The 72,089-nt window shown below is 44.6% G+C and overlaps 2 protein-coding genes and 1 long non-coding RNA gene across 7 annotated transcripts; 1 reads left to right on the top strand and 2 right to left on the bottom strand.

Annotated features, from left to right (window-relative positions):
* Positions 1 to 23,054: 23,054 nt before the first annotated feature.
* Positions 23,055 to 32,351, bottom strand: DCTN5 (dynactin subunit 5). Its single transcript, XM_069984077.1, has 6 exons — positions 32,246 to 32,351; positions 30,193 to 30,261; positions 28,612 to 28,730; positions 26,475 to 26,586; positions 25,981 to 26,083; positions 23,055 to 23,462 (listed from the first exon to the last, which is right to left on the bottom strand). Exons 1-6 carry the CDS (start codon positions 32,291 to 32,293, stop codon positions 23,365 to 23,367), a joined length of 549 nt encoding a protein of 182 aa, XP_069840178.1. The 5' UTR covers positions 32,294 to 32,351; the 3' UTR covers positions 23,055 to 23,364.
* On the top strand, positions 32,328 to 49,187 carry PALB2 (partner and localizer of BRCA2). 4 transcript variants are annotated; one of them, XM_069984076.1, is made up of 14 exons: positions 32,328 to 32,403; positions 33,854 to 33,907; positions 35,127 to 35,186; positions 35,344 to 35,455; positions 38,207 to 39,640; positions 40,303 to 40,556; positions 41,936 to 42,022; positions 42,140 to 42,304; positions 42,385 to 42,470; positions 42,975 to 43,136; positions 44,207 to 44,323; positions 45,689 to 45,776; positions 46,733 to 46,881; positions 47,809 to 49,187. In XM_069984076.1, exons 1-14 carry the CDS (start codon positions 32,389 to 32,391, stop codon positions 48,026 to 48,028), a joined length of 3,003 nt encoding a protein of 1,000 aa, XP_069840177.1. In that variant the 5' UTR covers positions 32,328 to 32,388; the 3' UTR covers positions 48,029 to 49,187. The 4 variants fall into 4 exon arrangements, with proteins under 4 accessions (XP_069840177.1, XP_069840174.1, XP_069840176.1 ...); XM_069984073.1 differs by having other exon boundaries at positions 40,303 to 41,291; XM_069984074.1 differs by having other exon boundaries at positions 32,332 to 32,403; positions 33,857 to 33,907; positions 40,303 to 41,291.
* Positions 33,405 to 51,361, bottom strand: LOC138801350 (uncharacterized). 2 transcript variants are annotated; one of them, XR_011364605.1, is made up of 4 exons: positions 51,254 to 51,361; positions 41,927 to 42,005; positions 33,820 to 33,887; positions 33,405 to 33,519 (listed from the first exon to the last, which is right to left on the bottom strand). It is a non-coding gene; the product is annotated as an uncharacterized lncRNA (long non-coding RNA). The 2 variants fall into 2 exon arrangements; XR_011364604.1 differs by lacking the exon at positions 51,254 to 51,361 and adding an exon at positions 42,145 to 42,465.
* Positions 51,362 to 72,089: the final 20,728 nt, after the last annotated feature.

The raw sequence follows: 72,089 nt of genomic DNA, 5'->3' as shown, positions 1-72,089 counted from the left end.
ATCGCCCGGAACACAATAAGTTAACATCACTTTCCAATCGATTCTTGGCATTAACCCGTTCCTAGTGGTGCGCCAGCTGTCTGGCAGCGGTCGCTGTAATCCTGTTGGTTTTTCCATAAATATTCGACTCCACCTTCCCGCATATTTACAGATCTGGTGTTTGCAGTAGAAAATTAAAGCATCTGGCTGGTGTTTAACTTACTACGCGGTGTCATGGAGCGCCCAGACCTCCCTGGTTTATGGCCCTTACTGTTTTGATATAAAATACAGACATCATTTGTTTGAGGAGAGGCCATAATGTTTAACTCATCTGTATAAAGGGTCCCTCTGGCTCATTATGGGCTATAAAGCATCTCTGTCCTACTTTTTCACGTCCTGGTTGGGATCTGAGTGTTCATATGTCCCCCAATTGTTTGCTTCACTCCCTGGTCCACTATGGTCTCTGTCTTGTTGCAGGAGAATTAGGGCCAGAATTAGGAACTCTCCGTGCGGAATTCCGCCAGCCTCCGTGTCATACAGGCAGTCTATGGGCTCGCGCACCTCTTCTCTCCGTTCAGAAGAGTTTCTTCTGCGTGGAGAGAGGAAGCGAGAGCCCTCCCGTAGGCTGCCTGTATGACACAGATGGAGGGATTCCAGGCGGAGAGTTCCGCCAGTTTTACTCCATGTGAACTGGCCCTTACAATGGAGACTGTCTTGTGTAGCGAGGCTGGAAAGTCAGTGAGTCTCCCAGCCCTCCCAGTCTCCCAGCCCTATCCCAATTCCAGATTCCAACTGATCAAAACTTTTTAACACACAAGGAGAAAAAAGATATGTCATACATAAAAACTGGCACTACAAAGCAAGTTACAAGTTTGGATTACTTTGGTGTGCCAGATATTATATATGACATATCTTTTATCTCTTTGCTTGTTACATAGTTCTTTTATATGTCATTCACTGGCCCATATACTTTTATGATCAAAACTTCTGACATGTTTCTAGGACATCAGAGATCCCCATGGATTTCCGGTTTGGCCCTGGCCCTTTTTCCATACATCTGATCTTACAAATGTTTGGCTGGGTTCATTCTGCGTTTTTGCAGTCCATTTAACGTATACGTTTTATGAAAAAAAAAAGGATGGAAAAATGGATGCATGTGTGTGCAATGCGTTTGGAAACTTTTTTCCATTGATTTCCCTTATTAAAAAAAAACTACAAAAAACGATCAAAGCAGACGTTTTTGTGTATGTTAAAAATTAACATTCAAACGTGGTTAAACAGATTGCAAAAAACCCAGCTTTACAAATATTTTTTCAGTCTAATAATCTGGAGCCAGAATAATCAGTGAATTATTCATCTAGAACCTTAGATGCTATTGGGTCATTGTTCTAGAACCCCAAGCATATTTGTTTATTATTGTTCTGTTTCTTTGTTTAACCCCTTTGTGGCCTAAGGTCATTGATGTAAGGATGTCCGGGTCACATTGAGGCAGTGCTCCTCCTCGCCTTTTATGCGTAAATTTTTTTGCACAATGATCTATAACTTTATTGATAACATATTGGAGCAAATGGGAGTTTTTGATCACTTTTTTTCTGATATACAATAATAAAAAATAAAAAAAAAATCAGCAATCTTGGTGCTTTTTTTTTTTCCTTTTTTCGCTTACATTGATTACCATGCGGGAACAATATTGTTATATTTTATTACATTGGACGATTACGTAAGGTAGGATATCAAATATGTGCATTTTTTTTTACATATTTGTATTTGGGGGAGGGTTTTTTCATGCTTAATTTTTTTTTTTTAACACTTTTTAGGCCTCCTAGTGGACTATTACATGCAATTATTAGATTGGATATACTGATCACTGCTATGCCATTGCATAGAATTGATCAGTATTTATCGGAGCTCTTCTCACAGAGTGTGCCCGAGGTAGACTCTATGGGGGAGATTTATCAAAGGGTGTAAAATTTAGACTGGAGCAAACTGGCCACAGCAACCAATCACAGCTCAGCTTTTGTAAAAGGAAAGAGGAGTTGTGATTGGTTGCTGTGGCCAGTTTGCACCAGTCTAAATCTTACACCCTTTGATAAATCTCCCTCTATGAGTAGATCACCAATCAGGATGGAGGTAAGTATTATACCCCGGCCTATCAGGGAAAGTGATGGGGCGCGTGACTGCAGGGGTCCTGATCAGTAAGTGATAGGTACGCAGCATAATTTCAGCTGCCTGTCATTATCTCTAGCTCCTAGGACACTAATGTGTGCAGGGCTACTCACACTGAAACCCGATCACCAATTAGGAGACCCACATTCTCAGGACACCATGGTTCTAGAAATCCAAGTGTCAGAGGGTCAATATTCCAATATCTCAAGAATCGTTGGAAGCACCATCACGCATGCACCAGACCTCTACCAAAAGTGGAGAGAGACTAATTGTGTTCTTCTTTGCTTACTTTTATTGTGCCGAGGGACTGGCGTAAGGCAAATGTAGTGCCGATCTTCAAAAAGGGCTCTCGAACTTCCCCAGGTAACTATAGACCCGTAAGCTTAACGTCCATTGTGGGGAAACTATTTGAGGGGCTTATAAGGGACTACATCCAGGAGTATGTAGTGGCTAATAGTATTATAAGTGATAACCAGCATGGTTTTACTAAGGACAGAAGCTGTCAAACCAACCTAATATGTTTCTATGAAGAGGTAAGTAGAAGCCTGGATGGCGGCGCGGCTGTGGATATCGTGTACCTGGATTTTGCAAAAGCATTTGACACAGTTCCTCATGGACGTCTGATGGGTAAGTTAAAGTCTATCGGTTTGAAAAATTTAATGTGTAACTGGATTGAAAACTGGCTTAATAATCGTACCCAGAGAGTGGTGGTCAATGATTCCTACTCCGAATGGTCCCCGGTAATAAGTGGTGTACCCCAAGGGTCAGTACTGGGCCCTCTTCTGTTTAACTTGTTTATTAATGATATTGAGAATGGAATTAACAGCAATGTTTCTATCTTTGCAGATGACACCAAGCTTTGTAGTCCAGTACAGTCTATGGAGGATGTGCAGATGTTACAGGATGACTTAGACACACTGAGTGTTTGGGCGTCCACTTGGCAAATGAGGTTCAATGTAGATAAATGTAAAGTTATGCACCTGGGTACTAATAACCCACATGCATCATATGTCCTGGGGGGAGTTACTCTGGGAGAGTCACTGATAGAGAAGGATCTGGGTGTACTTGTAGATAATAGACTACAGAACAGCACACAATGTCAGTCAGCTGCTTCTAAGGCCAGCAGGATATTGTCATGCATTAAAACAGGCATATAACAATGACAGGGATATAATATTACCGCTTTATAAAGCTTTGGTGCGGCCTCATCTGGAGTATGCTGTCCAGTTTTGAAACCCGATTCATAAAAAGGACGTTCTAGAGCTGGAGAGGGTACAAAGACGGGCAACTAAACTAATAAGGGGAATGGAGCATCTTAGTTATGAGGAGAGATTAAAAGAATTACATTTGTTTAGTCTGGAGAAGAGACGTTTAAGGGGAGATATGATTAACTTATTTAAATATATAAATGGCCCCTACAAGAGATATGGGGAAAAGATGTTCCAGGTAAAACCCCCTCAAAGGACAAGAGGGCACTGCCTCCGCCTGGAGAAAAAAAGGTTCAATCTTCGGAGGCGACAAGCCTTCTTTACCATGAGAACTGTGAATCTGTGGAACAGTCTACATCAGGATCTGGTCACAGCAAAAACAGTAGATGGCTTCAAAACCGCCCTAGACAAGTTCTTAGAGCAAAATAATATAGATGCATATGTATAGAACCTATCACCCCTCCCCCTTCCCTGTATCCATCCCCTCCTTGGTTGAACTTGATGGACATGTGTCTTTTTTCAACCGTATTAACTATCTAACTATGTAACTATGTGTTTTTTTCCAAGAGACATAATTAAGCACTACAATTTTTAGTGAAACAAACGCCGCCATAGAGCAGCCCCGTAATTATAGCTCTAATCCTGTTACTGGAGGATGTGCTTCTTATCATTAAGTGATCGCACCCAGGACATCCTCCAAGCAGGTGTAGTACAAGTATCCAAGCTCTGGTGCCCCAGGGTCGGAAGATAAGAATACACAACCAAGCCCTGATTCTTATAGGAGCGATGGTGTACACATATCCATAACCACTCTCTTCTATAATTACTACTATCAGGCCATAATGACAGCAAAATGACAGACCCCCAAAAAGGGCCAAAAAATGATGTTGTGAGGTCATGGCCTAATACTGCCCCTATATACAAGAATATAACTACTATAATACTGCCCCTATATACAAGAATATAACTACTATAATACTGCTCCTATATACAAGAATATAACTACTATAATACTGCGCCTATATACAAGAATATAACTACTATAATACTGCGCCTATATACAAGAATATAACTACTATAATACTGCTCCTATATACAAGAATATAACTACTATAATGCGGTTCAGGGAAGAAAAAGCGCTGCACCTCACACCTATGGCTGATACTAGTGCCCCTAGGCTAAATAAAAAACACATCAGAAGGGACCCGTGTGGACCAGAGGACCTGCGCGGTGGTACACGGGGCAATATGGCTTGATCAATTCATATACAGACACTCTGGTGTTGATTTTTAATATAGGCCTAGCGGCATTAGTATCAGCCATAGATGGGTTCTGCAGCCGTTCCATTCTCTCCCGTTCGTATAACTACTATAATACTGCCCCTATATACAACAATATAACTACTATAATACGGTTCAGGGAAGAAAAGTAGCGCTGCACCTCACACCTATGGCTGATACTAGTGCCCCTAGGCTAAATAAAAAAACACATCAGAATTTTGTGTATGAATTGATCAAGCCATACTGCCCCATGTACCATCGTGCAGGTATCTGATACACATGGGTCCCTACACTAAGTCCACACCGTGCCAGTCAGTGGCCACCAACCCCGCAGGCGCGCACAGTCAGGGAGCGGGGGCCATGGGACGGCCCTGCGACCCCCATGCCACAGGACCAGACCCAAAAACACCACACCAGAACCCAGCCAGCACCGCCGGCGTAAAAGGTCGCCCCCAAACAGCTCAGGGCCGTCCCATGGCCCCCGTTCCCTGAATGTGCGCGCCTGCGGGGTTGGTAGCCACTGACTGGCACGGTGTGAACTTAGTGTAGGGACCCATGTGTATCAGATACCTGCACGATGGTACATGGGGCAGTATGGCTTGATCAATTCATACACAAAATTCTGATGTGTTTTTTATTTAGCCTAGGGGCACTAGTATCAGCCATAGGTGTTTTCTTGCCTGAACCGCATAACTACTATAATACTGCTCCTATATACAAGAATATAACTACTATAATACTGCCCCCTATATACAAGAATATAACTACTATAATACTACCCCCTATGAACAAGAATATAACTACTATAATAGTGCTCCTATATACAAGAATATAACTACTATAATACTGCTCTTATATACAAGAATATAACTACTATAATACTGCCTCCTATATACAAGAATATAACTACTATAATACTGCCCCCTATATACAAGAATATAACTACTATAATAGAGATGAAGCGGGAAAGTTAGCCCGCAAAACGGCTGTAGCCACGGTGCACAGCACCCTTGGACCTGTCTCTCCCTGCCCTGAAGTTGCCTGTATGATGACATCTTGTAAATAAACCACGATTACTGCATTAACCCGGTGAGTGCCGCTGGATTCTACTGTCTATCTCAATGGCTTGTGCTTATTGAAGGATCTGTTTTTCTATTCATGCTGAGCACCACCGTGATGCAGACACTGTACTGAGATCACTCAGTAAACAGAGATCACAACGCTCCCTATCACGTAAGGTCACTTAACCTGGACATACAAACAATTTCAGAATACTCCGGTTTGCTGATAGTGCCAGCACATCTACTTGCTTGTGTATATAACTACTATAATACTGCCGTCTTTTTTCAGTTATGGAATAACACAATACACATAACAACAGGGGCACTTTTCATTAGTGGATTAGCTTTTGTACATTGTGAACTCATCTATATGTATTTCCGTGAGGAGATCCGCGGGCACAGAATCCCTGCGTATGGAGGCTGATACACATGCATGGAGGATATCTGTGCAGCGTCACTGACTGAAACAGGGCTGATTGTGGACTGATCCGTCCTATACTGTTTATAAGGAATACAGAGCCGGATTAGACGACTGTACACATGAGCTGACAATCTACAGCAGGCTGAGGGGGGTCTTCCATGTTGAGGCTATGACCCCGGTGTGTCTTGACCTTTACCCACAGTACACAGCAGGTGGGAGATCTTATCCAAGCTGGAGGCTGAAGTCGCCATCCATTTTAATGTTCTAAGCTTCGACCTGAAATGGTCCAACATGAGGTGACTTAGTCTGTAAAGGAAAAAGTATTAGTGATGGCTCCATACACAACACCCGCAGCCTGACTAGACCTCACACACTGCGCAAAGCAAACGAGGACGCCATCATAATATTTGTAAGGCCTCAACCTGTGTCGATCATCACAAACTCGCAGCGTGAAATCCGATAAGAATCCGGTACATGTGAAGCTACCCTTAAAGCATACCTGTTGTTTTAAAGGATTTTTTTAAAAACTTGTGTTTTGTTAGATTAACCCTTCATTGTGGTGACAAGGTGATGTTACTGCTTTCACATTGGTTATTGAGTTCCTGAGAGTCCCATCCATGGTGCACAGCTATTTATCATTCTCTAGGTTTCAGGGGGTTGGGCCCACAACTGGGCTGTTTAGCAAATACGGGTACTTTCTTTTCCCTACTTCTCTGGCCAATCACAGAACAGCATAGGACATCCCATCAAATCTTTCCCTGCTATGCCATTGATATAGTGCTTGTAAAAGTGCTCTGAACAGGCTGCACTGTACTATGTACATAGTGCATAAAGATAGATGGCATGTGGGGGCAGAAGGGTTACTCAGGCACTGTGTTTGCAAGGTGCTATGTGAGAAGAAATTAAAAAGATAATTAAAAAGAAAATAAAGATCCAGCCCAGGGTTATCCTGACAAAGAAGAAAGGCTGCAGGGAGAAAGGCGAGGTAGGCCTAGGGCAGGCATGCTCTAGGCCCCACTTTACTCCACGGGAATAAAAAGTTGTTTTTAGCCCCAATACGGGCCCCAGGAGACAGACAAATTCTAGAACCAGACATGCAGCTAGAGGGAGGGGAAGATTCCATTGCAGCACTGTGATCATACAGCTGTAGTTACATTGGTAATTACACAATAGACAGATACCTACAGTTTTAGCAATGAGAGATAAAAGGGGACCCTTGTTTTACCTTTCAGGAGAAGTGTGGATCATCTTCAGCAGGCAGATTGGATTGAATTGCGTGCACACAGCCATAGCTTTTTCAGGCTCTCTTTTGCCTCTTCCTGCACCTGCACAGAGCATGTGCTCCCAATACACACATCTGCCTCCTGTGTTTTGTCCTGGTCTATCTGTTACTAGAGACAGAATCCTCCTAACTAAAGCAGTGAATAGCAGTTAGCATGGAAGTGAGACACCTAGTGGCCAAAACTTTTTCTGGAGGAGAGAGTGATTTGCAGTTATGTCAGGAATCATGAAATGACAGTGACCATTTAAACTATTTCTTTGGATGCTTTCGGAAAGGCGACAATGTGGAAGCTTCTTGGCATCCCTTTAACTGGAAATACCGCCATACTGTTTCGCCGAACATAGGTTACTATAGGGTTCAAGGGAAATGTTCCTCAGCACAGGACTGGAAATAGAGAATGATAAAGAACAGGATGAGTTGTCTGTAATGCTCATGTCCTGTTCTGTTCCTGACCCCTCCTCACATGCGGCAGACAGCTGGCGGGTACATGCTGGCGGGTACACTGTTATTATGAGCCGCGGCTTGTGCCTCCCTGACAGGTACAGGAGATTGATGGTATTTGGGAATGTAATCAGCAGCACAAGCCGGTGTTTGTGGAAGGAGGAGAAACAGAAGCTGCGGGAGATAGAGACGCTAATCTCAGGTTGATGGGCATTAAGGATCAATACTGCTTTATTTGATTTAAGTAGGTGTAATTTGTGCTACTTTTATTTTTTAATATTAACCTGTTCATGTCTGACGTATAGAATAGATATCATATATGCTGCACCTACAAGCAACATAGCAAACTACAGAGTAAAGGACATATAGGTTGATCAGCCATAACAGGTAAAACCTATAGCATTGCTTTTGTGGTGACAATGTTGGGATATATCAGGAGCGCGTGATCTGTCAAGTATTGAAATTGATGATGAAAGCAGAAAAAATGGGCAAATCTGAGCGACAGGGACCCGGGCTGAATAGTGTCGTGTAGACAACCAGGTCAAAGCATCTCCAGAGCAGCCGGTCTTGTGGGTTGATCCCAGTATGAAGTAGTTAGTACCGAGCAAAAGTGTCCAAGAAAGGGACAGGGTTATGGGGGCCCAAGGCTTATTGATATGTGTGTCTAACCCAATCTCACAGAAGAGCTGCTGTAGAGCAAATTGCTAAAAAAATGTAATGTTGTCGGAGCAGATCAGTCAGAGTATCCATGCTGACCCCCTGTCCACCACCAGTGGGCACGTGAGCATCACAACTGGACCATGGAGCTATGGAAGAAGGCGGACTGGTCTGATGGATCATGTATTCCATTACAAGGACGGCCGGGTGCTCATTCATACGTCACTTACCTGGGGAAGAGAGGGCACCAGGATGCATTATGGGAAGATAAATCAGCATGGTGAGAGTTGGTTTGGGAAGCAAAAGGAGGACCTACATGTCCTAGAGCCATGTCAAAGGTTTTGATCCGTCGGAGTCTAGGTGCTCTCTGTGCTTGCCACCAAGGCAGTAACATTGACCGACTTTATAAGTCTGTATTTTTTTTTTTCTTTAATCTTATGTTTGTTTGTTTTTTAAACATTTTTAAACATAACAAAAGGAAAGTCAGGTCCCGGCCTGACATAGAATACAAAATGCTGGTGTCTGCATGACAAAAGAGGGCACCAAAGACTAGTTACACTAACAAATACAGATATCGCGCACTATATTATAACATAACATTGATCCATAACAAGGAGGGGGGAGAGCACACTAGGGGGAAACGGAAGGGGGGTCTGCGGAGGGTTTGTACCCACAGAATGTCCAAATGGTGAAGAGTCATGCAGAACACATAGGCCTGAAAAGACGCCACCCAACCTGCAGTTGCCATTCACCCCAGATACAATGTGATCACAACAAATCCCAATATAGAGCACCACTGCCACCAAGCCTCTGTAATTGTTTTGAAGGGGGCGGAATGGATTCACCATCCGTTCCGCAAAAAGATACGCCGAAAACCTACTCCAGTCCTCAGTTGGCGTAGGTTTTCGGCTGTGCGCACCGACGCGCACAGGATTTATTTAGAGGCAGTCCGCCTCTACATAAATCTCCGTAGCGCCGGAGATGCAGGGACATTTATAAGTCCGGCGTAAAAAACGCCGGACTTAATAAATGTCCCCCAATGAGTTTACATTGAACTAATTGAGAACGATTAACAGTGATTTTGAGGTCAGCTCAAAAGATGCGATCAAAGGCATACAAATGATTTTATCAATGTTGTTTGATCACTGCCGTGTTTACGGTTTTTTAACTTACAGCTACACTTTACACTTAAAGGGATTCTCCAGCATTACCATGGCCACGTTTTGCAACATAAGTTCCATTGAATGTGTGGCAAACCGCACCTGAACTGGAGACAAGAAAGTGGTGATGTTTTTCTAACTCTGGATAACCCCTTTAAGATCACCCTATACTGGTCATACAAAATAAAGCTGACCAATCACAATGATTTTGGTTGACTTTAATGTATATGGTAGCTGTATGTAAATGATATTAGAATTGGTTACTTTACGTCTTCCCTTGTTAGTATTTTGTCCTTCTTATTTCCCCTATTGTAATTGCAGACATGCATTCTTGCCAAATCTGAGCATGTGTGTGGGAGTGGAGGTGGCGATTGAACGTGGTCCAGCCGCCATAGTTATAATACCCTTTGGTTGACACAATACCCATGGGCATGCCCATGGTTGGCATAGAGTTCATGGTTTATAGCTCTGACTCTACCCAGAACTAACTTTTGTCCATATTCAGTCAGACGCCATTGCGGACATGAAATGGTTACTTGGTGGAGCTGATCTGGGTTTATTACCCCGGTATTATCAGCACATTACTCTCAATCCATCAGCACGAATTTAATCAGGATCCTGTTATGGTATCGGTGACCTATATTCTATTTATTGACAGTAGCTGCAGAATCCAGGTTATAAATGATATTACTTACTTTGGGTTTAGTCTACGGCTACGCTCTAGTAATTTTGTTATTTGGACTTTAACCCTTTTTAATGGCCCTTAATAAGAGTTCAGTCAAGGGCTCCAAATCCTGAAGACTCGGGTGCCGTAATAAAAGTTGATAGAATCCATGAAATAATGGGGTACGTGGATTTGGAAGAGTTGGATAGTTGAATATGAAACTTTGCTCTATAGACTACAACCATAGACGGGTCTTCCCTCCACTGTGATGGTGGACATGAATTATTGGCATGATCTAGTTTCCAGAAATGATCCATAAAGCTGGGGGTTTATGACTATCCTTCCAATGTTCATATGGCATTGCGCTGTCTGTATAAAAAAAAAATTGCCATAAAGCAGGGGTATAGCTGGGATCATGCAGCCAAGGGGTGGGCAGGGCATCCCAACTGGTTCATATGCCCTATTAGAACACATGAATACTGTATAGCTCTCCAGGGCAGAAAGCTGCTGGAAAGGGTATGTGGCATTATTGCTAGAAGTGGCACTAACTACAGGCACTATAGCTGAGGGTATGTATAACTATATAAAATTAATGGGCACCGTAGCTGGTGATTAAAGGGGTTATCCAAAAACATGGCCACTTTTCCCCTCTCTTGTCTCCAGATTGGGTGGGGTTTGGAACTCAGTTGCATTGAAGTAAATTGAGTCTAATTGCAAACCCACACCTGAACTGGAGACAAGAGAGGGGGAAAAGTAGCCATGTTTTTGTAGCACTGGATAACCCCTTTAAAGTGTGATGAAACCCCCTCCCCTCTGTGATGCAGCTCAATTAGAATCAATGGCGTCGCGTCACAGAGGGGAGATCGTCATACTGGCATGCCCCCAGTACTCCGGGATGGGCTGGTTCTTGGGAATAGACCAGCAACGTGTGTGGCAGCTGGCCGGTGGTTCAAAAAAGGACCACGGCTATCCCCGCGCCAGCACGGTCTGTTAAAAAAAAACAAGGCGATCTACCGGGTGGTACATTCACTTTAAGGGGTTTATCCAGCGCTACAAAAACATGGCCACATTCCCCCTACTGTTGTCTCCAGTTTGGGTGGGGTTTTGAAATTCAGTTCCATTGAAGTAAATGGAGCTTAATTGCAAACCGCACCTGAACTGGAGACAACAGTAGGGGGAACAGTGGCCATGTTTTTGTAGCGCTGGATAACCCCTTTAAAGTGTACCTGTCATGACATATAAAAAATACCCCCCCACACAGTAAATATATAGGTTATGTTTGTCATAAGTATTTTGTCGGTTTTGATTTTAATATTGCCGTTCTAGCAGCCCGAATACTTCCCCATTGTGCTGCTCATGCTTCTGCATGTCACTTTGAGCCACTAAGTGGGCTCTTAGATCAGTTAGTTTACTCAGCTGCAGCAGTGCTCAGAGGCGTGCACAGGGGCGTGTACGGCTGATGGCCAATCAGCATTCATCCTCACTAGTTAAACTGACATCACTTCCTGCATTTGGTGTTTTTTGTTGTTTTTTTTTCGCTGTTACTAAAGACCAAATGGCCTTAGTGACGGAGCCTTGACTGCAGTTTTCCAGTAAGTGAGACACCTAGTGGCTGTTTTTATAGCATTGTATTCCATATAGAAAATTGCCAAAACAATAAATGAAGTAAATTGCAAAGATGTAGTATATCACCTCCCCTGCTGATTTACCATTATTTATTGGTAATGACAGTGCCCATTTAATGGTTGGCTCTATTTTATCAGCATGGATATGCCTCTGAATTAACTATATGGGTGCAACTAAAGCTGCTGTAGTTGTAGTTTTTATGGTTACTCTATTTTCCCAGCATGGATATGCCTCCGGCACAACTATATGGGTGCATGTTTGAAAAATTTCCCCCATCGTGTATAATTTGAAGAACCCGACATGACCACACCATTCCATGGATGCCCTTATGATATTGGGCAAAAATCTCCCATAAAAAATGTATCTGACTGATTTGTTGACCAAACCCCATTATCAGAAAAGTTCCAAAAATACATTGTACTGTTTATGTCCATGGTTCTGCATCACCTCATAGGTTACCGTTCCTTTCTATTTCCTCAATCTTCATGAATGTGGAATATGATGCTCAGGGCCGGTAAACATACCCTAAATAGAACCCCCCTTTATGGAAAGACGCAATAGATTGAGGTGAAATACACTCCCCGGACTTGGAACTGACGTCAGCTACATCTGCACCTGAAACCCAACACTGCCTGACAGAGGCAGCCAGCGCAATTGTTCCTCACTTATGAATGTGAATCAGGGCCGGCTACAGGGTCACGATCTGCGCACAAGTCCAGTGATGTAACATTTTCCTATTCATACCATCCCCAGTATGCGATGTGTCAAGGCCAGGTATCAAACCCGAGACATTTCATATGTCACCAATATATATCGTGGCCTTAAAGGGGATTTCCGAATACTTTCAGAAAGTATTAACAGGGATAGAAGGATTGGCTACAAAGAGTGTTCCCTGGTCTGGAGGACCAAACACGTCAATACATTACACTTTTAGGGGGAGATTTATCAAACATGGTGTAAAGTGAAACTGGCTCAGTTGCCCCTAGCAACTAATCACAATCCACCTTTCACTTTCCAAAGAGTCTGTGAGAAATGGTAGGTGGAATCTGATTGGTTGCTAGGGGCAACTGAGCCAGTTTCACTTTACACCATGTTTAATAAATCTCCCACTTAAAGTGTACCTATCATTTCATGAGATTCCTAAAAACCTGCATGGCCCTGTTAGATGTTACAGCTCTCCCACTGTTTATGAGCCCTGAGAGTCCCCTCAATGGTAAACAGCTATTTTTTTCAGTAGTACACGCACCGGTCTTCCTTTCCCTTACTCCTCTGGTCAGTCACAGCACATACTCCTCTCTGCAATGCCATGACATAGTGCTGGAGAAAGTGCACTGGACTGGTGTGGTGTGCGAGGCTGATGATTTACTTAGTGTACTACTAAAGATGGCATGTGAGGGTAAAAGGGGTTACTGTTGCCCTGGGTTTGCAGGGTCTTGTGGGGAAAAAAAAAAAAGAAAAACAGCATAGATTACACTAACCACCAAGCTGCTTCTGTTGTCACAGATGAGAAGGAAACCTTGAGTTACCTTTGACAGACAGTGCGGATCATCTGGAGCAAGCGGCCTTTTTTTCTCCTTCCTGTACAGGCTAATCCCCGCCCCCACTTTCTGCACTGTGTCCTGATCTAGCCATTACTAGAGACAGACATTACTGAAAACAGGGGACAACCATGGTATAACTGGGAGACCCCTGGAGTGCCTTCTGATCAATCGAGGTCCATAATTTTAACCCCCAACAATGACATTTTATATGAAGTCTCAACGTATTTTATTTTTAGAATGTCCACTCTTCATAGTTACACCTGAATCCACAAGGTGTGTCCAATAAAACACTCTGCAGTAAAAATGGCTATAACTGTGGTGACCGAGCCAACAAAAAGTAGCAGCGATGACCTACATTATAGCAAGCAGCTGCCAGAGCAAGCGACAGAATACAAATAAACCACATCGATTCACATGAATGGACATTAGGACGCCTTCTTTATGATGGCATGTTAACTTGCTATCTACTACGCCCATAAGATCCATGCATCCACGCATATCATCCTACTGCAGGGATGGACCGGAACCAAGAAGCAGACGTGACACACAAACCCCACCATCCCACCTACTATAATGCCTCCTACAATGCCCATCGCAACCAGTCAGACTACAACTTACACTTTCAAATAGACTTCGGAAAAACGAAAGCTGGAATCGGATTGGTTGCAATGGGCAATTGCTCCGCTGTTCCCTTGTGCAAGGTCTCCCTGGGGCGATCAGAGGGAGCAAGTGAGCGCCGACCTGTCAGGTTCCCCACTCGCCGCAGGTGCTATCACACGTGCTAACAGTAAGCGGGTAAGTTAGGGGGAGGGTGGGTGGTAGGCTGCCCGGGTGATCTTTAGATTGTCTATAGGAGATACCGGCGGTCCTCTGCCGCCGCTCCGATAACTCGGAGCGTCGGCAGCAGTTTATTGCTATTGTTGTTTTTTTGTCTTTCAACATGTTGAAAGACAACAATCAGTCGACATCGTGCATGTCAGCTGATCGTTGCCTTCTATTACACAAAGCGATTATTGGCCGTAATGGCCGATATTTGCTTCATGTAATAGGGCCTTAAGTCGAGATCTTAGATACAGCTATTATGTCATGGGTCATCCGATTATGTACTATAACAGACAGGTCAGGAGAATGGACAGTGACTCCATCATCCGGGGACTCACAGGTGACATTGTCTGCTCAGAGTCGTTCTCCTTCCCTTTTCTTCTTCATCCAGACCATTATGATAGCTTCTCCTGACGACTGTAGATTTTGCTGCTGAGACATCCTTGGCCTCTTGCTTCCTTAGTCATCCACACACTATATAGCAACACAAATAAATTCATACCCCAGACAACTAAATAGATTTATACCCTAGACCCAAAAATTAATATTCCAGACCCCTGAATAAATTCAGATCACATACCCCTGCATAGATTCGTACCTTAGAATCCACAATAATTTTTTTTCCTTGCAGACTAGGGATGGTCCAAACCTGCCGAGGTTCGGGTTCGTACGAACCCGAACTCTCGGCAATGATTCCCGCTGTCTGCCTGCTCCGTGGAGAGGGTGGATACAGCAGGAGGACCGCCTGGAAAACTGGGATACAGCCATTGCCATAGGCTGTATCCCAGTTTTCCAGGCGGTCCTCCTGCTGTATCCAGCCGCTGCACGGAGCGGCCAGACAGCGGGAATCTGATGCCGAGCGTTCGGGTTCATGCGAACCCAAACCTCGGCAGGTTCGGACCATCCTTACTGCAGACCCCTAAATTTAATTTAAACCCCAGACCCCTAAATAGATTCATACCACAGATCCCTGGATAAATTCAGACCACAGATACTTGAATAGATTTACACTGCAGACCCCTAAATTCAGACCCCCAGACTGAATGACTTGCAGACACCAGTCCCCTGCCCCCACAATTAAGTCGCAACAGGACCCCCCCCCCCCACACACACACAGAAGTCACATCCCCCACTGCTTACCCCCATAGAATTTACAGTACAACTTCCCTGTAGGCTCTCCCGTCACCCAGTAGGCCCTGGAGTCTGGGTGGCCCACTAGGAATCTGCTCAACTTGGCAAATTGGCAATCCGAGCCTGTCCTACTGTCGGCCTAGTTTGTCTTTTCTAGGACTTTTATTACACTGACACTGTCACCCCCTTTTTGCATTCTGACTTCTCTACACAGGTGGAAAGAGTAAATTTAGCGGTTTTCATACCTTATTTCAGATAATACGTCATGGTGCTTGTTCCAGTAAGAAGTGATTTATTTTTTTTTTTATTATCTGAGGATTGTGCTACCTGATACACAGCAGATAGGGAGCTGACAGGGATCGTACAGGTGCAGAAGAGACATGGGTATAGCAGTAAATGGATGTCACAGAGAAAGGTGGAGACACAGTAACTGGACAGTTCAGTGGCAGAATGCAGCAGCGGAAAGTTCTGCCGTGGAATTCCGCCTGTCTGTTTGAATTAGCGGAGGCGCGCAATGCCGTCACATGACGTTTTTGGGAAATTCCTGGTGGCGGATGAACAGTAAGAACAAGAAAACAGCACTGAGCAGGTTAGCAATCACATAGACCGTTCTGTATAACTTTGCATGAACATTTAAATGAGGTGGAATTTTCAAGATCCGGAGTTCCCCTTTAAGGCCCATCCCATCTTCCTGTGTTCTGACCTTATGGTGCTGTTACTGGACAAAAATCTCCTGATAAATTAACTGGTGTCAGAAAGTTATGTATTTCTATTTAAAAATAATTAAAAAAAAAAGTCTTTCAGTACTTATCAGCTACTGTATGTCCTGCAGGAAGTGGTTATTCTTTCCAGTTTGATACAGTGCTCTCTGCTGCCACCTTTGTCCATGTCAGGAACTGTCCAGAGCAGTAACAAACCCCCATAGAAAACTTCTGCTCTGGACAGTTCCTATCATTGACAGAGGTGGCAGCAGACTAAAAGGGGAACTCCAGGTAGAGGTTAAAATAAATGACACTTCTGCAGAAGCATAACGCATTACTTACCTGTCTATCCCACTTTTGAAACTACCAAAAATCCATTTGTTTGGGGGGGGTTGCTCTGTTTTGTGTTTCTGTTCTTCCTGGTTTGGCATTTCCCAGAATGCAATCCTTTCCCTCATGTGATCATCACAGCCCCCAACCATTACAATCAGTAAAATTAGTGCAGCAGCTGTTCGGTCAGAGATGGTGAATCAATTAGGGGATTGGGTTATCCAGCCCCGCCTCCTGTGACATCACGCCCTGCCCCCTGTCTGCATCATCAGCAAACACACACAATGTGAGACAGATGCATGGAAGATTTGTCTCCTAAGGGGGGATAGCAGCAGGAGCAAGAGACAATGTGAATTGGCACAGGGGCCATTTGTTTTCACTTCCTGGATTTCTATCAGCTACCAGTGTGGCAGAACCGTACAGACACGGTAATACATTGTATAGACACATCTATATAAATTTTAATGTACTTTTAATAGAAAACAAGTTTTCCTTATCCGGAGTTCCCCTTTAAAAGAATACATCACTTTCTGCAGGACATACAGCAGCTGATAAGTACTGGAAAATCTTTAAATAGAAGAAAATTACAAATCTGTAACTTTCTGACCAGTTTATTTGAAAAAAAATAAATAAAATCACCAGAGCGCCCCTTTAAAGACCTTAGCGTTGCAAAACTGTACTGTAATAGTACAGTACTAAAAGGGGTAGATTTACTGTATTTTCCTGCGTATAGAAAAAAGAGATACCGGTATTACTGTACCTCCTTCTCTGCCTCTCAGATCTCACTGCTGTCTGATGCTTTTTATTCATTTTTATTTGGTGTGCATTGGAAAAGGGGTAGTCTTATACAGCGAGTATATCTCAAACTTTATATTTTAACTGGAAAAGTTGGGGATCGTCTTATAATAATAATTGAAAATCAGATTTTGGATGTTTTCTGAGCACCTTGATGGGATGGTTCCCCACATTGTAGCCTCCTTCCAGCCACCAGTCCCTCAGTTTGAGCCTTACCAGGGCACAGCCAGAGCTCCCTGATGTTTGTATAGTAACATAGAAGGCGGCTTCCCAGCTGGGAGATAAGACAGCGCTTACGGGAAAGGTGAGAGCAGAGCAATCCTATTTATAGGGGATTGATTATTCATGGCTATAACACGAAATCATCTCTATTCATTGAGAGATTTCTCGGCAACGCTGAGCTCTCAGCCCAAACCAATGGCAGATCAGATCCTGTGCTATACTAAGCGGCCGGCTTATCCTGAGAGCTGGGACAGGTGACACGGACAAAGCTCCGAAACCTACAGCTTATATGGCCGGGCCCCAGAATCCCATGAATATCTGCTCATAGTGATGTTTCTGTGTATACGGCTCCTCTACCTACAGTAAGGTCAGCAAGAAGAGGGGGTTATATGCAGTAATACATCATTTACTACCAGCAGACTAACCAGGAAGCTAGTCATACTAATACACTAGGTTACTTTTGCCCCAGAAGGCATTGATCATATTAGGAAGTTGCCTAAAATTGTATTTATTAGGTTTATTTACTTAAAAAAAAATGTTGATAGAATAATTAGTCCTCTCCATTATGTGCATGACCCCAGTAGTCCTGGATATTCATTAGAAGCAGAAAACTCCGCCCACCAGCTGCTGATTGGCAGTTATCTAGCCATGCAGTCAGCTGTCAATCAGCAGCTGGAGGGCGGGAGGAGGAGGGGTGTGGCAAGAATCCCATTCTCCTGCATATTAGGAAAACAGCTGAACTAAATGAAGTAATAGAGATGCTGAACAGACCGGTGTATTATTTCATTCAGTTCAGCCATTCTCCTAATATGCAGAAGTATAAGATTCTTGCCGCACCCCTCCCCCCAGCTGCTAAATTGACAGATGATTGCCTATACACATCATGGATAGATAACTGCCAATCAGCAGCTGGTGGGTGGCATTTTCTGCTTCTCATGAATGTCTAGGACTACTGAGCTCATGCACATAATGGAGAGGGCTATTTATTGGCTGAATAAGCTGCACAGAACAATGTAAGTGATCCATCATTCTGTTCAGATTCTCTATCACTAGTCAATGCTGCCCTCATTTAAGCCAGCATAAACCTAGTAACAGATTCCCTTTAAAGGGGTTTTCCAATTTAAGCATATTTGTCCCCTATCCGACCTCCATGCCCTCTAAGGATCTCCAGATCAACGCCTCAGCTCTGGTCACGGGTTGGCGTGTGACCCGCAGCTTCATTCAATTTCTATAGAGCTACCGCAAAGAGTAGAGTGTTGTACTCTTCTCTGCCCGGCGGCTCCATGGAGAATGAATGGAGCTGTGGGTCAGGCGCTGACCTGCAGCTCCATTCGGAAAAAAAGGAGCAGGGGTGTCTAGAAATCGCCAGGGGGTACAGAGGTCAGAACCCTCAGCTATCTCATACATGTAAGTTTAAATCAGAAAAAACATCTTTAAAGGGGTAGTGTGGCGCTAAACAATTATTCACTAAATAACACACATTACAAAGTTATACAACTTTGTAAAGTATGTTATGCTAGTGAATGGCCCCCTTCCCCGTGTTTCCCCCCACCCACGCCACCCCCGGAGGTGTAGTGCTCTATACTCACCTGATTCGTGTTGACCCCCAAAGATTACATCATTGTCGCAAGATGGCGGGGGTCGGCATGGATCAGGTGAGTATAGAGCACTACACTTCTGGGTCTAGCCTCCTTCACTGAGTGGCTGAGCGGACCTGAGACGTCACGTCTCAGGCCCGCGTCAGACACCCGGAAAGGTCGGGAACCGGAGCGACGCGATGCGGGACCCGCCGCTGGAACCGGGGAGGTGAGTGGACGTCTTTTCTTTCTTTCTCTTTCTTTCAGCCACCTATGAAAAAATAGCCCCCACGCTGGACAACCCCTTTAAGGCTAGGTTCATAACACAGTATTTTTGCTCAGGAGTGTATTGTATATACAGAAAGGCAATGTGCATACACTGTTGAAATTTTGTGTATGGCCGCCATTTAATGGCAAATAATTGCTGTTGCTTGAAAACAATGGCTGTTGTTTTGGAATATCAGCAATTATTTGCCAGTAAATGGCGGCCATACAGAAAATTTCAACAGTGTATGCACATTGCCTTTCTGTGTATACAATCCATTCCTGGTTTTGGTGGCAAAATACTGACCAAAAATACTGTGTGTGAACCTAGCCTAATATTGTAAATCAAACTAACTTTTCTGACTACACAACCCCCTTTAAAGGAGACCTGGCACCCCCGTGACAGGCTCCCGACCCCCAGCTAGATCCACTTATACTAACCTAATATCGCTGAGTCCTGCTCCCGGAGAAGGTCCCGGGACGGAGATATCCCGGTCAGAAGCCGGCGCTGTAGAGACTGGTCCGGCGGCAATACAGAATGAATGGAGCCGGACTCATCTCTGCTGCGCGCTCGGCTCCATTCATTCTCTATGGACGCCGGACCTCTCTCTACAGCGCTCGCGCTGACTTCTGACCGGAATATCTCCGTCCTGGGACCGGCTCCGGGAGCGGAACTTGGTGGGATCAGGTCAGTATAAGGGGATCTAGTTGGGGGTCGGGAGCCTGTCACCCCGGCACGGGGGGGTGACAGGTCTCCTTTAAGGTCTGATACTTTAGCAGTCCCAACCTGTTTGACAAGCAGCACTTGCACTAATCCTAGAACAATGCAGTAAAAGAATATACTGTTCTCAGTGTAAATCCCGGCTAAGACATGAAAGCCCAGGGGACAAACAGCCTATAAATCCCTGCACATTCCCTGGCTGATGGCAGCTCCGGTGCCATGTCCGATCACTGCACACCCATCCATGGCTATCCCGCTCTTGTGAACTGGAATGCTGTGTGATATCATGATATCTGGAGAGCCCCAGGTTACAGAGCACTGCTTCAGAGACTGGATTACAGGGAGCCTGTCAGCTGTAATTCATGTTCCTAAAAGCCGACCATTGGACAGCTGTTAGGTCAAGGAGACATATGGTACCTTGCACATATCTGTCTGTGCTTTCAAAATATTCTCCTCCAGCTGGAATGCCTCCTCGCTCCTTCACCCATCCCTGTCTCTACTTAACTGACAGTCAATACAGCTGATTGACAATCAAGCAGGCGTAGGGATGGGAGGGGGAGTAAGGAGGCGCTACAGCTTGCTGCACTTCAGGAGCCTCTTTGACACTTTGTACTGGAGAATAAAAGCTCTGTACTATGTTCTGGAAGCATAGATGGAAGGGTTGTGAAACTACAACTCCCAGCCGCAGCTTATACTGCAGCCAGACAGCCACAGGAGGAGACCAAAGTATTAAAGAGGGGCTGTCTGAATGACTCCTACATATGTGGCTCCCTCCATTCACTTCTATGGTAAGCACAGAGTTAGGGCTGGGCGATTAATCAAATTAGTTCTCCCACAATTCTAGAATCGATTAGATTTTTTGTGAAAATTGTAAATTCGATTTTCACAAAAAATCATTGTGGGTGGGGCGGCCAGCCAAACAGTCCGGAGAGAGGCGGTGTGCAGCGGCAGTCCCGAGAGATGCGGTGCGGGTGGTCTCCAGGAGCTGCTGATCTGCCCCCGCCCCTTACACACAGTCCCGCTCTCCGATCTCTGGAGGAGACAGCAGGGAATGCAGGGTGATCGCTGCGGGTCCTGGAGCTGTACAGCGGGATCGGATCCTGTTGTACAGCTCCTGTAATCACCCTATCCTGCAGTCCCTGCTGCCTCCTCCAGAGACTGGGGACCTGCATGTATGGACGGGCTGAGGGGGGGAGTTCCCCTCAACTCCCTCAGTCCCCCCCAGTCCCTCTCTGCCCCCCCTCAGCCCCCCCCAGTCTGCCCTAGTCAAAGGGGGAGCAGTTACAATGGGAAGCAATACAGTTGTTGTCTCAAATGTCATTAAAATAGTATCTGAAGCTTCTAGAAAAATTTTCCATTTATTTAGGAAAAAATTTTTAAATTCGAGATTTAAATTGAGAATCGTCCAAATAATTTTAAAAATCGAGATTTTATTTTTTTTGCCATATCACCCAGCCCTACACAGAGTCAAGGAAGATGAGATATGAGGAGCTGTTTGCTCCTCATACTGGTAATCTTGTGCTACATCAGAGGTCCTCAGTAACTTCCTTTCCTCCTAACCTGAGTCACATGATGAGTCATTATTCTGGGGAATATCCGCAGTGTTCCCTACCTGACGCCATAGTGGTGTGAGGACCAGACCATGTAACCCACCTCTCAGCTTCCTAGACCCCTGCACTAATAACATGACAAGGTATGGGACACCAGCCATCATCTCCTGGGAATGCCGCATGGTGAAGACCTCAATAATAACTATAAGAAAATTCTTCCCCCTTGGCCCCCAGTGTGGTGTGAGGTTTGGGTCTTGTACAAACATACAGTTATATAATATAAATCACATCCACAGCCAGAAAGGCAAAAGGTAAGCTGACATTTACAGAAAATAAAAAGAACATTGAGTCACCGAGAGCCAAAATACACCCACACAGGGAAGTGGTTAGTCGGAAGCCATAAATTATCACATGCCGCTAATCGCTTGTTATTTGTATCCTCTGAATGCCGGGCCGGCTGCTCAGTATACGGACACTCTCAGCTGTGTCTAACCATGTTCCTATGACTGGGCTGAGGGATAGGTCTGCTATGTCAGCTATGATACCTAAGATGAGCGGCACAAGAGGTGTCAGGAAACTGATCACTTAAAGGGATATTCCAAAATCAGAAAATTATATTTAAATAAAATATCACCCCATGATATAGAACCTACTAGTATAGTGTTATCACTAATAGCCCTGGCTTTAGTGTGTTTTTGAACGATTCACTCGAAAGGAAGTTGAAAATACAAGAACTACAAAACGTGTATTGTCTCCAGCTCCTCCAGATTTCCATAGACAATGCACCATCCTCTGATGTCACAGGAGGCTTGGCTGGATCTAGTCTCTGAGCTCTAAATCTCCAGTGATAACAACAATGAAGATTCCAGCTCCCTGGTGGTCAGTCATGCACACTGCTGGTCTATTCACTAGCTATGGGACCACCAAAGTTAAAGAGATACTCCAGCATTTTTTTTTCTCTCAAATAAACTGAAAGTTATCGAGATTGGTAAATTGCTTCTATTTACAAATCTCAAGTCTTCCAACACTTATCTGCTGCGGTATGTTCTGCAGAAAGTGGTGTATTCTTTCCAGTCTGACACAGTGCTCTCTGCTGCCACCTCTGTCCATGTCAGGAACTGTCCTGAGCAGTACCAAATCTTCATAGAAAACCTCTCCTGCTCTGGACAATTCCTGACATGGACAGAGGTGGCAGCAGAGAGCACTGTGACAGACTGGAAAGAATACACCACTTGAAAGAAAAAAAAAATTAGCCGAGTACCCCTTTAAGTGACTTACTTGGATATCTTTACTAAGACTATGGCGTTAACCATGTCCAAGGACGCCTGTTTTTGTGACTGCCGGAGAGCTCAGTGATCCGACCCCCCTGACTTCTACCATTTGAAAGAAAGCCCCTTCAAGTGTTGATAATACTGAACTAGAAATAAGAAAAATGTAAGAAATACAGAACAGCAATACAGAAGGCAAATGTTTATTTTAGCGGCAAGTGCTAATCTACTGAAACGGAAGGTCAGAGAGGAACTGCAGACCAATGGCTTCTAGACCTTACTGTGTCAGAAAGGTAGGGGCAATGCTGGATTCTGTGACTGGATCCCATTATGACCCATGCTGACTGCTGCCAAGGAGTGAAGAGGATACAGAAGGGATGTTAATAAATACATACTGTTAAAGGGGAACTCTTAGCCAGTGGAATGCGGGATATTAATATACACATATACAAAATAAAAAATAAAAAAAACAGTTCAGGGGATATAGAAGTTCCAGTTTAAATCTGGGTCAGAGGTAGGAACTTTTGGTAGTAACTCTTGGTGACGTCAATCATGAGTTCCTGTGTGCATTCTGGGAGCTCTCCTGAGAACAGGCCTAAAGGGGAAGAAGGGAAAGGAGCAGAAGTCAGATAAAGTCTGTAGGGTCGGAGAGTCACATGTCTGGGCAGGTTATTGTACAGTATGCACATTACTGGTTACACGGAAGATGTTGGGTGTCCGCTGTACTGCACAGGCTATTACATCTACACACATAATACAGGACTGCATTCACACTGCATCCCACTTCTATATAGCAAAAGGAGAGGGAGACGATTAGGAAAGGATTGAGCATCACATAGACTGGGGGGACACTGTGCAGACTGAGATGGAGAGGTGGAATCACTGGAGCTTAAAGCAGCCAAAGCCATTACAGGGACTGTGTAGGGGAGGTGCAGCACGCAAGGGAAGTGAAGACACAAGTATGGTAAATCAGGTGAGGGAGGGTCATCAAGAGGAGAGGAGAAGCCAACATGGTAAGTGAGGGGAGGGGGAGTAATCACAGGAGAGGAGGAGGAGCCAACATGGGAAGTGAGGAGAGGGGGAGCAATCACAGGAGAGGAGGGGCAACATGGTGAGGAGAAGGGGAGTAATCACAGGAGAGGAAAAGGAGGAAGAGCAACATGAGAAGTGAGGGGAGGGGGAGTAATCACAGGAGAGGAGGAGGAGCCAACATGGGAAGTGAGGAGAGGGGGAGTAATCACAGGAGAGGAGCGACATGGGAAGTGAGGAGAGGGGGAGGGGCAACATGGGAAGTGAGGAGAGGGGGAGTAATTACAGGAGAGGAGAAGGAGGAGGATTAAAATGGGAAGTGAGGAGAGGGGGAGTAATCACAGAAGAGGAGGAGGGGCAACATGGTGAGGAGAAGGGGAGTAATCACAGGAGAGGAAAAGGAGGAAGAGCAACATGAGAAGTGAGAAGAGGGGGAGTAATCACAGGAGAGGAAAAGGAGGAAGAGCAACATGAGAAGTGAGGAGAGGTGGAATAATCACAGGAGAGGAGGAGGGGCAACATGGTGAGGAGAGGGGGAGTAATCCCAGGAGAGGAAAAGGAGGAGGAGTAACATGAGAAGTGAGGAGAGGTGAAGTAATCACAGGAGAGGAAAAGGAGGAGGAGCAACATGAGAAGTGAGGAGAGGGGGAGTAATCACAGGAGAGGAGGAGGAGCAACATGAGAAGTGAGGAGAGGGGGAGTAATCACAGGAGAGGAGGAGGAGCAACATGAGAAGTGAGGAGAGGTGGAGTAATCACAGGAGAGGAGGAGGGGCAACATGGTGAGGAGAGGGGGAGTAATCACAGGAGAGGAAAAGGAGGAGGAGCAACATGAGAAGTGAGGAGAGGCAACATGGGGAGTGAGGAGAGGGGGAGTAATCACAGGAGAGGAAGAGAAGGATACAACATGAGAAGTGAGGAGAGGTGGAGTAATCACAGGAGAAGAGGAGGGGCAACATGGTGAGGAGAGGGGGAGTAATCACAGGAGAGGAAAAGGAGGAGGAGCAACATGAGAAGTGAGGAGAGGCAACATGGGGAGTGAGGAGAGGGGGAGTAATCACAGGAGAGGAAGAGAAGGATACAACATGAGAAGTGAGGAGAGGTGGAGTAATCACAGGAGAGGAGGAGGGGCAACATGGTGAGGAGAGGTGGAGTAATCACAGGAGAGGAGGAGGGGCAACATGGGGAGTGAGGAGAGGGGGAGTAATCACAGGAGAGGAAGAGAAGGATACAACATGGGAAGTGAGGAGAGGGGGAGTAATCACAGGAGATGTATAAGAGAGGAGGAGCAACATGGAAAGGAGAAGGGAAGCCATCACAGGCCATGTGTAGCAGAGGAGGAGCCAACATGAGATACAAGGAGAAGCAACGTCATATTAGGGACTGTTAAGGTAAGAAGCCAAAATGGCACATGAGAAGGAGAGGTGGAATCACTGCAGGGCACGTGTAGGAAAGAACGAGGACAGGTGAAGGCATCACAGGGAAATGTGGAGGAGAAGCCAACATAGACAGAGCATATGGAGCTATTAGAAGGACTGCTGAGGAGAAAAGAGATTGCACATAAATGAGGAGAAGCAGGGACGGCTTAGGAGAGGAGCACGGACATAAGAAGAAGAAAGAGAGGCAGAGTCATCAAGGAGATGGAGAAGAAGAGGGGAACTATCATAAAAGGGGGAGATGTATTAAGCAATCTTACTTTAAGGCTGTCCTTTGTTGCCTATTGCAACCAATCACAGCTCAGCTTTGGTTTATTAATGGGTCCTGGTAAAATGAGAGCTGAGCTGTGATTGGTTACTGATCCCAGCATAACAATGAACAATGTGCAATTACACTGAACGATTAGTGAAAAAATGTGGAACTTGAGCGAACGAATGTGGAATTACAGCAAACTATTACTGATAATTTTAGGTTCAGATCTAAATCAATGATCAACGACACACAAACGATTTTTCGATCATTACCTGCAATTACACAGAGTGATTATCGTTTAAATTCGAACGATATAACGATTTTTTGCACAATAATCGTCCTGTGGAATAGGGCCCTTAGTCTCATTCTAATGCTATCCCCGCCATGTGCACTTACCGGGGCAGCCAGAAAACACAGTAAATGGGGGCACCACCGTTTCAGGGGGCAAAACAGTATTGTCCAGTATTTTGCAGCAGTCTTTCAGGACACATCTCCGGCCCTGTACACAATACAAGAATCAATAAGTCTGCTGGATATTTTCAGATATTATGGCATACGAATTAAATTTAAAGGGGCATTCACATTATCACACAATATTCCCTATACACAGGATCGATGGGGGTCTGAGTGGCAAAAATGGAGGACATATGCCCCCCCCCCCCAAAAAAAAAAAAAAAAAAAAAAAAACTGCGCAGCAACGTGCATGCACTTGGAAATTTTCAGAAGCTCCATAGAGAATAAATGAGTCTTGGCTTCTTCATTCGGTTGGACCTCCACTGATTTTCTAGTTATCCCCTATAATGTTTGGTCATGAGAAGACCCCTTTAAATACAGTATTTAACAGGATACTTTGCAGTGTCCCAGTTCCATTTGGTCTCTATGGTACTTACAATGACGCAGTTCTTCCCTATGTGTACATAGGAGCCTATCTGTGCCGCATTCACCACACAGTCCTCTTCTATAAAGACGTGGTCCCCGATGTGTAAGGGGAAAAATGCCACCCTGTAGGAGCAAAGATACAGACTGGTCACCCAGCCATCTTGCAGACCACAATACCCCTGAGCCAAAGCATTGTCTGTGCCACCATGTGTGCCATAGTCCCAGGCCGCTATCCTTGCTAGGGGCGCACGTGTACATTGCCTCGGTATAATTATCCGCTACCTCTTTTATTCCACATTAAGGAACCTTTTATACCAAAGACCCAGTTTTCTTCCAGTGTGAATAAGATAATTGCTGTTTAGCGGGGCGGCCGCTTCTTTTATAAATGGAACAGACTGAAAAGCTTCATCACCAATTATGGACAATCTGAGCGGACTAAGAATAACGCTGTGTATTGGGAATAGAGGGACAGGACATGTAATGAGCCCCGGGCACCAATGGCTATTAGCCGCCAGGTCTCCTCTGTACAGGAACAAAGGCTCCAGATTATACAAACACTTATACAACAAGTGCAGGCAGGGGGCGACAATGAGCACATGTGACCGCTCCTGCCAGGGGAGAGAACTTCTACAGCATGATGGCAGTGACAGTCATAATCATGAAAGAAGACGCTCTATTATAATAACACTATTGGCTCTTTATGCAGAAATTGGTGAACGCTCTACTTTAAACTGCTTAACACACCATAACCTTTTATATTATATACTTTGAACTATACAGCTATAGAAGTTGAAGTTGTGTAGAAATCTTGCAGTATGTTCACACAGGTGGACAGCAGGTTGGACGAATCTAACACGCTGATAGCCCCCTAATGCGCACAGGGCACCGAGGAGGAAGGTATGTCTCTTACCTTACTCTTCGGTGCTGTTCCTGTGCAGTTAGTAGTTGAATCCATGGCCTGGAGCACTGTTAGGAGCCTTGCCCTGCCCCGATCGCGCCCGGATCAGCGTGATGGGGGCAGGGCAGTGCTCCTAACGGTGCTTCAGGTGATGGATTCAACTACTAACTGCACAGGAACAGCGCTGAGGAGGAAAGTAAGAGACATACCTTCCTCCTCTGTGCCCTGTGCGCATTAGGGGGCTATAAGCAGATGAGATTAGTCTACCGTTCTGATAGTTCCCCTTTAATAAGAATAAAATCTCACTGAACTCAATGCGTAGAGAAGGATAAGGAATATTGGATAGTAACATGACTGATCCTTAAGTTCTCAGGAAAATAAGCCACTGCCAAAGGAGATTGGTGGTGGCCTACACCCCCATTCAGAACACATGAACGCTCGGCTATGTCCCATGACTGAAGGTTACATAGAAATGAGTCAGGTGATCTTCACTTTTAAAGAAGGGAAAAGGGACATCTGTAAAAGCCGTATTAGAAGGCTGGATTAAGCGAGCGCCGATGTGCTAGATCTGTGTGTGCTTACAGAGCCTATTACACAGCTTGGTAATTGTGTGGGCAGCCATTGGAATTCCCTATTAGGGTGCCTTCACACGTACCGTATCGTTGCGTTTTTATCGCTGCGTTTTTTCCATGCGCTTTTTGATTTTCACATGATTTTCATGTGAAAATCAAAACTCGCATGTAAAAATCGCACCAAAAACGCAGCGATACGGTACGTGTGAAGCTACCCTTAGGCTGGGTTCACACTGCATTTTTAGCATACGTTTAACGGATCCGTTTTTTTTTTATGGACAAAAAAAAATATTGTCAGCAACGTTTTTGTGTCCGTCAAAAAAAAAAAAAAACTGATCCGTTTTGATTCGTTTTTTTATAATGGAAGTCAATGGAAAAACGGATCATAACTGATGCACACAAATGCATCCGTTTTTGCAATCCGTTTTTTTTCAAAAAATGGATTGCAAAAACGCAGTGTGAACCCAGCCTTACACGGAGAGATATGCAGCCGCAGACGATAATTTATAAACATATTGAAAGACAATGATCAGCCAATAGGAACAATTGCTCACTCCTAGACGTATTGTTCTTCTTACATGGGGCAATATCTGCCTGATTCCGCAGTAATCCCCCCCGTGTAATAAGGCCTTAACATATGCAAATAAAAAACAGCACTTCATCCCATCTCCGCCTCACCCTTTGCTAAACTTTTTGAACGGCGGCCTGATCACGCTTCGGCTTTTGATGACGCAGTGTCGCCCCACACGAACGTTCGCCAGGTCCCCTCTGATAATACAGTCGTTCATGACTATTGTCTGCAAAGAGGAAACACAGATTGATAAATAGGAATAGATCATGTAATCTGAACAATGTCATTTATTTGATCCCAGTTCTGCAGGCTTCAGAGCTGAACTCTCCCAGCGTCCTCTGCTGATTTTACGTCTGCACAGACCTTGCACTGGAAAATTGCATTCTTCTAGTAATCTGATGTACGAAAACTTAAAAAGTGACACTGTCCGTGTCCCCCCCTATTTGCATTTTGACTGTTCTCCACGGGTGTAAAGGGTAAATGTTACGGCTTTCATTACTTATTTTATATCACACATGAGGTGCTTGTTCTGGTAAAATGGTGTTCAGAGGTGAAATAGGCTTTATGCTGGGTGATAATTTATGGGAGCAGATCGCCATGATAGTGGCTACGTGTACACGGCCAGGTGTATGTCCTGCCCAGTCTGGTCTAAGACACTAGATTATGTAGCAAACCTGATAAACGGGAGATAGGGATCTGTGCTGACCGGAGGAGGGAGCAGCTAATCTCACACCAATTGTCCGCTTTACCTATAATCAATTAGAAGGACGGCCGCGGCGTACACTGATTTCCTGTAAGGAGCGTGAAGGTGCCATGTGCTCGCTCATGGCCTGCAGGGGTCTAAGGGTCCGCTTACACAGGTAGACAGCTGCTTGGTATGAGCAGTGATGGACATTGTACAAGTCTTCACACGGCCACATACAGGGTCAGCCTGTCTATTCCTGTAGCAACAGCGCCCCCAGGCTGCAGTCGTTTTTTTCCTCACCAACTCTGTACATCCTATGTTTGTTTGTTTTTTAATCTGGTATTACTTTGCTGTACATATAACATGCAATTTATTTTATATTATTCATTTATCCTCCCAAGGATAAGGCCGCCTTTCCGTCTACAGCGGAGGCGCCATCAGGATGACTACGTGCAGGGGGATTCTTAAAATAACAAATGGTAAAAACATACATGTAACATGCAAAGGCCTAGCAGCCTGCACATTTTCATCCTGCTTTTTTGCAGCACACAGCCAGAAAATGCAATGTGAATGGGGGCCTAAAATAACAGTCAGTTCTGTATGTAACTTACAATCCCTTTGTCTGGCAGAAAGAGGGGTCAGACCAGGGATGGGGAACCTTCAGCCCTTCAGCTGTTGCACAACTACAAGTCCCATCATGCCTGGACAGCCAAAGCTTTAGCTGTCCAGGCATGATGGGAATTGTAGTTTTAAAACAGCTGAAGGGCTGAGTTTGACATGGACAATCTGCTGGATTATCTCAAAATCACAGAAATCACATATATACAAGTAATACAAGGAGCTGTGCTAGACAGAGACATTGAATGATGAGAATTTCTAGATCATTGGATGCCATATTAACAGGATTTTAACCTATATATGATACTTATAGTAGTCTATTAATTCCTTCCCTCCCCACTGTCCTTCCCTGTACATACTAATATATATATATATATATACTTGCCTTGCCATTGAGGACGATGTTCTGGCTTCCGCACAGGACAGACTGCCGGCTCACTTTATTTCCCGAGGCCTGAGGATAGAAAACACAGAGATTTACAGGTTTTCTTCTCATACATGTTAATATATGTAAAGTGTATCTTTTAGGGAGTCATCCCCCCATTACCACTTATGCCTTATCCACATCCCCTTAGATATTGGACTGTAGGAGTGAATATCCCAGGGATGGGGAGCCTGCAGACCTCCAGCTGCTGCAAAACTACTACTCCCATCATGCATGGACAGGCAGGGCTTTAGCTTTGGCTGTCCAGGTATGATGGGAGTTGTAGTTTTGAAACAGCTGGAGGGACGAAGATTCCTCATCCCTGATATAGAAATACACAGATAAAACTGCAGGATAAATAGAATACAGGATCAGGAGTCCTCTTATTACTTTATGATTCCCGTAGATATCAAAAGTAACATAGAAGCATCATGTGACTAGTAATGTGATCTATTAAAGGGGCAGTTCACCAATAAAAAATATATTTCAAATCAACCGGTGCCAGAGAGTTATAATTTACTTCTATTAAAAAATCTCAAGCCTTCCAGGACTCATAAGCTTCTGTATGTCCTGCAGGAAGTGGTGTATTCTTTCCAGTCTGACACAGTGCTCTCTGCTGCCACCTCTGTCCATGTCAGGAACTGTCCAGAGCAGTAGAGGTTTTCTAGTTCAATGTTTTTATTAGTTTTTAAGAACAAATTACAAAAGAGAAAATATATAAGCACTGACTTTAGTGCCAACAGTATAGTTAACATTTAGAAACAACAGGAATAACATTCGGTATATTATATAGATATAAAATTGTGGTAACATACATTCAGCATGGTTTTCTATGGGGATTTGCTGCTGCTCTGGACAGTTCCTGACATGGACAGAGGTGGCAGCAGAGAGCACTGTGTCAGACTGGAAAGGATACACCACTTCCTGCAGGACATACAGCAGCTGATAAGTACTGGAAGACTTGAAATTTTTTATAATAGATGTAAATTATAAAATACCTGGCACCAGTTGATTTGAAAGAAATGTTTGTGTGTGAACTACCCCTTTAACACAAAGACATCATCTCCTACTTATGGGACCTTCTTATCCATCACTGGATCCTATTGTTACATAATGTTATGGTTCCCCAACATGTCACTTTACAGCAGTTGCAAAACTACAGATACCAGCATACCCTGACAGAACTGGGAGGTATTCCATCATACACAGCAGTGTTCCCTAACAGGTGAAACACTACAACTCCCAAAGGAGATATCCCCATCATACACAGCAGTGTTCTATAACAGGTGCAACACTACAACTCCCAGCATGTCAGAGAAGATATCCCCATCATACACAGCAGTGTTCTATAACAGGTGCAACACTACAACTCCCAGCATGTCAAAGGAGATATCCCCATCATACACAGCAGTGTTCTATAACAGGTGCAACACTACAACTCCCAGCATGTCAGAGAAGATATCCCCATCATATACAGTAGTGTTCTCCAATCCGCAACCCGATGGCAGGTACAAAACTACAACTCCCAGCATGCCCTGACAATTAAAGGGGTTATCTCCACGATATTAAGCAGTATTCCTACCCACAAACTACAACTCCCAGCATGCCCCGACAAATAAGAGATACTCCCATCATATACAGCAGTGTTCCTAACCACTTTCTCTCTTATAATTGAAAAACTACAACTCCCAGCATGCCCTGACAGCCACCGGGTCTCCTCATCCTCCCCAGGTATGCTGGGAGTTGTAGTTCTGCAACAGCTGGATTGGAAAACACTGCCGTAAATGATGGGGACACCTCTTTACAGGATGACTCCCCCTTAATCACATCATATGTACGATTACTATTAGTAGCAGGATGATGTCACACAGCTGATAGATGGATATGACGTCATACAGGCTGTATGATGTAGGTGTGGTTATGGAGCCCACACACATAACACCCTGTACACCGCCCACCATGCAGCCATGTATCCCAGCAGGCGATACCCCCCTGTACCATGTATCGCACTCACAGTCTCTATATACTCCGACTTATTATACAGCAGCTCGCTCAGCTCCATGGCTTCACCGGCGTGACGTCACTTCCGCTCTGGCCCGGGCCGTCACGTGACGTGGTCATGTGACCCGGTGCTGGCTGAGGTGGACGCGGGAGGGGATGACGGCCGCGTGTGTACGTACAGGGAGAGTGTGATATTATATATATACAGGGAGAGTGTGATTATATTTATATATATATATATATATATATATATATATATATATATATATATATATATATATATATATATATATATATATATCACACTCTAAAGCTGGGGGGGGGAAACCTTTAAAGGGGTTTTCTGGGAAAATAGTGACTGTCCCTTAAAGGGGGTGTCTAACCATGGAGATAAATGTATAATCATGTGGGGGAGGGGATTGTGAGTGCTGGAGACCCCCTGCCAGTCCTGCATATGTGTTCCCTCTCCATTCATTGTGTATGGGACGCTGGCCGCCATGTCGGTCACTGACATATTGGCCAGTGGTTTAGTAGTCATGTGACTTAAATGTGTGACTAATGAATGTCACATAACATGGCTGCTGCACGGTCTTGTATAATAGTGACGGAGTTTATAGTACCAGTATTACACATGTACAGGCTTAAAGTGGTATTCCCATCTCATCTAACAAAGTTACACTTGAAGAGCTTGTTGAGCAAAATCTTTTTGTAAATACATTAATTTAGCGGGCTTGTCTCCTCCTCCAGATATGCTGCTCTTTCTCTCGCGTTATTGACAGATCATTGTCTAGGTTACCGACCACCACTCTGCTCTAAAAGCAATAGTCTGACTGATATATAGTGCAAGTATATAGATTTATAGTGTATATATACGGTATACTGCCTATAAATATGTATACTATACCAGAACCACTGCTTTTAGAGCAGGGTGGCGGTCGGTAACCTAGACAACAAGTTAACTATTTAACTTGATAAGCCCCTAGTATAACTGTTAGTTGCATTGAGAATATCCCTTTAAGTCAGTATTACCCAATCTGTGGCCCACCAGGTTTTGCAAAACTGCATCTCCCATCATGGTTGGAGAGCCACAGATTTTGGTTACATGGGATAAGCAATAACTTCAGTCTCCAAGCCAGTGGAAGCCCACCATGATGGCTGCCACTCACCGGGGCTACACATTAGCTGCAGTCTATCACTGGAATCTCAGTAATCTGCTCAGGAAGGGAGTATGTCAGATGTCCTCTTTAGGTCCTTGATGCTGGATGCCTTGTCCTTCTATCGTGTAGCCTGTGCTGGACATTTTATGTAGAGATGAGCAAATTGTCCGTCACTTTGGTTGGTAAGTAGCTTCTCAGCCGGCTACCATTCAACTCTTTTCTGCTCCCTGCCGCTCCACCCCTGGTGTCTGGAAAGGCTGGATCCAGTCTTGGGAACTGGGAGAAGTTTCTCAGGACTGGATCCAGCTTTTCCAGGCACCCGGAGTGGACCAGAGTTGAAAGGCAGCAGGCTGAGATGCCACTTACCAATCAAACGAAGCGATTCACTACGTTTAGACGGACGATTCGCTCATCTCTAATTGTACGTCACCTATCTGATGTCTCTTCTCTCTTTATTCTTCCAGCAGGACATGGAAAGTATTCCGGAGAAACATCTCACTGTAGAAGAAAAGACAAAGGTGTGAAATCTTACCTGCTATAATACCTACGATAACTTTCTTACCGTTACCGCTGTTTTTGTTAAATCTTCACTTTAATTAATATGTAAATTGGACAGTGTTGTGCACTGGGGGCGGGGCTACAGCTCACATCACTCCGATCTACACGCCCCCTGCCTCCAGTACTCTTTACTGCAGCTCGCCAGATAAATATTCATGAGGAGGGGCGGAGCACTGAGAGTTGTAGTCCTGCCCCCAGTGCACAGAACTGTCTAATTTACATATTAAAGGGGAACTATGAGCAGGTTAGTCAACCAGCTGATAGCCCCTTATAGCGCCCGGGGCACTGAGGAGGAAGGTCTGTGTGTTACCTTTCTCCTATGCGCCGGTCCCATGTTGTTAGTCAGAGTAATCTTTGTTCACCTGCTCCCTCCATTGATTATCATTGGAAGGAGCCGGACGATGACACAGCAGTGCTCCTAACAGTGCACTGGAGCAAGATCACTCCGACTAACCGGAGTCGATTAAAGCATTTAAATTGTAACCATCATTCCTTGCTGGCAGCAGGATACACGGCTAACATCCTGCGGCCAGCATATCTGTTAGGGCACACACCAAGGACGGAAGTCAACCAGTGTACCAGTGTACACTCACAATGCAGTCAGTGGGGCTTCCGAATGACTTCATCCTCAGCCTGTGCCCAAACAGACATGCTGGCCAGCAAGGAATGATAGTAACACTTTAAAGGGGTTATCCAGCGCTACAAAAACATGGCCACTTTTCCCCCTCTCTTGTTTCCAGATTGGGTGGGGTTTCAAACTCAGTTCCATTAAAGTAAATGGAGCTTAAAGGGGTTATCCAGCGCTACAAAAACATGGCCACTTTCCACCTACTGTTGTCTCCAGTTTGGGTGGGGTTTTGAAAATCAGTTCCATTGAAGTAAATGGAGCTTAATTGCAAACTGCACCTCAACTGGAGACAACAGTAGGGGGAAAAGTGGCCATGTTTTTGTAGCGCTGGATAACCCCTTTAATTGCAAACCACCTGAACTGGAGATAAGACAGGGGTAAAAGTGCCCCTTTAACTTCTTTCATCCATCCATCCCATAGAGTTGAATGGAGCAGCATCACTCATGTCTAGTCACTGATGCGGACCCTCATTGTATTGAATAGTGGTGGTACAGGAAGTCGGACCTCCACAGATCAGACACTCATCGCCTATCACTTTGTTTTTTGTCTAGCTGAAGGAAAGACTCGCCTTACTGAAAAAGGAATACAAGAAGACCGTGCACCGCTTACAGGTGAGCCCTGATGCATGGCTGGTGCAGGCGGACACTGAGGTGGTGTATATGTACGTGTACAATCGTGTGCTTGGTGTTTTCTGCATCCATAGGGAGAGACTGTCTCTGGCTGAGGTGACCATTGACATTTTTTTTCCTTGTCTTAATCTCCATGTAGAGATCCCAGAGAGCTGAGAGGGTGAAAACACACGTCAAGAAAACCATAGAAGAGCAGAACCGTCTGCTGAGCCAGGAACTGTCCAATCCCCATAGCGGGTCTGTACTAACAGGTTAGTGATCACATTACATGGACTGGAACACAGAACAGTCTAGACTTGAGGCTCCCATACGTTTTTATTGAAAGTATAATTAAAAATTTTACAGCTTTTAAATGTACTTTCATCACAAATTTCCTGATGTCTGCTTGCTGTCAGTGACTGGAGACTTTATTGTTTATGTGTAGAGACTGAAAATCCATCCAGTCCTAATGGTGTTGAGCACTTCTTGCAGTGTGCTGGTACACCGTTTAGATTAGGGCATCTGTTATAGACAGTCCAGCAGGTGCTACTGTCATACCTTATCAGAGGATGGTTCACTATATGCAAATGGAACGTGATTGTCTGGACTCTTACATCCTTTTTAGGGGCCTTTTTCACGATCTGATATGGGGCTGTGCAAGGAAGCAAATGCTCAGCGTGACCAGGGAGCGTTGGGAGTACCTTCACAAGGCACAATGAATTGCACGGCTTGTCTGCGTGAGCGATTGCTGTACTGTTGGTGTGACCACTGACATTCATCCACTGACATAGAGATTTGCAGCCAATAATGATAGATTTTACTGCTAGTCCAAAGATTCGAGCCGATGAATGGGTCTTTTTTTTTTTGCGTGTCATCTGATCGCTGGCACTTTTACACAGGCCGATTATTGGCTAATTGAGCGCGTGTTGGAATCCTTGTTGCCGATAATCAGCCTGTGTAAAAGGCTTTTAGATGTCTAGCAGATGCTGTGATAGAAAGGGGGAGCATTCATTTATAAACTAGAATATGGGAACAAACGTCAGGTATAGGGTCAGGCTCAGATTTTCTGCCTCTGAGAGTAAGGGGCCCTATTACACGGACCAATAATCAGCCCGATTCGGCTGATTATCGCTCTGTGTAATAAAGACAATCATCGGCCGATCATTGGCTGACTTGTTTATTTAGGCCCAGACCCAAAATCATCAGCCGCCGACAGCTAAAGATTGTCCAAACACTTTGTCCTTGTCTTCTCCTGCGTTCTGTATGTGTCCCAGCACCGCACGCTGTGGTTTCAGAATGGCCTGTCTGAGCTGACAGCCCGCTTAGCCAATCATTGGCCAGTTTTTTTTTTTGCCATGATTAAGGGACCAGTGTCCCGAAACGCGTTGGATAGTTTTTTATTGTTATGTTTGGATTTTAAGAGGATTTCTAAATAAAGACTTTACATTTTACTTGGAGCTGTGGACTTCCACTTCTTACCTATTGGCTGAGCAGCCTGTTGGCTCAGACAGGCTGCTCTGAAGCTGCAGCATGCAGTGCCGAGATGCAGACAGAGCACATGAGAAGACCAGGAGCGTGGACAGGTGGAGTATTAACTGTTTGCACAAGGGCTGCATGGACATCGCTAACGATGTACGTGCAGCTCTTTCTAAACGATTTTTGGGACATGTAATAGGCTTAGTAGACGCCTAGCTGATTAGGGCTTGTTTACAATATTGATCAGGCTTTCGTTGGCCCATGTAATAGGACCCTAAACCAGTGATTTACAACCTTTTTTGAGCCGCGGCACACTTTTTATACTTAAAAAAAACCGGGGCACACCACCAACCAAAATGACACTAAAACAGTACATATTATACATATAGTTAATAATATAGATTCTAAATGTATTTATACTCAGTGTGAAACCTGGGCCTGTTTTCTTCTCCCCCCCCCCCTGCTTCTCTCCCCCTTGCTTCTCTCCTGTGCTTCTCTCCCCCATGCTTCTCTCCTGTGCTTCTCTCCTGTGCTTCTCTCCACCATACTTCTCCCCCTGCTTCTCTCCCCCATGCTTCTCTCCTGTGCTTCTCTCTACCATACTTCTCCCCCTGCTTCTCTCCCCCATGCTTCTCTCCACCATACTTCTCCCCCTGCTTCTCTCCCCCATGCTTCTCTCCTGTGCTTCTCTCTACCATACTTCTCCCCCTGCTTCTCTCCCCCATGCTTCTCTCCTGTGCTTCTCTCTACCATACTTCTCCCCCTGCTTCTCTCCCCCATGCTTCTCTCCACCATACTTCTCCCCCCTGCTTCTCTTCTGTGCTTCTCTCCACCATACTTCTCCCCCCTGCTTCTCTCCTGTGCTTCTCTCCCCCATGCTTCTCTCCTGTGCTTCTCTCCTGTGCTTCTCTCCCCCATGCTTCTCTCCTGTGCTTCTCTCCACCATACCTTTCCCCCCTGCCTCTCTCCTGTGCTTCTCTCCACCATACTTCTCCCCCCTGCTTCTCTCCTGTGCTTCTCTCCACCATACTTCTCCCCCCTGCTTCTCTCCTGTGCTTCTCTCCCCCATGCTTCTTTCCTGTGCTTCTCTCCCCCATACTTCTCCCCCATGCTTCTCTCCTGTGCTTCTCTCCACCATACCTTTCCCCCCTGCTTCTCTCCTGTGCTTCTCTCCACTATACTTCTCCCCTCTGCTTCTCTCCTGTGCTTCTCTCCACCATACTTCTCCCCTGTGCTTCTCTCCCCCATGCTTCTCTCCTGTGCTTCTCTCCACCATACTTCTCCCCCCTGCACCACGCAACCGCCCACATTATAACCTGCCACTGATCGCTGCGCATTGCCGGAGAACAAAACACAGGGGCACCATAGTTTGGGGAACTTTCCCTGCGGCACACCCGACCATGTGTCGCGGCACACTGGTTGAAAATCACCATGAATGTTTAAAGTGTATTGGGTAGTTGGCTAACTTTTCCTTGAGCTTTGTTACTATAACACTGGGACGCCCCTTTCCATGGTACATTGTGCAGACAGAATCTCTTGTTTCCTAGGTCCTCTAAATGATGCCAGTAATGTTGCTGGGAAAGTCTGTGCGTCGCAGAGCGTCATCAGTCCATCAGCAGACAAGGAGAGGAAGCTGTCCGTCAGCTTTAACTTGGATCCAGAAGTCCTCCATGATGACAAGAAGTCCCCGGCATGTTCTGGAAGTGAAAGTAGCGGTCAGGAGCCCAGTGCAGCAAGCAAGACTGAGCCCACCCAGTCATCTAATCCAAACCAATACAAAAGGAGCCGGCTGAGGCTGAACAGATCTGCAAGGCGAGTCTACACAGAGTCCATGTCCCCGAGTACTGTGACTAGTCTACAAGGACAGCATACTATAGAGGCTGCATGTACAAAGGGCACAGCGCCAAATAACAAGTGCCTTACAGAAGATGAAGCCCTAAGGATCCATGCAGTCTCAGAGAATACCAGGCCCGTACAAGCATCTCCTGACCGTGACCTTAGTGTGAGTGTTCTCGGGCAGAAGAATAGCAATACTGAGGCCACAAATGCTCCTGCGTCTCCTGTGTTTAACAAGGAGGATGTCCTCACTACTGTAAAGGCTTCCTCAGGGAGTCTAGAAGGTTTATATCCTAAGGAGGAGACTCTAGATACTGGACAGTCTGGGGAAGTAACCACTGATCGTTCTCAAGCAGCACACAGTAATGCAAGTAATATAGATCACCTGACAGGTGACCGGCTACCTCCAGTGACAAAGCTGCTTAAAGGAACATCTCAGGAGCTGTCAGCGGATCTCCATCCCGTACCGGAGGTTGTGGAGACGTCACCTCCTCTGTCTGAGAATCATCCAGGGGCAGCGGTTAAGTACAATGGAGAGTCCTCTGTAATGGATGCAGAGCGGAGCCCCCTTGACTCTTGCACTTTGGTAGAAGGGCTTTTGTTCCCGGTGGAGTATTATGTTAGGACGACCCGTCGCATGACCAGCTGCCAAAGAAAAGTGGACCTTGAGGCGGTAATTCATAGCCAGCTGGGCACAACCAGGAGGGGGATGAGACAACGTCGGGCCAGCATCTCCTCCACTCCGTCACTGCAGGTCAGTGGCACGCCTGTCCGCACCCCCAGTCACAGCGCCACAAGGTCAAGGCGAGGGCGAGGGCGGAAATCATGTCCTGCATCCGTGTCCTCTGGTCTGCAGAACATATCCGTGCAGCTGAAATTTGGCTCTGATGCAACCCCGATAACGGATGGTTCCCAAGTCGTAAAGGAGACTTTACAGGAGAAAGAACTTGGCATCCAGACAGGTGCAGAAAATCTACAAATAAAAGAAGGTGTAAAGAGAGTGGAAGCTGTCACCCCAAAGTCTGGAGGAAGGAAGGTGCACAGGTCAGGAGCAGAGGAGGATTACATCCATGGGTTACATGACTCAACTAATCTTACCGAAAAGATTCAGGACATCAGGACATCAAGGGAAAGAAGTGAGCCAAGTAGGTGAAAAAAATTGTGGTTGGGAGGCAGGGGCGTGGGTTATAGTATATATTGTATCTGTGTACTTAGAAAGTTGCATCCTGAGATTTATACTGTATTGTACTCCAGAGCTGCACTCACTATTCTGCTGGTGGGGTCACTGTGTACATACATTACATTACTGATCCTGTACTGATTCTGAGTTACATCCTGTATTATACTCCAGAGCTGCACTCAATATTCTGCTGGTGAGGTCACTGTGTACATACATTACATTACTGATCCTGAGTTACATCCTGTATTATACTCCAGAGCTGCACTAACTATTCTGCTGGTGGGGTCATTGTGTATATACATTACATTACTGATCCTGTACTGATTCTGAGTTACATCCTGTATTATACTCCAGAGCTGCACTCAATATTCTGCTGGTGAGGTCACTGTGTACATACATTACATTACTGATCCTGAGTTACATCCTGTATTATACAGTACAAGTAATGCAATGTATGTACACAGTGACCCCACCAGCAGAATAGTGAGTGCAGCTCTGGAGTATAATACAGGATGTATCTGAGGAGCATGTAATTGTCCTCTTTATAATATCTATATAGAATAAGTTTGCTGACATTTTTCTATCTGCGTCTTTTCTCTTGCTGCTGTTTCTCTCCATTCCCTGTAGGCTCACCCTTCTACCTTCCCAGCAGCAGGCTCCATCTGCAACATCTCTTGCGTCACTTAGACATCACAGATTTCCATTTGCCCGATGAAGACTTCGGAGTCCTTAAACTTGAGAAGCTGAAATCAGCGAGTCACCTAGAGATGTTTATCCCAGATCCGACCAAAGAAAAGAAAAGATACAGACGGGCCTATAGCACTGACAGCTCAACAATGCCTGCGACTGACCCCTCAGCTCTGCTACATGGAGCCGTGCAGGTCTGTACTAATGCAGCACTGCTAACACCCAGCAAGAACTGCCCGGATGGTGAGCAGCTTCCTGCAGGGGATGGTGTACCCCGTCCTGTAGAAGCATCTCAGGCTTTCCTCGGTATGGAGACCCCAGAGGTGTTTCGTGTCTCACCCTCTAAAGAGACCTGTGCACCTGGTTCCCTGGAGGAGACCCATTGTGATGCCCCCCAATGCTCTGCAGCTTTGGAAACCACTTATCCCATTACAGGGGTATCCAGGCAGGCCTCTTCAGCACCCCTAGATCCTGACACCACGACTTCTATAGAAACAAAAAGAGAAGGACTTTTGGTCTTAAGCACCTATATAAACCCCTTAGAGGCAAAGCCACCAGCCAATGTCCGGTCTTCTACAAAAGAACTGAATGTCCTCCTGTCCACCTCCATGTGTTCTGTCCCTGTAGACACCCCTGCAGAGTGTGTCCCCCCAGGATGCACCCTCGGCTTCCCTCTGTTAGGTTCTACGCCCGCTGTATTCTCATCACCACAGGGCTGCAGCTCTCCGGCTCCACGTCAACAACCAATGTCCACAAGAACAATACAATTACCTCCAGATGAGAGCGCGCTAGTGAATAATGAGGATGAATTGGTTCCACAGGATGGCTCAGAGACCCATCAGTATAGTGAACCATTACTACTCCCTCCATCAGGGGAAGCCGCTCCAGTGTATGTGAAGAAACCTTGTAGTCATGAGGAGGATAGTGAAGTAAGTTTTGCTGAGGACACACTAGTTGTCACTGGGGTTGATCCCCATATACTTTGTGTATTGTCAGCTCATCATAGCCTTACTTGAACAATCTTACCTGCTGATATGTCCCTATAGGGCACGGAGCGCTGAGGATGAAGTTTAGGCCTTATGCACACGTTCCACGTTTCACAGACGTGCCGTCCATGGAAAGCCTGATGTGATGCCTCCCATTGAACATATGTATAAGGCTTACATTATTACCTTCATCCTCTGAGCTGTTTTTGTGTATTTTGTAGTTTAACCCATATGCTAATGAGTCTGGTGCACTGGGGCTGAGCTACCACCCTCAGTGCACCAAGGATCAATGCAGAGGTCGATAGTCCCGCCCCCAGTGCACCAAACTGCCTCCCTAGCAAATGGATGAAACTACAAAGTACATGGAAACAGCACTGAGGATGAAGGTAAGAAACTTCCCTTCCTACTCAGCAGCCTGTGTACTATAGGGATATATCAGCAGGTTAGATACTTCAAACACACAACAAGCCGGGACTATCAGTCAGGTCTGGTTTTGTAGGTGTTTTAAGTATTTTTTTTTGTGGTAAAGATCATCTTGTGTTTTATTACATGTATTACTGGCTCTAATAGCAACTTACTCATTCCAGGAAAATGCCACCATATCCGATCAATGGAACACGGACGGGATGTTGGGAGGAGATTGTCTACGCCTTGTGTCTGAAATTAAGGTTAAGGTTAGTTTATGTCTTTCACATTATTTGCATAGAACTATCTATCTATCTATCTATCTATCTATCATCTATCTATCTCCTATCTATCTATATCTATAATCGGTTTAATCTGTATTGTAGGATACCTGTACAGGTGGTTGTCCTGTAGATCTCTGCTCTGTGTGGTGGGAATTCTCCGGCTGTGATGATCTCTGTATTGTATCAGCTACTGAGTACTCAGTTTGTCTTTGGAGACCTCAGGAAGTTCACAAGTGGAAATGTGTCCACACATGGAATTTTTCAGAGGTACGTGGGTGGCAGTATTAATGTGTGTGTGGATTATCGGCCATACATATGCTTTCGCTCATGCTGTGTTCTGATTGTAGATGCCAGTTATCCAAATTCTTCCATTGTACCAAGAGAAGAACGTGGTGTGCATCGCTCTGGGAAATCTGGACATTATGGAGATCTGGTAGGGAGAAGAAGAGCTCTAATGCCTGTAAACATGAATGTAAGGAGAAGTAGCGCCACCTGCTGGTGACAGACCCAAAGAATCCCAAAACCAGAAGTCTACAGTCAAAAGATTGTCAGAAGGCATTAGTATATATGAATTGGATTGTTTCAGTTCTGCTTATTGGTTGGGGTACACAGAGGTGGACTCCCACTAATCCGATATCAGTGGCCTATCCAAAATATGGGCTATACTATTAAAGTGTTTTTGTCATTTAAGAAAAACTTATTTGCTAGAAGAAGCAGTCGGCCATGCACTTCTCTAATGCCATGAACTTGCTGCAGGAGATTAACTTCATTGGCTTTCTATAGAATCCACTTAGCTGAGCGCTTTTCCTGGCTCATTCTAGCGATTGGTGGGGGTCCCAACACCAGTCCAAACTTTTGACATGTCTGTATGATAACTTCTAAAGCCATAAGGAGTATAGTGTTCTTTGTTCATTATAGCTGCTTCCATCTTGCACAGGGCACTGTCCTCACATCCCCAGCTCCATACCTGGGAGAAGCAGCTGGTGAAAAGTGGGCACACCAAGACTGCCCAGGGTCTATCCCGGGGCCGGGTGGTCAGCAGCAGCGGAGGAGGGGGCACTCAGGTGCTGGAGCTATGGCAGCTGTCAGAGAATGGAAGGTAATGGGATAACCTAAGACTAACAGAACCTACTCCTGCTTTGTTCACTCTGTAGGTAAATCCAGTGCCTTGGATTATGAGCATAATTTGTTCTGGGACTGTGCTTGTAATCCAAATCCACTCTTAAACCAAAACAAAACTTCCCATAAGAAATCACTGAGATGCAGACAATTGGTTCCACACCCCAAAAATATTTTTTTTTATTCTGAATAACCTGTAGAACATATGAAACAAACAATGAGAAACAGCTGAATATGTGATATTATAAGTTACTGTACAATATAGCAATCAGCATGTGGAGCATAAACTGGAAAAAACAGCTGCAGTTTGTAGATACAGAATGGTGCTGCAGATCCCCATAATGGAGACTGCAGGGAGCATGAAGGAATTAAACAAAGTCACAATTTTGAAAAACAGTGAGCTCTTCTTGCAAAACGCTCTTAATCTAAGTTACTCTTAAACCAAGGTACCACTGTATATTAAAGTTCTTTCAATCCAGCCATGCCAGGACTGGGATTGGCAAATTTTCTGGATCACATTAAAGTTGATGCATCAGTACATTCACTTTAAGATTCTCACATGGATAGACCGGCACTGGCGCAGGGAAGCCGATGCCGCCATCCTTTTTTCCTAAGCTTGGCCCGATTCCAGGATACGGCGCCGTTCTATTCCCAGGCGGCCACCAGAGGTTAAGCACAGGAAGCGGCCCAGCCCACCCCCAGTGGGAGGAAACCCCCGCTCCTCTCTGATGCGGCTCAATTAGGATCAATGGAGCTGCAGCATAGAGGGGCAGAGGTTTCCCCCCACTGGGGGTGGGCCTGTGCCGCTTCCAGTGCTCCACCCCGGCAGGTGCCTGGGAATAGAACAACGCCGGAACACGGGCCACGGTTCCAAAAAAAAAAGATCAGGGGCATTGGCTTCCCTGTGCCGGTGCTGTTCTATCCATGTGAGGATCTTAAAGCAAATGTACTGATGGTACATTTGCTTTAAATTAGAGAAATCTCAGATTATCTTGGATTGGAGGCATATTTGTGTACAGTAATCTTCTCTATGGATCTATCTTTTTGCAGTGTGTCTGGCTCTCATACTCTAGCAGCCCCTAAAGACAGCATAGTGGCCTTCTCAGAAGTGGATGGTGAGAGTGACGCCCTGGTTGGATCTACAGTGGACAACAATCTAGTTCTCTGGTAAGATAGCGATTTGTATCCAAGAAAACAATATGAAGTCTAAAATGCTGCCAGTCCCGCATCAGTTGGTCCAGAAGTCTTGGTAAAGTGGTTATCGAGCCATTTTCTTCTAGAAACCACTCTTGTCCTCAGTTGGGTGTGGGGTTGTGCAGCTCAGTTCTACTAAAGTGAATGGAGCTGAATTGTAATACCACACACAACCTGAGGACAAGGGGTGGTGCTGTTTGTGCAAGAAAGTAGCTGTGCCTTCTCTACTACTGTGTAACCCCTTTAACCTATCAAGTTCTGGTTGGTGGAAGACAGGTCTTGGTTTAGCAGCACAGTCATAGGCTTGTGATAAAAAGCATCATACCGTACAATTGTATTGGTGCATAGGGTAAAAGTAACATGGCATCGTAGGCCTCGGTTACCATCAGGGGCTAAATAAGAGTGTGCACAGCCACCCGGATATAAGTGGCAGCATCATGATCTATTCATATGTTATACATTCATAAAGGATAATGGTATGATGCTCTATATCTCCAGCCACACAACCTGTCTCACTGCCCGGGACCCACATCTCAATAGAGATTATAGTCAGTATAAATCAGGATTTCCAGTATTCTGGCAGCACAATGGGTACTTGTGTCCATACAACACTACACAGTATATATGAGGCGTATTATTATTATGATGCTAGCACTTCTTACCTAATGTGTGATCACAGTGATTATTGTATTACAGTGGTACCTTGGTTTAAGAGCGTTTTGGTTTAGGAGCTTACAGTTTTTCAAAATTGTGACTTGGTTTAAGACCATTGCTTTGGTTTAAGAGCTCCCTGTACTGGGTGGGAGGGGGATTGGGGGAGGGGCATAGCCTGCATAGCGGGGTCTACAGCACTGTACTCTGACCCAGGAAGTCTCCCTCACCTTCCAATCATAGCAGATCCACTTCAGGCTGGGGCTCACATCAGGGGACAGGACTGTGGGGGATAATCTCTCCATAGCTGTAACCCCTCTCTCCCCGGACAGAGAGTGCTGCATGTATGTGCCCACATCTGTCCTGCTCATTCCTTCATGCTCCCTGCAGTCTCTGTCCACCCTTGTGTTTCCCATCTTCTCCATTACTGTACAGTCACTTATAATATCACATATTCTGCTGTTTCTGAATGTTTTATTTGTTTTACAGGTTATTCAGAATAATAAATCATTATTTTTGGGGTGTGGGACCAGTTGTCTGCATATCAGTGATTTCTTATGGGAAAATTTGCTTTGGTTTAAGAGTGGATTTGGATTACAAGCGCGGTCCTGGAACGAATTATGCTCGTAATCCAAGGCACCACTGTATTATTATTATTATTATTATTATTATTATTGTATGATGCAGGAATTCAGTGACCGGACATCTCCTGAATACATTTCAAATTGGAAGCCTTTGCTCCGACATCACCTGTATAAGTGCAACCTCTGACTCGGTGAGAACTCTTTTACTTATCACATAGTTTATTAAAGGAATTTCTGGCCATTTAAAAAATTTGGCAGGGGGGAATTTGATCAGGAGTAGGAGCTTGCCTCTCCCCGTGTCCGCATTGAGTGGCGGGATTGGCCCTGGGACCCCTGGCATAAGGCATTTTCCACAAGTTGTGATGTCATGACTCAAGGGGAAAATGCCTGTCACAGCTTATGGACTGGCCACTCAGGCAATCAGTGACTGGAGCGGCATTTGACTGACAGCTTGAGCGACTAGTCCATCAGCCTGATTGTGACGTGTCAGTGCTGGAGATTCCAGAGCCTGAGGCCGGTCCCGCTGTTCACTGCGGGCACAGGGAGAGGTAAGTTCCTACTCCTGATCAAATTCCCCGCTGCCCCTGCTGGCTGCAGAATTTAAAAAATGGACAGACTTTTGCTTTAATTTTTTTTGTGCAGATGTAAAAAAAAAACATTATAAAAAAACTAGCGTCACAACTTCCATTCATCTTAGCAATAGTACCAGTAGAACAAGGTTCCCACTGACATTGCAGTCAGATATTCTATTACCCCATGATTATATTTCAGTAGTGCAGTCTGTATATGTATATATGGTTATAATGTTAAAATTACACTGAAGATTTTAGCACAATGAAATACCGTTATGTATTGCAAACAGCGCCATCTACAGGCTATTATATAACTGGGATGTATCCATCACTACAACAGTATTCTCCGTCCTGCCTGTAGCTTGTAGGGCACGCTGGGAGTTGTAGTTTCGTCACAGGTTGGAGAACACTACAAGTTGTAATTTATAGGTAATGGTACCACAGTTTTTATGGTAAATGATTATAAACTATACCTGTCCTTCTGCCTGTCCTCTACAGTCAGATTAGGTTGTAACCAGTTAGGACAGCAGTGCTTCATGGAATTAATATGGATCTGTTCTCTATTTCCATACCAGGGGTTGTTGTTTTTTGTTGTTGGCAGCTTGTTCAGCAAACCCAGTGAGATCTCTGGTAGCTGTATATTCCGACTGATCGTCACCAATCCCCAGGGGGGAGCCAGTGCTTTTATTATGGCCTACACACTACCAGAGGGACTCGGCAGTAGGTAAGACGTCTTCACTGATCACTGGGATCTTGTCCTCTCAGCTATAACCTGCAGAGGAATCCGTTTCCTCGCGGAAAACTAAGCATTACATCTCTGACATTAATATTTAGTGGGCACCCGTGGGCTCAGTCCTCCAGAGAAGATATTCTTTGTAGCTTTTCTTTGCACTGGCTAATACTACAAGCTACAAAGAGTATAGTGTTATTTGAAAGAAAAAAGTGACCCAGAGACTGTGCTCCAATACACAAAACACCCGATTCCAAGTAGATAAATAAACCAAGAAAAGTGTATTGTCAGGACATCATCACTTGTCCTGAATCGGAGGAAGGGGCCCTATACCCCCGAAACGCGTTATTGTTTGGACACAATTCATTTTTCTTGGTTTATTCATCTATTAGAATGAGATGTCCCGTGTATTGGAGCACAATCTCCGGTCACTTTTTTCCTTCAAATATCGCTTTATACCTGCACCGACCCCAATGAGGAACTCTGGTAAGATCCATGATGACTGCTGCACCATTGGGGGATCAGGGGTGTGTGACGCACATTGGGCTATATGCGATTGTGGGTGTTTTGGCTCTGGATTCCAGAATACATTCGCTTTAAGTTTTGCACATGAATAGAACAACGCTGTTTTATTCCCGGACATCGGCCAGGGGTAAAGCACTGGAGGCAGGCCGGTCCGCCCCTAGTGGGAGGAAACCCCTGCCCCTCTATGATGTGGCTCAATTGATTCTAATGGAGCCGCATCGTAAAGGGGCAGGGGTTTCCTTCCGGCCCAGTACTGATGGTACATTCACTTTAAGCTACAAAGAGTATCTTCTCTCCGGTTCATGGAGTCCACTCCTATTCATACATTCTGCGTCCTGTTTTATTATGAAGCTGATCCATCCACAGAGTAATTTGTTCTGGTTTTTTTTTTTATAGATATCTGGAAGGTGATGTGAAGAAGCAAAGAGCAGCTGCCGTGTTGACTTGTGGAAGCATTGCACTTTGGGATTTACCCAGAAGCCATTGCTCTGCTGTGCTCCCTCCAGACTCTGATACACCCTGGTGCCTGGTGCGGTGGGGTAACCGTCCTTCTTGTTTACTGGCCGGACGGAAGGATGGAACCATCTGCGTTTATGAGTATACAGACTGCGGTTAACTCAACATTAAGGCGTCATGTATCTAGGGTTAAACTAGAACAGACTGAGCTGACCCCAGGGATCTCGATGGCCGCCTGCCTTCACTACAGATCAGGTTCTGGACAGGAAGCCATTTGTAAAGCTGCGCTTTGGCAATGATACTAAAAATCTAAAGGAAGGTTCATTCTGATTCCCAGTAACAGGTTTATTCTTTCCTGAATGTACACAAAACTACAACTCCCAGCATGTCACGACAAACCCATGCATAGATATTGCTTGAGATTTTTAACCAATGAAGGATGACATATTGGGGAACGCTGCCCTTTTCGATCCTTTGATTCAGAAAATCGGTAATGGTTTAAGATTAGATATCACCAATGCGATCGCCTCACCTCCATCAGCAGATCATTTTTACTGCACTTCCCCTTTAAAGTTATACTGTCATTTCTATTAAGCTCAGACATATGAAAGTTAATATCACACCAGGTCTCATTCCTAAAACCCGCTACAATCGTAATCTCTAGCCACAAGCTTCACTCCCCAGCTGGCCCCCTGATCCAACTAATAGCTGTAGTTGGGCTTTATTGACTTATAATAGAGCCTGACTCCTGCTATCAGTCAGGTCGGGCTTTCGGCCACAGAGTGAAGCAGGGATATGGGTTTTTCTGGTCTATAACACACTCAGAACGGGTTTTAGGACTGATACCCAGTGCGTCCTTAACGTTTGACGCGTCTGAGCAATGCTCCAAAAGTTTATAGAAATGACAATATCACTTTAAGTATTTCATTTCTCAGATGCTCCTTGGGCAATGACTGATGTTTTCGAACTCTCGTTTTTATTTTAATCACTTAGTTGTGTTAAATGTCTGGTTAAAAATTACATTGACAATCCCTTGTGTAAAAGCCATTAGCATCTTCCTTCACAATTGTTTAACAGGGAGAGAATGGTATAGAACTTGGTTGGTGACTGGCCTACAGATCAGCCGCCCTTCTTCCTGCCTAATATACTATGGTATATGGGAGCAGAAGAGCAGCCATTCCCCCTATGGAGAGGAGAAGGCGTCTTATATTACTGGTATACAAGTGAATGGCTATTGGTTAGAGATGAGCGAACCTGGAGCATGCTCGAGTCGATCCGAACCCGAACGTTCGGCATTTGATTAGCGGTGGCTGCTGAAGTTGGATAAAGCCCTAAGGCTATGTGGAAAACATGGATATAGTCATTGGCTGTATCCATGTTTTCCAGACAACCTTAGAGCTTTATCCAAGTTCAGCAGCCCCCGCTAATCAAATGCCGAACGTTCGGGTTTGGATGAACTCAAATCTGAACCCGGTTCGTTCATCTCTACTATTGGTCAATCAACACTCTGATGTCATATAGTCAGCCACAACTTCCCTACGAGGGGGTTTTAGGAGTCGGACCTGAGAAGTTTCACCAATGATAAACCAACATTTTAATATAAGAGCACTGTTTTTTTATAGCATTAAAAAATTAGACACAGTTCTATTTTTATATATGAAAAAAGTATATATACAGTATATTTGGTTGTCGGTGGATTAAAAGTTCTAACGTTGTTTCTATTGTTGTGGTGCATGGTGTTCTTTTACTATGGTTCAGCACCTATTCTGTGCCTTTAGTGTACAGCACAGGGTATGTTCAGGATCTGTGGAGACATTGACTACATCCAATTGAATCTAAAATCTGAAAATCCCCACAGACTCTAGAGGCCCTTTTACACCAAGCGATTATCGGCCGCATTTGGCCGGTAATCAATTGGTGTAATAGCTACTGTAAAAGGCAGCGATCAGCTGACATGCACAATGTCACATGATCCTTGTCTTTCAAAATAGCGACTGTCTAAACACAAAAAAGACTAAACACAGGTATTCCGGCCAGGACAGAAAGTCCACGGCTCAATGTGTCCATCAGTCACATGACTGCCTTCTCTCTGTGAGCGCTCAGATGGCCTGAGAAACACTGGATTTCCTGTTTTCTGACTTTCTCCTGTTTTCTTTTAGAAAAAAAAAGTAAAAAGACAGGAGGTGCCCTGTTTTCCATGATAACTAAAAAAAATAATGAATGTAAATTGCAAACTTGCTTTTTATCACTTCTACTTTTCGTTTAGATTTTGAAAGTTATAACGACAAGTACACTTTAATTATTTTTACATGTTTTATTTATAGAATGGAAAGGGGGGGGGTGATTTGAACATTTATTGGGGGAGGGGCTGTATCATGTTTTTTTAAAACTTTTTTACTTTTTTTTTTTTTTTCTTTCACTTTTTAAGTACCCTAGGGGACTTTTACATGTAATCAATAGACTAGATACACTTTTCAATGCTAAGTCATAAAGGGTGAGGGCAGCCGGCCCTCACTTGCTATGAAGCGAGTTTAGCTCCTTAGTTTGCTTCAAAGCTCAATAGCAATTTAGAGCATACAGGTACATCTTAGGTCATCTAGGGGTTAAAGTCTTCAGTTAACCTGCACATAGCAGAGATACTTTATCCTAAAGGGAAATAATCTGATTGACCCGTGCAGTGCAGAGGGGGGGGAGCTTTATACTTGACAGGTGCCTCTGGAAGGCCCCGCAGCCTGTGATTGGCTAAGCGGGCTGTCGCTCTTATCTGGAGAGTGACAGCCCTCTCGGCCAATGAGTGACTGAAATGGGACAGTACCACAGCCAGTGATTGGCCGAGCGGGCTGTCACTCTCCAAATAAGAGTGACAGCCCACTTAGCCAATCACAGGCTGCGGTGCGGTCCTGTCTCTGTCACTCATTGGCGTTTGGGGCTACAGCCAATCATGCGCACCGGCAGCCTTTTGATTGGCTGTAGCCCCAGACGTCTTCTGTTATGCTCAGCAAATCGCAGCAGAGCAGCTGATGATACGCTGGAGGGGGGCCGGCATGAGGGAGGGCTGGAGCAGTGAGTCCGGCCTCCTGAAGAGTGACGTAATCGTCCCAAGATGGCCAGGACTGAAGGGGTCAACAGTGATTATGTGAGTATGCAGTATTAAACTTCCGGGTCAGGTGGAAACAGGAAGAAGAGGGCCATTCACATAAATAACACACATTACTATGTTTTATAACTTTGTAATGTGTGTTATTTAGTGGAAAAAAGTTTTTCACCGGACTACTTTAATGTCAGGAACCCCCCTTCCTCCACACGAACACAAAGCCTGATGGTGATGTGATGACTATGCAGTGTCCCAGAGTGGGTGTGTCCCCTGCTGTGTTTTTTTGCTCACCTATAGTCAGGTATCTTTGGATAAGACAGTCTGCACTCTGCCTGTAGTTTCTATTGGTACCAATGTTTTCTATTTCTGCCTGCACTACTTATTTTATGCCACTAGATGTCACTGTATTGCATGCACAGTTGAAGGAAAGGCTTTACTGACCAACTGTCATTTATGTGTGGGGAGATATTCCCCTGACCAATCAATGAGCTGGGTGCCTCAAGAGATCTGGCCAATCACTGTCCAGTAATAGGACCTTCCAGTTTGTGTCTGGCCAATCAGAGATTAGATTATTCTGTGAGGGAGATAAACGACTGAGAGGATTTCTGTGAGGGAGCTGCTGTTATGGCTCCCCTGCTCAAGACCCCAACATAAGGAGCTTATTATTGCTTGCCAGTCAACCCCATCTTTTCTATGGTTGGCTAGAGGCATAATAGGGAGACTGAGGTGAACAAGGACTGAAGGGACCACCTCTACTTACGCTGGGCGGCTGCTATTTCTCTCTCCTGACAACTAATGCAGAATTACCAGTGAGTGGCTAGGTAAGCGGATAAAGCAAAGACTCCACTGCGATTCGCTAGGTTTCCTTAGGGGTCCCCCGATGGCTAGCTTCACCCACAACTCCCCGTAGACTGGCGTGAGGAACAAGAAGTTGTTTCCAGCCTTGCTTGTACAGTCACCCATTCTGGCATATCCTGATTACAGCCAGCACTTCAGACTCTACACAGATGCCAGTTAGGCCTAGGAGCAGTTCTCTCCCTAGTACAGGACAACAAAAAGCGAGCCATTGCTAATGCAAGCAGAAGTCTAAGGGAATCTGAAAAGAATGACAGAAACTACAGCTCCTTCGAGTAAGAGCTTCTAGCTCTTGTCTGGGCCATCACTGAAAAGTTTAAGGACTATCTAGCTGCAACTATACTGTACTACACCTGCAGAGAAAGAGGGGGCCCAGGTTTGGGGAACAGCCCGGGGCCAATGGATTACGTAATCCACCACTGGAACCACCCTGCCACCCTACAGAACCTCCCTGTCATCTTACAGAACCACCCTGTCATCTTACAGAACCACCCTGCCACCCTACAGAACCTCCCTGTCATCTTACAGAACCACCCTGCCACCCTACAGAACCACCCTGCCACCCTACAGAACCTCCCTGTCATCTTACAGAACCACCCTGCCACCCTACAGAACCACCCTGCCACCCTACAGAACCTCCCTGTCATCTTACAGAACCACCCTGCCACCCTACAGAACCTCCCTGCCACCCTACAGAACCTCCCTGTCATCTTACAGAACCACCCTGCCACCCTACAGAACCACCCTGCCACCCTACAGAACCCCCCTGCCACCACTGTGAAGCAGCTCCCATACCGTAGCTCTCTGCAGTAGTTGTTCACATTTGCACGCCGGTACCAGAAGTCAGGTTTTGAAAGTTATAACGACAGTGACACTTTTAACGTCTTCAGTTATTTTTCCACCTACAGGGCTGGTTGGGTTGTCATTTTTTGCGCCTTGATCTCTAGTTTTTATTAATATCACATTGGTATAACAGAAAAATTTTGATCGCTTTTTATAAAAAAAATTTCTGATATATATTTTTTTTCAAAAAAATCTGCAATTCCGGTGTGGGTTGTTTTTTTTCCGTATATGCGGTTCACCGTGTGAGAACAATAATGTTATGTTTTAATAGATCGGACAATTCCGCACGCTACACTATGTTGTTTTTTTTTTTATATATTTTTATTTTTATAATGGGCAAGGAGGGGTGGGTGGTGGGGGGTTTATAAGATTTTCTTTTTTATTTTTTAAAATACCTTTAAAACCTTTTTCATTAGAATTTTTATCACGTTAAAACATGCAATTAATTGATTGCATATACTGATCTATGCTATGGTGCGTTTACACAGGCAGATTTATCTGACAGATTTTTGAAGCCAAAGCCAGGAACAGACCATAAACAGGGAATGGGTCATAAAGGATAGACTGAGATTTCTGCTCTTTTCAAATCCATCCCTGACTTTGGCTTCCAAAATCTGTCAGATAAATCTGCCTGTGTAAACACACCACTATGCTATAGCATAGATCAGTGTTATCGGTGATCTATGCATAGAGCCTGCCTGAGAGCAGACTATACATAGATCGCCCATCCGACAGGACGGAGGTAAGTGGCTTACCCCCGCCCGTCGGTCCCAGTGATTGGGACCTGCGGGTGTCCTGATCACTTAGTAATAGGTGCTTGTCCTGTCACTGAGTACCTTAAACGCCGCGCTTGCTATAGATCGTGGCGGTTATGGGGTAAATGACAAGCAGCTGCGGGATCGCAGCTGCCTTTCATTATGCTGGCATCCCCGGATACTGATGTGTGCGGTACTGCTATCTTTGCAGCGATCCCGCACACATCAGTCAGCCCCTCAGTCAGGAACGTATATGTACATTCCTACTGCACGGGATATGTGCAATAGAAACGTATGTAAACTGATTGCTGACGTGAAGGGGTTAAAGAGCTTTCAAGTAAAAGCAAAAATGTTAGTTTTTCCTCTGACTCCCTTGTGCTTGATGTCACCCGCCGACACATTGTGTTGGGATCCTTGGAAGGCTAGCAAACTACTCAGGCCCCTCAAGTGACGCAGCGGTAACACAACACCTGCTTGCCTGGCATGTAACATCCCGCAGACCCCTCACTTACCACACTGTGATCACTTACCACACAAATCATTTTTACTTTGACAAAAGTTTTTTTTTTTTTTAAACATATTTTTTATTTGTAGATGGGGAAGGGGGGAGTGTATTGGGGAAGGAAAAAAATATTTTTGTTTGCAGAAGGGGGAAATGGGAGAACATTGGGGAAGGGGTGAACATACAGGGTGAAGGCTTTACCATTTGTATTTGCAGAAGGGGGAGTATATTGGTTAAAGGGTAAAGGATATTATTTTTACATTTTCATTTGCAGAAGGGTGAGTATACTGGGGAAGGAATCAAGACACATAGGGTTAGGGCGCAGGAAGGTAACTGCTCTGCTCTCTTCCGCTCTATACGTTGGTTTGTTCTTTTCTGTTAACAGAAAACAAATCTGACATTTCAGTGAGATACTAAAGATCAATATAGAGAAGAAGTGACCCCCTGGAATCCCACTACTCACTGTTTAGTCCTAAATAGGGTCACAATGTTGGTCATGGCAGCGATCATGAAGAGGAGCATGATGGTGGAGATGCAGGTGGTGGCGATTATGATGGCCTTGTTTTGCTCTTTTATTGCCTCGTTCATTTCCTTAAATTTTTTCTCAATTTCACCTGGAGAGAGAATGTGCTCATGTTATTCTACCCCTACCGACCACTTCAAGGACACGTGATGAATCTGACTTTACAATTAAAGAATATCACAAACCAACAAGGATGGAAATGTCATGAGCCGAGGATGAAGGTGATGTCGGTGCTGGTGACCTCGAGCCTGAAACAAACATTCATAATGTTAGAGGACATTCATGTCAGATCTCCGTCTTGCAGCCATAGGTATTTTAGCTTGCTGTTAGTCCATCCTGCAGGATACAGACATACTCACCTTCATAATCATGATCAGATGGAGTAAATTCTGAGATATAAAAAAGAGTCATGTTAAATAAAATAAAAAATAGATATAACATTATAGTGACCTGCCTAATATTGTATTGGAACATCCTATTTCACCAGAGAGCGCTGACCTGCTCTACAGCAGGATACAGTCATACTCACCTTCATAGTCTATTTGATCTGTTATCATTATATGGGATTCTGAGATTTAAAAAAAAAAAAAAAGAAAGATATTTAATAAGACCAAAAAAATCATAACTTTAAAGCTTCTTGCTTAACATTGTTTCGCCATCCTTTTTCTACAAAACATGTTTGGATGAGAGAACAGAGATACAGCAGACAGGCATACTCACCTTCATAGTCTGCTGGTTTGGGTGTCATCAGGTATTCTAAGATAAAAAAAAAAGGTTGTATTAAGGCCTCCATCTTGTTTCTATTGAACATGTTATGATGAGAGAACACAGATACAGCAGGATACAGTCATACTCACTGTCATAGTCCGGTAGATGTGTCTTTGTTGGTATTTCTGAAATATAAAAAAGAAGTTTGATATTTAATGAAAACAAAAAAAGTCATAATATTAAAGCCTCTTGTATAATATTGTGTCTCTCTATTCTTTGTCTACAAAAGACATTTTGAAAAGAGAACACAGACACAGTCATACTCACCCTCATTGACAAATTCAAGTGCGGTCGTCAGGTATTTTGGTTCAGGTACAGGGGTCATTGTTGGTATTTCTGAGATGTAAAAAAAAAGGTTTGATATTTAATAAAGACAACAAAAACACCTCATAATAATAAAGCCTCCTGCCTCATATTGTGTTTCTCCATCTTGTTTCTATAAAACATGCTATGATGAGAGAACACAGATACAGCAGGATGCAGTCATACTTACTGTCATAGTCTGGATCAGGTGTTATTGATAGTATTTCTGAAATATAAAATTGATATTTAATATAAAAAGTCACAATATTAAAGCCTCCTGCCTCATATTTTGTTTCTCCATCCTTTTTCTACGAAATACTTTGAAATGAGAGAACACAGATATAGCAGGACACAGTCATACTCACCTTTTTTGTCTGAGTCCGGTAATTTAGTCACAGTCGGTAATTCTGAGATATAAAAAGGAAAGAGTAATGTTTAAAAAAACACTAGCTATAACATATAATCCTGCCTAATAATGAAAAGGGAGGGGTCAGAGAAGGGGGCCCAGATAAAGGAGAGGGCTAAGAGGATAGGCCCAGCTAAAGGGGAGGGGTAATCGCAGGGGCCCAGCTAAAGGGGAGGGGTAAGAGGATCGGCCCAGCTAAAGGGGAGGGGTAAGAGAAGGGGCCAAGCTAAAGAGGAGAGTTAAGAGCAGGGGCCCTGCTAAGAGGGACCGCTAAGAGGAGGGGCCCAATTTAAGGGGGGTGTAAAAGAAGGGGTAAGCTAAGGGGGAGGGGAAGAGTAGGGAAGATTAGCCTCCCTAACAGCAGATAGCCTGATGTGTGAGCATTAAAGCATTATGGGAGTCACCAGCTCCACCATGTGTCAGCAATTTCTGTTTTATGCGAAATCCATGAGTCCATCTTGGAAGTACAGAGACATAATTTTCAGATTCTATAGTTTTTATTAAAATCTGTGTAAAATATTTCTCAGTCACTGTTCGTATCCTTTATATAGTGCTATTGTAAATGTATAGACTGCATATAGTGATATTGTATATGTATAGACTGTGTATAGTACAATTGTATATGTATAGACTGTGTATAGACTGCATATAGTGATATTGTATATGTATTGACCAGATGTAGGGAACCTAGGCTTTCCAGCTGTTGCAAAACTGTTGTTGTTGTTGCAACTCCCGTCATGCCTAAACAGCCAAAGCCAAAGCATCGTCTGTCCAGGCATGATGGGCGTTGTAGTTGTAACCTCCCTATTAGCTGCTGCTTTCTCATAACTTTCTCAAGGCTACATTAAGTCTGGGCGTGTATTTTGTATTTTTGTTTTCTATTTCTTATCTTTGCTCATAACAAGACGCTTATTGCTCAATTAAACAGAAGCTTTTCAGCTTGAACAGAGTTGTCGCGTGTCCTTTCAGATATTAGGCAGACTGCAGCTGCCCCAGCTTAATAAATTGACTGCCTGTCCCTACCTTTAGGGACGGTCTAAGGGAATGAATCAAGGATTAGGGTGCTTAATGGGGAGGGTGTGGAGTAGACAGAGGGAGGAGAGATGACAGCAAGAGGGGCAGACAGCAAAAAGAAGAGTGTTGAGAGGATTGGAAATGTCAGGAGCGGATGTGCCGAACTCCTCCTTATGTGGGGAGATAAGAGTTAGACATAATGGAAAAAAATCAGGATAATGGATGGCCAACAAAATCTCGATGGGGCAGAATATTGTCTCACATCATTATGTTATGCCATTGTAGCAAATTTATATCTGTACACAATTGACAAGATATGAAACCCCAGATCCTGCAGGAGCCAACCTACCCCCAATAGGGAAGTATAGACCTTTTGTGCTGCAGGAATTGTGCCCTTGGTCAGCTTTTAAAGTAGTTACTTTGATTCAAAGTGCCCCATACCTGATAGTAAGACCAATACCTCTTTGGAGGTGGACAGCCTAAATTTAAATGGTTTACAATGCCACATGGGTAGACATGGAAAACCTCGAATGAAGGTGCCAGATGAGATTTTTCAGATGCTCTTTTGTTTTCTTGTTTTGTACAAGGTCTCCAACCAGCTCTGCGGGCTGCAGTAACACAAGCAATGCCCGAATGGGGGACCTACACTGGTAGAGATGGTTTACCAGATCGTAGAGAGACAGATCGCATGCAAGCCGAGTTAGATAAGATAAAAAAAAGAAAAACTGTGAAAATCAGAGCCAATGAATCATAAACAACTGTGAACCATTCTTGGCCTTGTATCTTATTGTAGACTGTGGATACAGCACAGTTCCATATAATTGCAACCATTATATCATTGTCTCAAAACACAGGCCAAGTTATGACTAAATTAGCTGTTTTACTTATTGTTTTATTTCTCTGAGGGATGACGTCATTTCAGCCTCTGGCCTTGGTATACCAGACTATACAAAAAAAAAAGTCAGACTATATGCCATTGAGGTCCAAGGTCATGTTACGGGAGTCTCACACAAACTCAGGGCTTATTTACACGATCCGTGCCACGATCCAGAGGAGGCACGGATCCCCTAGCCGGAGGCAGGGCCGGCCTTAGGGTAGATGGCGCCCTGTGCAGAATATTCTTTTGGCGCCCCCCCCCTCCCCCTCCCGGCTGATTGTAGCCCATCCCAAGCCTATCTCTTGGAGACACACACTGTATATACTGCTTACACAGACAGATACAGTCACATATACACATACAGACACACGGGGGATGTTCATCAAACATGGTATAAAGTGAAACTGGCTCAGTTTCCCCTAGCAACCAATCAGATTCCACCTTTCATTCCTCACAGACTCTTTGGAAAATGAAAGGTGGAATCTGATTGGTTGCTAGGGGCAACTGAGCCAGTTTCACTTTACACCATGTTTGATGAATCTCTCCCACAGTGTATATACTGCTTACACAGACACACAGTATATATATCCTGCAAACACAGACACACATACAGTCACATATACACATACACACCACACATACCCACCACTGGGAGTTGTTGTTGTCCTACCAGAGCCGCACAGGAGCATGCTGGGAATTGTTGTCCTACCACACAGAGCCACACAGGAGCATGCTGGGAGTTGTTGTCCTACCACACAGAGCCACACAGGAGCATTCTGGGAGTTGTTGTCCTACCACACAGAGCCACACAGGAGCACGCTGGGAGTTGTTGTCCTACCACACAGGGGCATGCTGGGAGATGTCCTACCACACAGAGCCACACAGGAGTATGCTGGGAGTTGTTGTCCTACCACAGAGCCACACAGGAGTATGCTGGGAGTTGTTGTCCCACCACACAGAGCCACACAGGAGTATGCTGGGAGTTGTTGTCCCACCACACAGAGCCACACAGGAGTATGCTGGGAGTTGTTGTCCTACCACACAGGAGTATGCTGGGAGTTGTTGTCCCACCACACAGAGCCACATAGGAGTATGCTGGGAGTTGTTGTCCTACCACACAGGAGTATGCTGGGAGATGTCCTACCACACAGAGCCACACAGGAGCATGCTGGGAGTTGTTGTCCTACCACACAGAGCCACACAGGATCATGCTGGGAGTTGTTGTCCTACCACACAGAGCCACACAGGAGCACGCTGGGAGTTGTTGTCCTACCACACAGGGGCATGCTGGGAGATGTCCTACCACACAGAGCCACACAGGAGTATGCTGGGAGTTGTTGTCCTACCACACAGCCACACAGGAGTATGCTGGGAGTTGTTGTCCCACCACATAGAGCCACACAGGAGTATGCTGGGAGTTGTTGTCCCACCACACAGAGCCACACAGGAGTATGCTGGGAGTTGTTGTCCTACCACACAGGAGTATGCTGGGAGATGTCCTACCACACAGAGCCACACAGGAGTATGCTGGGAGTTGTTGTCCTACCACACAGAGCCACACAGGAGTATGCAGGGAGTTGTTGTCCTACCACACAGAGCCACACAGGAGTATGCTGGGAGTTGTTGTCCTACCACACAGAGCCACACAGGAGTATGCTGGGAGTTGTTGTCCCACCACAAAGAGCCACATAGGAGTATGCTGGGAGTTGTTGTCTTACCACACAGAGCCTTACAGGAGCATGCTGGGAGTTGTTGTCCTACCACACAGACCCACATAGGAGTATGCTGGGAGTTGTTGTCCCACCACACAGAGCCAAATAGGAGTATGCTGGGAGTTGTTGTCCTACCACACAAAGCCACATAGGAGTATGCTGGGAGTTGCTGTCCCACCACACAGAGCCACACAGGATTATGCTGGGAGTTGTTGTCCTACCACACAGAGCCAAATAGGAGTATGCTGGGAGTTGTTGTCCTACCACACAGAGCCACATAGGAGTATGCTGGGAGTTGTTGTCCCACCACACAGAGCCACATAGGAGTATGCTGGGAGTTGTTGTCCTACCACACAGAGCCACATAGGAGTATGCTGGGAGTTGTTGTCCCACCACACAGAGCCACATAGGAGTATGCTGGGAGTTGTTGTCCTACCACACAGGGGCATGCTGGGAGTTGTTGTCCTACCACACAGACCCACATAGGAGTATGCTGGGAGTTGTTGTCCCACCACACAGAGCCAAATAGGAGTATGCTGGGAGTTGTTGTCCTACCACACAAAGCCACATAGGAGTATGCTGGGAGTTGCTGTCCCACCACACAGAGCCACACAGGATTATGCTGGGAGTTGTTGTCCTACCACACAGAGCCAAATAGGAGTATGCTGGGAGTTGTTGTCCTACCACACAGAGCCACATAGGAGTATGCTGGGAGTTGTTGTCCCACCACACAGAGCCACATAGGAGTATGCTGGGAGTTGTTGTCCTACCACACAGAGCCACATAGGAGTATGCTGGGAGTTGTTGTCCCACCACACAGAGCCACATAGGAGTGTTAAGGTTAAATTTATATGTTGACCTCTCTCTATGGAGAGAAGCCAAAAACCCAGGTAAAGGATGGTTTTTTAATTATATCTAGAGTTGGAATCCTGCAGTATTACCAGCTCGTTACTTATACGTCACTGACACAGATAAGACAATGTATCATGATTATAAGCCTGGAGAAAATGGCCCAAGTTTTATTATGGTCATCACATTTTATAGACAGATAAAATATAGGGTGGTAACAAATGCTAATAAGACATAGATGAGGCGGTGCTAGTGATTTAGATATTCAGTCATGCGCAATGGCATCTATATTAGTATTCATTATTATTATTCAAAAAGGTTAAAACAATACATTCTCTGCAATGATACTTTCACATTATTCCCACTGTAACAGACAGGCAGCTTTCCTCTGAGAACGGCCTTGAACGCTGATAAACATGTCTCTGAGGGAAATAGTTCTTGAGACAAAACATTCTTTCTAGTGTCCATATCAGAAGTTTTCCAAGGTAAGAAATGGTCCAACTATAAGTTAACCCTATCAGGGACTCTCTAATGTGCTGGAGCTTCTGAGCAAGAGGCCTATATATATGTGTAGTCATATAGGTACGGTGCAGGTAGGTAAAATCGTATGGCTGGCCTTATCATTCCCCCATTTGACATCCGTGGAGCATGGATATGGTTCATCACTGGTGGTTGGGTCGTAGCCGGAGGTTTTAAGGACTCTACCCTCAGCCGCAGGTTGATCAAGGGACCACAGGTGAAAACATCCTCCAAGTACTAGTACAGCATCCAACCTCCAGAAATGTCCAGGCGGCACAGATTCAAGAGAACCGATAAGAGAAAGAAAGCATAGTAACGTTAGTCTCTTATATGAGGGTGAAGCTTCTTCCTGTTTGTCGAGGTTTTATACGAGAGAAAATACACATGAACACTTTTACTGAAAAACAGATCAGTATTATGCATAAGACCACTTGGAAGAGACCCTGAAGGACTCCCATTAGTTTATGGGCATCACCATAGGATAGACAAAAATAGTACCATACGTTTTATTGAAAGTTATAGATGGCGGAACAAACTTACAGCAGATGTGGTAGTAAGATCTGCAATAACCGAAAGAAAATACTAAACAATGGGTGAGTCTGTACAGTATACATCAATATACAGCTTAGTTACAACAAAACAAATAAAAGCTTATTATCAATACCCAAACTAATATATGTATATGACAAATACCTCTCCGGATTTTATCAAAATAACCAAACCTTATTGTCTCATCACTCCTGTCCCTAAGATTTGTCCCTAATCTTGACTACAGATGTAGCCCCCTTCTCTAGGTCCCTTTACCGTAGGACTGCTTTAAAGGTAAGACAATCCTCCGTCCCGAACCTAACTAGTCTCCTGTCACTCCTACGTCTCCCTGTGACACTGAGTGATCAGACAATAAGTTCTTCACTGTATATAACAGACGTGACTCTATCACAAAAACTCTACCACTTAGGCATCATGTGGATATTGGAAAATCACAACAACTAACTTTAAAAAATTTCTGAAAAAGAAAAGTTAAGATGTGAACAAATCTTATCTCATGGCAAAAGCAAAAAATAAAAATTCATTGATACATAAACCAAAAACAGCATAACAGGTAAATGCAATAAAATCTCCACAATGTGACCTACTATGTAACCACTAGATTCACTTATAATAACCAATTAGTGAATTCACAATCTTTAGTACCGGATTCTCAAAATTTCCACTTCTTTTTAGTCTTTTTACGTAATTTTGTACCTAGAAAACATCTTTATGATTAGATCACACAGGAGTAATGACTGGTCGCATGGTCACATCTGTTCCTGTAAGTAATCATATAATATAATACATAGACCAATAATATGGAGTAACTGGGCGCTTATTACCTACATAATATTTGGATCCTACTGAATTGTCTCTTGTCTGACTGAGATCATCATATATTACACATAAAATAACCACCATAGAAATAAAGCAAAGTGTAAACGATACATCACCTAAGGTTTCAAAGCCTTTTTATGAGAATAATATATCATATGATCCTTTTTGTAATAGTAGCATTGGTATGGATCCTTTATCCTTAAACCCATCTTTTGACTGACAGGCCTCTTTACAGACACTTGGACTCTTGGCCTCAGTTATATATAGGCCACTCGTATAACCTCAGACATTGGCTTTGTTGTCTCCCATAGTTTTGGCTTGACCTGTAAAGAAGACACCAGTACAGACAAGGACATACCTATATAGGCCACCTGTGGCAGCTGGATGACGTCCACTTACATTCCCTGAAACAGGCAGGAAGATGACAGACTATGCAGACAGGCACTTTACGGTGTTACTTACAGTAGGTTATGACAGGTGTAGATAATACAGCCGTACACAACCCTCTCTTCTATATTTGTTGTCCCCTGGGCCGCCCAATGTGAGGATACTACATCACATTACACATGGCTTCCTTCTGCTGGTTTTGTCAGATAACTTACAGTGGGATACAAGGCAGGCGGCAAACACAGTTACTTACTGTCTGACTGCCATCTTTACCCAGTACCTCTTCTCCATCCGCTGGTCTCACAGCTTGTTGCTGATTGTCTCTGGAAAAGACTTAAAAACAAACAGATCCACATCTCCCCTCCACCTGTACACTATGTACGGTTACCTCAGGAAGAGACCGGAAACATCTCCCCATTCCCTTGTACGCTTTGTACACTGTTACCTTGGGAAGAGCACAGAAACCACCGCATCACCAGCTTTATCCATCATCCATCACCCTTTTTGGCATCAGGGTTTGTCAGCGTGAACGTTGCGTCAGCCGCTCTATGGCAGCTTTTCTTCTTCTTTGAACAGTTTTTTTTTCTACAAGTGTTTTTGGTAAGCCCAGGGACCAAACAAATCTCTAATTTGCCAATTAACCCATAATGGTGGGCTTCATATAGACATCTGCACAGTTACCTTCAACCATCCTACATGTCTCAGTGATTGTCCTCACCTCCAGCTTATAGCAGGAGCGGTTTCTGCAGTGGAACGTCACACTGCATGGCGGTCACCATATATCCTTGCGTCTTGTGTCATCCATCTTTGAAAAGTCTGGGATAATCTACAATGAAAACTTTTAAACTTTCATTAATATTTGGGCTTTCAATTACATTTTCATCTTTCACAATTTAAAATATCAAACACAATAAGTAACAAAAACATCCTTATTCAAAAATAAAAAATTTGTACGGTGTTTAAAAAAATTTAAAACATCAAAATTGGCTACTCCATCAAAATGGGCTGCTCCCATTTCCATTCACCTCTATCCCCTCCCCCATTTGAATCTACATCAATAGGCAACAGAGATGCTGGATTCAATGCACTTAGCACAAGATATATATATATTGGGGGGGCATAAGGAGTGCAGACTGGAGCCATGGACATGGGTTTGGTTTTTACTAGGGATAAAAGTACATATATATTCATGAGCTAAGTCTGCTATAATCATCACAAAACTGTTACTCCTAAAAATAAAAACATTAAAAAAATTAAATGAATTCGCTGAAATGAATATTCCTTCCATACGCTGCTCTTATCAGTAAACAGAACGCTCTGTACCTCACTTCTAACCTTGAGCAGTGAGCAGTAAAATCATAGATACAAGAGTTAAAATTTCTTGGAAGTTTTTTTTTTTTTTTTTCTTTTTTTTTTTCTAACATCCTTGAAGTTACAGAAGATATCAGCGCTGTGCTCTTATGCACCAGACTGTAACCTTGGACAGTGGCACACATACTTATAACTTAGTAGGAAAAAAAACCAATTTGCGTAGAACTTATTAGGATAGATGTGTACACATATATACACATATATATATATAAAGACTTGTTAAATAAAGTTACATAGAAATATATATTACAGTAGTAAGTTACTACTCCTTAGAAGTATATATATTTTACTGTAGTAAACTACTTCTTCTTTGAAATATCATACGTTGGGGACACACACTTAAAGAAAATCTGCTTACAATATATATTGGGATACATATATATACCTACAACATACTTTTTAAATACAAATGTGTAAGTTACAGTAATAAGTTACTACAGGCTCCTTATACCATTGGGTTCTTAATAAGTGCACAAAATTCTGCGTTTGATCTTTACCAATTATCACTTCTCTCTTGACATTCCTAATAAAACGTACTTTTTCTCTCTGACTCCTCCTACTGACACTCCCGTATAACAATCTTATACACTAATAGGTCTAATAGACCCAGCTCCTTCAAACAGTCTCATTGCTTTTCCCTCCAACAAACCTTTGTCTAACTTTCTTCACCATCAGGTAATAATATTCATTAATAAATGTGCAAAACAGTTGTTAGACTCTATCGGAAAGTCCTGTGCCCGCCCCCTCAGTGACACTAAGCAGTATGGGCGGAGGACAGAAATGCCAGGAGTTAAAATGGCCACCGGACTAGATAACCGGATATAGGGGTGTTGGCTTAGGGCATGGTTTTGAGACGTCACAATTATAATACAGACGTGGATGATATGTGGGAGTGGTTGGCTTTCAGTCGCCATCTTTGAGGGCTGATTACAGAAAAGTGGCGTAGCTAAATAAGCAAATGTTCCACGGTCGGGACAACAGAAAATGATCAACATTTTGTAACACGTAACATACTTCTAAAGGGGAACACCAGCTTAGTAAGACTGGCTGAAATACAGTATAATGTAGGAGCGTACATTACATTACACTAACAGCTCTGATTCTTTTGTTTTTCTAATGCTGCTTGCATGTGATCTGCAGCCCTCAGAGCTGTTTAATGACCTTGTACAAAACATAACAAATAACACACAAAAAAAAACTTTGTATGCTGCTTCACTACGCAGCCTTCATTAACCTCTTCAGCTCTCTCAGTACTGTATCTAGCAATGAGCTGGACTGTTCTCCTTGTCTGAGTACGTGGCTTTGTACTCAGACACTTATATGGCACTATACACTATTTGAGGTTAGGCTTCCCACCTCCACAAAGGCATTGGTCTTACTATCAGGTAAGGGGCACTTTAAATCAAAGTAACTACTTCAACAGCTGACCAAGGGTAAGATTCCTGCAGAACAAAGGGTCTATAAGCCACCATTGGACGTAGGTTGGCTTTTCGCAGGATCTGGGGTTTGTATACAGATATAAACTGGGTACAATGATGTAACATAATGATGTGGCTTGGGTCTGCCACACACACTACAATATTCTGTCTTATCTAGATATTGTTGGTCACCGGCACATGACATGTCCACCCAGCTGGACTTGTGCTTCCCACCCATTATCCTGAATGTTTTCCTTCTGTCTGACCCTCTGGCTCTCATCTCTCTATCTACTTCCCACCCTCCCCTCTTAGAACTCTAATCCTTGATTCCCCCTTAGGGATAGTACTTCGATTAACCCCTAAGATTCCTGGAAATTCCAAGGACCCATTTGCCCTGCATGTTACATGTAGGTCTGGTTACCTACCCACAAGGCAAAAATAAGTGTGCACAGGAGTGTGGGGGGTTTCCCAGGTGTTGGTCAGAGAGCCAGAGGTTGGTGGGGCTAAGGCATGTATCTGCCTTCATATCAAGCCTCCTAAAGATCTGTTCTAGATCTTGCACTGCATCTTTACATGCCCATCGCTATCTTCCTTAGCTTCACATCAGCTTCACATAAACTTCTTGTGGAGACTGGTGATCCCTTTTTTTTTTTTTAGAATAACTGTCTCATCCTTGCTCAGCTAATCCCTAGGTAGCGTATTGGGGAACGAAACCTAAACCTTAGGTTTTAACAAGCACAGCCGCTATAGGCCCAGCCGTCACAGTGACACACTATGGCGACGCACTACAGCAACCTTGCTATAGGCCCAGCCGTCACAGTGACACACTATGGCGACGCACTACAGCAACCTTGCTATAGGCCCAGCCGTCACAGTGACACACTATGGCGACGCACTACAGCAACCTACTGTCCCTCGTTGCTAATTCCTCCTAGGGGGCAAGGGGGTAAGTCACAGATCTTCTGACCTGCTCTCTACCACAGTACAAGCACAAGTAATGGGATCAATACAAGTATTGTTCCCGCTGCTCGAGACAGATATCACTTATCAGGAACCCGTTCACTCCAAAAGTTATATGCCTACTGTCTGTGACCTCGCAGGTGTTCTCGATGCCATGCTGTATTACAAGGGTTAAGCATTAATCACAGCCTCCCCGTAAGGACGCAGAAGTGAATAAGTTCGGCAATCCCTTTTCTTAATTCAGCATAAATACAGCAACAGCTTATCTCAATCACACAACAGTTTGCGACGGCAATGCAGCACTTTAACCTTGTCCTATCCTGGGTTACAGAGTTCTTTGTCTAACAATTAGACTCAGCTTTACAAACATATAGAGAACACAGGTGACGGGAATCTCATTAGATCCGTTCCCCTGAGGCACAGATAGTACGTAAGAAAGGAAAGTCTTTCTTACCTGGCCAGTTATATCTGCGCGTCCGATGACGGATAAATCACCACATCCCGTCTGTCTGCGTTCTAGTTTGCAAGAGGCTGAGTCCCAGTTCGGACGCCAAATGTTAAGGTTAAATTTATATGTTGACCTCTCTCTATGGAGAGAAGCCAAAAACCCAGGTAAAGGATGGTTTTTTAATTATATCTAGAGTTGGAATCCTGCAGTATTACCAGCTCGTTACTTATACGTCACTGACACAGATAAGACAATGTATCATGATTATAAGCCTGGAGAAAATGGCCCAAGTTTTATTATGGTCATCACATTTTATAGACAGATAAAATATAGGGTGGTAACAAATGCTAATAAGACATAGATGAGGCGGTGCTAGTGATTTAGATATTCAGTCATGCGCAATGGCATCTATATTAGTATTCATTATTATTATTCAAAAAGGTTAAAACAATACATTCTCTGCAATGATACTTTCACATTATTCCCACTGTAACAGACAGGCAGCTTTCCTCTGAGAACGGCCTTGAACGCTGATAAACATGTCTCTGAGGGAAATAGTTCTTGAGACAAAACATTCTTTCTAGTGTCCATATCAGAAGTTTTCCAAGGTAAGAAATGGTCCAACTATAAGTTAACCCTATCAGGGACTCTCTAATGTGCTGGAGCTTCTGAGCAAGAGGCCTATATATATGTGTAGTCATATAGGTACGGTGCAGGTAGGTAAAATCGTATGGCTGGCCTTATCAGGAGTATGCTGGGAGTTGTTGTCCTACCACACAGGGGCATGCTGGGAGTTGTTGTCCTACCACACAGAGCACTAACACACACAGAGCACACACAAACTCCACTAACACACACAGACAGAGATAGATAGATATACTCACAGTCACACAGCAGTAGTAGTGGAGGATGTCTCTGCCCATGAGGAGAAGCAGGTAGAGCCGAGGATCACACTGCTGATGTCTCCGTCGGGGGAGGGGGCGGGGTTAAGGGCCTCTGTGAGCTGGGAGACGCTGTGGGGGATGGGGGCCAGGCTGCAGTCACATGTCGGGGGAGAAGAGCTTCCTCGGCTGCTGTGCTGAGGCAGGGGACGGATATATGGCCTCAGGGGGATGCAGGTGGCGCCCCCCTCCTGCCGGGAGTGCACAGCGCCCTGTGCGGCCGCACTGCTCGCACACCCCTAAGGCCGGCCCTGGCCGGAGGGCCCCCCGCCGCGGATCCCTCCTCCCCTGGCTGCAGAGATGACAGGAGAGCATGATGTGCGCTACTACTCGCCTATTCCCCCATGCTGACTGGCTACAGGCGCTCACAGGAAGTGGCCTGTACTACGCTGCCAGGAGAAGAAGGCAGGGTAGTTCAGGCCACTTTTGGTAAAGATGAAGCCCGTCAGTGTGGGGGGTAGGTGAGTTTTAGATGCGAGGACAGGAGAGCATCATGTGCTCTCCTGTCATCTCTGCAGCCGGGCGGTGGAGGGGTGATCTGTGCTGTGATCCTTACTAGGTCATGTCCTATTTTTTCACGGTGCGGATCGCAGAGGCGTGTGGCATACTATTGCACGCTATTGTAGCTGCAATGGCGTTAGAGCGACCCTGTTCCCACAATCTGACCCCCCCCCCCCCAACCACTTGTACCTTCAGATAGCTGCTTTTAATCTAAGATCTGTCCTGGGGTCTGTTCGGCAGGTGATGCAGTTATTGTTCTAAAAAACAACTTTCAAACTTACAGCCCTGTGTCAAATTGGCGTGGCCTAGAGTACCCATGCCCTAGGCTTGCGACACCCCTCCGCCCCTCCTCCGCGCCCTCCTCATCATTATGAACACCCCCGGGCAGGATTTTTCCTATTCCTCACTTGTCTAAACACTGCACAGGTGCCTTAACGATCCAGCTCATGTGCAGTGTTCACACAGGTGATGAATAGCAGAAATTGTTCTAGGGGCATCCCTAATGATGAAGAGGGTGGGGAGGAGGGATGGATGGGTGTCACCATCCTAAGGCATGGGTACTCTAGGCCACGCCAGTTTGACACAGGGCTGCAAGTTTAAAAGTTGTTTTTTTAGGACAATAACTGCATCACCTTCTGAACAGACCCCAGGACAGATCTTGGAATAAAAGCAGCTATTTGACTGTACAAGCGGCTTGGGGGGGACAGATTGTGGGTACAGTGTCGCTTTAATTATTCTTCAGACATTGTTTCACATTTTACCCTCGGGGGCTGGGTTCACACTATGTATATTTGAGGCTGTATATTTGAGGCTGTATAGCAACCAAAACCAGGAGTGGATTAAAAACACAGAAAGGCTCTGTTCACATAATGTTGTAATTGAGTGGATGGCCGTCATTTAATGGCAAATATTTGCTGTTATTTTAAAACAACGGCTGTTATATTGAAATAATGGCAGTTATTTACCATTATATGGCGGCCATCCACTCAGTTTCAACATTGTGTGAACCAGTGGCGTCGCTAGGCAGTTTTATCCGGGGCTCCTGCCCCGGATAAAATGCCTGCTGCCCCGAATGTTTTCTTCCCCTGCATCTCCTATAGACTGTCAGTGAGTGAGTGCACTCACACTGACTCTGACTGTCCCGTGCAGTCAGAGTCAGTGTGTGCCGGTGCAAGCTGTTATCTGACTGGGCCCTGGTTCAGGCACTTACCCAGTCAGATGCCAGCCAGTGCGGGCACACTGCACACTGAATGTGACTGTCCTGGCCCCGCAGCAGGATGTGCAGCAGTCAGTGAGTGCAAGCTGTCATCTGATGGGGCTCTTACCTTACCCAGTCAGATGACAGCCAGTGCGGGGCCCCTGCTCCTGGAGAGGCCCAGTAGGCTGCCTCATGCTGCAGTCTGGGGTCCGGCTCCCTCCACATAATATGTTTCCTGCTCTCCTCTGCTGTCGGGAGGAGGGGGAGGGGCGGGAGGACACAGGAGAGCCGGGACCATGAGGAAGAGGGTGGCTGGACAGGAGCTGAGGACAACCTGATAAAAAGTAAGTGTCTATGTGAGTGTGTGTGCCTGTCTGCCTGTCCGTGTATGAGAACTGTGGATGTCTCTATGCAGTGTGCAAGTGTATGTGTGTAAAGTGTGCTTATGTATGTAAGGTGCACAGTGTGTGTATTAAACGTGTATGAATGCATGTACAGTATATGATATATGAGCAGTAACAGTAAGTGTATGCATGTACAGTATATGATATATGAGCAGTAATTGTATGCATGTACAGTATATGATATATGAGCAGTAAGTGTATGCATGTACAGTATACGATATATGAGCAGTAAGTGTATGCATGTACAGTATATGATATATGAGCAGTAAGTGTATGCATGTACAGTATATGATATATGAGCAGTAACAGTAAGTGTATGCATGTACAGTATATGATATATGAGCAGTAATTGTATGCATGTACAGTATATGATATATGAGCAGTAACAGTAAGTGTATGCATGTACAGTATATGATATATGAGCAGTAATTGTATGCATGTACAGTATATGATATATGAGCAGTAAGTGTATGCATGTACAGTATACGATATATGAGCAGTAAGTGTATGCATGTACAGTATATGATATATGAGCAGTAAGTGTATGCATGTACAGTATATGATATATGAGCAGTAACAGTAAGTGTATGCATGTACAGTATATGATATATGAGCAGTAAGTGTATGCATGAACAGTATATGATATATGAGCAGTAAGTGTATGCATGTACAGTATATGATATATGAGCAGTAAGTGTATGCATGTACAGTATATGATATATGAGCAGTAACAGTAAGTGTATGCATGTACAGTATATGATATATGAGCAGTAAGTGTATGCATGTACAGTATATGATATATGAGCAGTAACAGTAAGTGTATGCATGTACAGTATACGATATATGAGCAGTAAGTGTATGCATGTACAGTATATGATATATGAGCAGTAAGTGTATGCATGTACAGTATACGATATATGAGCAGTAAGTGTATGCATGTACAGTATACGATATATGAGCAGTAAGTGTATGCATGTACAGTATACGATATATGAGCAGTAAGTGTATGCATGTACAGTATATGATATATGAGCAGTAAGTGTATGCATGTACAGTATACGATATATGAGCAGTAAGTGTATGCATGTACAGTATACGATATATGAGCAGTAATTGTATGCATGTACAGTATATGATATATGAGCAGTAAGTGTATGCATGTACAGTATACGATATATGAGCAGTAAGTGTATGCATGTACAGTATATGATATATGAGCAGTAAGTGTATGCATGTACAGTATACGATATATGAGCAGTAACAGTAAGTGTATGCATGTACAGTATATGATATATGAGCAGTAAGTGTATGCATGTACAGTATACGATATATGAGCAGTAACAGTAAGTGTATGCATGTACAGTATATGATATATGAGCAGTAAGTGTATGCATGTACAGTATACGATATATGAGCAGTAACAGTAAGTGTATGCATGTACAGTATATGATATATGAGCAGTAAGTGTATGTGCAGTGTGTTTAGGGTGTGTGTGTATGCATATGCGGTGTATTAGATGTATACACAGGGGGACTAACAGCAGGGGATATTAAACCACCTTTGATGGCGGCTGGGGGGTGGGGTGGGGTGGGGGGTGGGTTTGATGGGGGGCGGGGGTGGCCGCTAGGTGAGGTAATATGTATGTGTGGAGGATGGCTGCCAGATGAGGTAGTGTGTGTATGGGTCAGGTGGGGTAGTGTGTGTGTGTATGGGTCAGGTGGGGTAGTGTGTGTGTATGGGTCAGGTGGGGTAGTGTGTGTGTGTGTGTGTGTGTATGGGTCAGGTGGGAGTAGTGTGTGTGTATGGGTCAGGTGGGAGTAGTGTGTGTGTATGGGTTAGGTGGGAGTAGTGTGTGTGTGTGTGGGGGGGTTACTGCAGGCAGAGAGGGGGAAATGTATTACTATGGTGGATACAGCAGATGCATTATTACTATATAGGGGAAAAAGCAGGGGACATACTTCTTAGAAATGCTTTTACTTGGCAATTTTTCACCACTGGGGTGTACTGCTACTGGTGACAGTGACCCTGACAGGAGCCCAGGCCAGGTGGCTGCCTCTTTCTGCTTAGCCACAGTTGTTATGAGTGGCAGCAATAGAGCAGGGCTAATAGAGCGGTCATTGAGGTTACTAACTTCTGCACTGGGCTCCTTCGCTAACCATTTATGACGACACTCAGAGGGCCCGGGCCCCGGATGTTTTAGGACCC

Source organism: Dendropsophus ebraccatus, chromosome 9 (genome assembly GCF_027789765.1).
Source record: "Dendropsophus ebraccatus isolate aDenEbr1 chromosome 9, aDenEbr1.pat, whole genome shotgun sequence".
NCBI classification, from domain to species: domain Eukaryota; kingdom Metazoa; phylum Chordata; class Amphibia; order Anura; family Hylidae; genus Dendropsophus; species Dendropsophus ebraccatus.
Note: the sequence above shows the minus strand (reverse complement) of the source record. Positions and strands in the feature narration are given on the sequence as shown.

Coding starts and splice junctions, on each gene's coding strand:
- DCTN5 (XM_069984077.1), bottom strand. CDS start 32,293: ATGGAGCTGAGCGAGCTGCTGTATAATAAGTCGGAGTATATAGAGACT. Junction 28,731..30,192: donor ACATCGTCCTCAATGGCAAG/GCAAGTATATAT, acceptor TCCTCTTTGCAG/ACAATAGTCATGAACGACTG. Junction 23,463..25,980: donor TGTGTTTTCTGGCTGCCCCG/GTAAGTGCACAT, acceptor CTTCCCCTTTAG/GCCTGTTCTCAGGAGAGCTC.
- PALB2 (XM_069984073.1), top strand. Junction 33,908..35,126: donor CTGTAGAAGAAAAGACAAAG/GTGTGAAATCTT, acceptor TTTTTTGTCTAG/CTGAAGGAAAGACTCGCCTT. Junction 39,641..40,302: donor AAGGGAAAGAAGTGAGCCAA/GTAGGTGAAAAA, acceptor CATTCCCTGTAG/GCTCACCCTTCTACCTTCCC.